General features: G+C 46.5%; 3 protein-coding genes across 3 annotated transcripts; 2 read left to right on the top strand and 1 right to left on the bottom strand.

The window, feature by feature from the left end:
* Nucleotides 1-4,818: 4,818 nt before the first annotated feature.
* On the bottom strand, nt 4,819-22,095 carry mfsd14bb (major facilitator superfamily domain containing 14Bb). Its single transcript, XM_083912370.1, has 12 exons — nt 21,854-22,095; nt 18,766-18,858; nt 16,391-16,453; nt 15,945-16,072; nt 12,911-13,025; nt 12,395-12,613; nt 11,009-11,122; nt 10,105-10,176; nt 8,812-8,924; nt 8,531-8,628; nt 7,457-7,593; nt 4,819-7,141 (listed from the first exon to the last, which is right to left on the bottom strand). The coding sequence occupies exons 1-12, from the start codon at nt 21,896-21,898 to the stop codon at nt 6,908-6,910; spliced, it is 1,431 nt and encodes a 476-aa protein (XP_083768496.1). The 5' UTR covers nt 21,899-22,095; the 3' UTR covers nt 4,819-6,907.
* Nucleotides 22,096-24,946: 2,851 nt separating this feature from the next.
* On the top strand, nt 24,947-32,048 carry spinb (spindlin b). Its single transcript, XM_083912005.1, has 6 exons — nt 24,947-25,017; nt 27,509-27,859; nt 28,154-28,202; nt 28,274-28,524; nt 29,607-29,840; nt 30,566-32,048. Exons 2-6 carry the CDS (start codon nt 27,805-27,807, stop codon nt 30,763-30,765), a joined length of 789 nt encoding a protein of 262 aa, XP_083768131.1. The 5' UTR covers nt 24,947-25,017; nt 27,509-27,804; the 3' UTR covers nt 30,766-32,048.
* A 6,950-nt stretch (nt 32,049-38,998) lies between these two features.
* Nucleotides 38,999-45,807, top strand: mak16 (MAK16 homolog). Its single transcript, XM_083912992.1, has 10 exons — nt 38,999-39,145; nt 40,247-40,296; nt 40,659-40,768; nt 41,615-41,679; nt 42,496-42,647; nt 43,408-43,462; nt 43,738-43,812; nt 43,901-44,014; nt 44,099-44,164; nt 45,348-45,807. Exons 1-10 carry the CDS (start codon nt 39,131-39,133, stop codon nt 45,570-45,572), a joined length of 927 nt encoding a protein of 308 aa, XP_083769118.1. The 5' UTR covers nt 38,999-39,130; the 3' UTR covers nt 45,573-45,807.
* The last annotated feature ends 18,123 nt before the right edge of the window (nt 45,808-63,930 follow it).

The raw sequence follows: 63,930 nt of genomic DNA, 5'->3' as shown, positions 1-63,930 counted from the left end.
GTACAGACGACCGACACCAGGAGGAGGCTACACTTCCACGTGACGAGCCACCACTCAGTCCACCAGAGTACGAGCTTCAGTCCACCCAGGTGGAGTGAAGTGGGCTAAACCGTGCGTAGAGCAAGGGCTGCGTCAGACCAAGTCCCACACAGGCTCTACAAACACGCGCCAGATGTCCTGCGATGCCTCTGGAAACTGATGAAAGTTGTGTGGCAGAAGAAGGAGATACCAACATCCTGGAGGAGAGCCGGAGGGATCCTTGTTCCCACGAAGAGGACTCATCAGGAATCAGCCAGTTCTGCCAGATCAGCAAGATCAGCCTGTTCAATGTCGAGGGAAATCTCTCCTTCAGCACGGTCGCTCATAGGCTGGAAGGATAGCTGCGAAGAAACAACATGATTGACACGTCAATTCAGAAAGCAGGTATCTCAGGCTCCTCAGGATGTGTGGAACACGCCGGTGTCATCTGGCATCAGATTCAGGAGGGGGAAGATCTCCATGTGGGGTTCCTGGATCTTGTGAATCCCTCACAACCTCCTGTGGACCGCCTTTGACTACTCCAGAGTCCCACCAGCTCTTACAACCCGGGTCAAGGACGACTTCCAGGAGCTCCAGCTCTGCGTGACATCAGAGTACACCACGGCGTGGCAACATCTGGAATTGGGAATCATGGCTGGCTGCACCATCTCCTCGCTGGCCTTCACCCTATGGAGGTCGAGCGATCCATTTGTAGCCCATGCGGCGCCCATCCTGGCCACCGGGAGGAAGTGGAACCCGTCGGCTGCAATTGAGCAGGCAAAGGCGGCACTCAGACACAGAGACATCGTGTGCCGAGTTCAGGTGGGGGGGAGGGGTCTTGGTCTCGGGGCCAGTACACCGGCCTAGAGTAGGGCCAATCTGGCTGAGAGACGCAAGCTGGTGTTCCGGGAGGAGGAGGTACGGCAGGAAGAGGAAGCAGGAAGGCGCGCAGGCAAAGCAAGGGCCGTGGATGGGGTCGGAAGGAGTGGAGAAGAGGAAGATCTCCTGGAAAGATCTGTAGGAGATGGAGACGTTCAGGGGGAGCTTTACCATCATGGCTGCCTCTGATGTATCGCCCTCTCCTGCAAACCTAAGCCAGTGGTTTGGCGAAAACCCCATGTGCCCCCTATGTCCAAGTCCGGCAACACTGAGGCACATCTTGGTGGGATGCAGGACCAGCCTCACGTTACACCTGGCAGCACAACCAGGTGCTAAGGCGTCTTGCAGTGGTGCTGGAGGGTCAACGCAGAGGCCTGAATGCCCTTCCTCCCCTGTCGTCCCATTAGCAGCAAACACCATTTGTCAGAGAGGGACAGGACGCCTCACCACCATAAGAGCTGACGCTGGACAGCTGAATACGGGACTGGAAGCTGCTGGCAGACCTGGACAAGAAACTCTGCTTCCCACCTGAGATCGCCTCCACCAACCTGCGACCGGACCTTGTGCTGTGGTCGCCCTCGCTCCAGCTCATTTACATCACAGAGCTCACGGTGCCCTGGGAAGGTGCAGTGGAGGAGGCCTACGAGCGGAAGAAGCTGAGGTACGCTGACTTCACAGCAGAGGCTCAACAACAAGGCTTGAAGACGGTACGCCCGGTGGAAGGCGACGGTACGCCCGGTGGAAGACGACGGTACGCCGGGTGGAAGGCGACGGTACGCCCGGTGGAAGGCGACGGTACGCCCGGTGGAAGGCGACGGTACGCCCGGTGGAAGGCGACGGTACGCGCGGTGGAAGGCGACGGTACGCCCGGTGGAAGGCGACGGTACGCCCGGTGGAAGGCGACGGTACGCCCGGTGGAAGGCGACGGTACGCCCGGTGGAAGGCGACGGTACGCCCGGTGGAAGGCGACGGTACGCCCGGTGGAAGGCGACAATACGCCCGGTGGAAGGCGACGGTACGCCCGGTGGAAGGCGACGGTACGCCCGGTGGAAGGCGACGGTACGCCCGGTGGAAGGCGACGGTACGCCCGGTGGAAGGCGACGGTACGCCCGGTGGAAGGCGACGGTACGCCCGGTGGAAGGCGACGGTACGCCCGGTGGAAGGCGACGGTACGCCCGGTGGAAGGCGACGGTACGCCCGGTGGAAGGCGACGATACGCCCGGTGGAAGGCGACGGTAAGCCCGGTGGAAGGCGACGGTACGCCCGGTGGAAGGCGACGGTACGCCCGGTGGAAGGCGACGGTACGCCCGGTGGAAGGCGACGGTACGCCCGGTGGAAGGCGACGGTACGCCCGGTGGAAGGCGACGGTACGCCCGGTGGAAGGCGACGATACGCCCGGTGGAAGGCGACGATACGCCCGGTGGAAGGCGACGGTAAGCCTGGTGGAAGGCGACGGTACGCCCGGTGGAAGGCAACGGTACACCCAGTGGAAGCAGGCTGTAGAGGGTTTGAAGCCACCTCAACATCCAGGGTACTCAGGGGGATGGGAGTGCGAGGGAAGGCCTCAAGGAGCTCTCTAGGGCTGAGAAAGGGATCCAGTGTCTGTGGATGGGAAGAAAAGATCCGACCTGGGCCTTCAGGTGAGCTGATGGCATCTGGGGAGTGAACCTGGGACGCTGGGTCTCACTGCTGAACCCTCTGAAGGTGTCGTGGGCGCCCACTCGACTTCCACAGAGTCCCTTCGGTGCCTTGACACCTGGTCCTATACAACAGAGCTTTCCACAAAATCAATTCTTTAAAGATGGTTTTTTATTGAAATAATAAAAAAACACTTTGCAAATAAAAACACGTCCACGTTTGAAATCCATACATTTCTCTTTATTATCGTTATAATAATCAGATATTATTAAAATTATGTTCTTCAGATAAAACAAAGCGACTGTAACAGACGAGCTTCAGCGTCTTTCATATAAAAACTGATATGAACATGAAAAGTGATTCGAGGCACGTTCAGAGGAGGAAAGTGCAGCGTCAGCAAAAGCTCTGCGTCGTCAACACGCGGAGAAACTTCTTCAGCCTCCGCGCAGAGAAGAGTCTCCCGGAGACGCAGAGAAGAGTCTCCCGGAGACGCAGAGAAGAGTCTCCGGGAGACGCGGAGAAAAGCAACAAAGCAGTCTAAAACAACTGGACTTGGTTATTTGTCAGGAAGACGTTTCACCAGGATCAAGACCAGGCTGGGACTGGACCAACTACCTGGTGTGACTCCAACGACGGTCGTTTAGACTCAATAGAGCACTAACGAAGTCCAGACCAACTTCCACCAACGACAGTCGTTGGCACTTGGAGCACAAAGGGTTCCAGTGACATCATCGGCCTGTGAGAGGTTAAAGACCTGGATCTCCACACCAGGTAGTTGGACCAGTCCCAGCCTGGTCCTGGTCTTGGTCCTGGTCCAGGTCCTGGTCAGATGTGTACATGAACTGAACGTCTTCCTGACAAAGAACCAGGTCCAGTTGCTTTGGACTGAAGTTTCTTTGAGGAGAACGTTTCATTTACTCGTTAAAACAGTTTAACGCCGTTTCTCGTGTTTCCAATCAGTTATTTACAGATGCACGTTCTTCTGATCGGCTCCGTATAAATAACAAGTTACTGCGTCAAAGTCTGGTCCTGGACGACGTCGACGTGGGAGAAATCCGGCTCAGATGTTTGATTCACTGACGCTGAAGAAAGACGCCATTTTGTTTGTTTAAGGCTCATCCTGCTCCGCGTTAGAGACGTTCACAGCTGCAGCCTTCTGTGCGTCCTCTGCGTCCGTCTCCTCCGTATTTCTGTCCGTATCCTGAAAGCTGACGGATGTGTACAGATACGGAGCAAACGCGCAGTACCACCTGAAACTGTGGGGACAGTGTCGAGCACCGTGAATATCAGGAGCGAGCGAGTCATCGAAGCCCCGACGGACGTCCTGAAACACTGACAGAGACGCCGGTCGTCACTTTGTCTCTTCTGTCAAACCAACGTGTGGAATTCTCCGTCCACACTCTGGGACGTCTTTAGTGTCTCACAGACCACCGCCGTCTACAACGCTGCCGCCATTTTGACTCAGGATGCTTCTCTCCTCCATCGCCTCCATCTTTGTTGGGGTCAAACTTTACTGGAGGAACTTTTTAATGTGAGCGACGCCCTCTAGAGGAAGTTTGGATCAACGTGCGTTCAACGTAAAGGAGCAAGAAAGCACGAGGACAGAGACGAGGAGAACCAGGAGAACGCACGTCTGTGTTCACACACGGAGCAGGAACCAGGAGAACGCACGTCTGTGTTCACACACGGAGCAGGAACCAGGAGAACACACGTCTGTGTTCACACACGGAGCAGGAACCAGGAGAACACACGTCTGTGTTCACACACGGAGCAGGAACCAGGAGAACACACGTCTGTGTTCACACACGGAGCAGGAACCAGGAGAACACACGTCTGTGTTCACACACGGAGCAGGAACCAGGAGAACGCACGTCTGTGTTCACACACGGAGCAGGAACCAGGAGAACACACGTCTGTGTTCACACACGGAGCAGGAACCAGGAGAACACACGTCTGTGTTCACACACGGAGCAGGAACCAGGAGAACACACGTCTGTGTTCACACACGGAGCAGCAACCAGGAGAACACACGTCTGTGTTCACACACGGAGCAGGAACCAGGAGAACACACGTCTGTGTTCACACACGGAGCAGGAACCAGGAGAACACACGTCTGTGTTCACACACGGAGCAGGAACCAGGAGAACACACGTCTGTGTTCACACACGGAGCAGGAACCAGGAGAACACACGTCTGTGTTCACACACGGAGCAGGAACCAGGAGAACACACGTCTGTGTTCACACACGGAGCAGGAACCAGGAGAACACACGTCTGTGTTCACACACGGAGCAGGAACCAGGAGAACACACGTCTGTGTTCACACACGGAGCAGGAACCAGGAGAACACACGTCTGTGTTCACACACGGAGCAGGAACCAGGAGAACACACGTCTGTGTTCACACACGGAGCAGGAACCAGGAGAACACACGTCTGTGTTCACACACGGAGCAGGAACGAACCTTGTGAATACGGCGTTAAAAAGTCGTCTTCTTGATGAAACTTTACAAACTGAGTCCGAATAAAAAGAAATAAAAGGTAAAAAGGCACAAACACGAGAGCAGGTCTGAGTTTCAGATGATTAAAGAACAGAAACTCAAAATAAGAATATAAAAAAAGAATACACGGATTTACAGGATTTAAAAAAATGCATCGTCAGCAAAGGTCCGAGAAACATAAAGAACAGGAAGTAGCTGACAACACTGTGGTGCATTCTGGGATACTGAGTGCGTAAGAACCTTGTAGTTTGTGACATCATCTTTGAAAACGAATCAAAACGTGACGTTAAAGATTAAAGAAATCAGAATTCAACAGAAGATTGAATCAACTCATGATTGTGCTTCATGAAGCTACACATCATCATCTTCATCACCATCTTCATCTTCATCTTCAGCAGCAGCCGTATGACGCTGCGTTCAGGTCACGTGGGAGAAAAAAACGACCAGCTTTGTCCACAAACGTCCCCATTTTTCCACTTTTCACCGTCACAAATTATCATTCCCACACTTCAGATGTGCCCTGAATGCAGCATCTGTTCCTTTAACAGACGTTCGGGCTGAGTGACGTTCGAGGACGCACGTTAAAAGTAACTTCTGCGGTTTGAGCTCCTTCGTACTTTGTTTGTTCTCTGTTTGATGAAGAAGAAGAATCGAGCCTCAGAGACGTGAAAGTGAAACGATCACTGAACGTTTCACTGAAGTCTGAACTCAAACAAAGATCAGCTGCTGGAAACTCTCCGTGGTGCGTTCAGGGACATACCGGAGCTCAGACGACGCGTATATCCGCTGAAATCAGTGATTATATTTTAAAAGTTGGAGACAAAAGTCGTCTGAAAGTCTCAAATGTCGTCGTGTCGGCGTCTTTAGGAGCGTTTTTAAGAGACGCCGTTTTAACTGTTCACTGTTTATTTATATTTATATATATAAAAACATACGGTTTATTATATTAATGTACTGTTTCAGAGCAGGTGCACGTCAACATGTTTAACAGGAAATGGTTTTGAATGCTTCATGTCTCTGCAGAGCATGAAAACACGGATCCGTCCCAGAATGCACCGGGTCAGAGGAGACGACCTCGAACTTTGATCCTGAAGAGACAAAGTTCAACGAGGAGAGGAAACCAAACTGTTTCTGCCTTTTTTAATCTCAAATCTGACTTTTTATGGTAAATCTGCATCTTTTAATCTCATTAATCTGAGACTCTTTCCTCAGAATATTTCCCCCCCGGGGCGGTAAAGTGATTGTTTTCCCTCCTCGGCCTCGTACGGCGTCGTAACGATGTGATGAAGTCGTAAAAATGGCGTTTTGTTTCCGTCTGAAAACACGAACAAAACAAACGTGGGAAAAGTTTTGTGTTTGTTTTTCTACAGAAACAAAAAAACGCTTTGAACCAAAGGAACTTTACAGTAACAGTCAGTTTCTCCGCGGTGCACCTGAACACACCGTTTGTTTCCAGAACCCTCAGACTCCAGCTCTGCCCCCGGTCGCCACGGCGCCCGCTGAAGCACCGCTGCTGCTGAGCTAACGTTGGTGTTTGTGTCGTTTCTTCATTTTTCCCGTGAGCGTTTTAAAAACACCTGCATCCTAAAAAGAAGCTTTGAGCTCCGTGAAAAGTTGTTTGGACTAAAACGTCGACTTTGGTTTCACCTGAACGAACGCGCCGCTGCTAACGACGCGTCAGGAAACTGGGACACCGGTTCGAACGCCACGTTAACGACAGAGACGTGATTCACAGCAGAGGGAGATGAAAGGATTCAAACTTACGTCAGTGAATAAATATCGACCGCTGCCGTCGACGCTTTGATCTCAACAGTCTGAAGACTTAGAAAATAAAAGAGAGCGCTTTATTCTGAAGGGGGCGGGGCACGCCACAGTCACATGCTGCTGTCCTGGAGCAGCGGCTCGATGTCCTCGGCGTCGCTGGTGGGCGTGGCCAGAGGGCCGGAGCCCTGGGCGTGCGTGGAGGAGCAGGTGCAGCTGGACCTGCGGGCGGAGCAGGTCTTGACGTCGCTCAGTCGGTGGTGGTCGGGGATGAAGATGGCGACGAGGAGCGCGAACAGGACGGCGCACGCTCCGAACAGGAAGGGAGGACCGGGGATCAGAGACTTCTGCGGACAGAGACAGGAAGTGATCAGAGACCTGGACCGAGGCCACGCCACGTGTGTGTCTGTGTATGTGTACCTGTGTGTGTGTGTACCTCTGTGTGTGTGTACCTGTGTGTGTGTGTACCTGGGTGTGTGTACCTCTGTGTGTGTGTGTGTGTATGTGTGTGTACCTGTGTGTGTGTGTGTACCTCTGTGTGTGTGTGTGTGTGTATGTGTGTGTACCTGTGTGTGTGTGTGTACCTGGGTGTGTGTACCTGTGTGTGTGTGTGTGTACCTCTCTGTGTGTGTGTGTGTGTGCGCGTGTGTGTGTGTGTGTACCTCTGTGTTGGGTCGTCCTGCCACCGGCTGGATGTCGCTCAGCTCCACGTTGAAGAGGAAGAAGATGAAGCCGTAAAGAGCCGGACCCAAACCGTTACAGAGCCCTCTGATACCTGTGATCATCCCCTGGGCCACACCTGAACACACACACACACACAGACACACAGACACACACAGACACACACACACACACAGGTACACACACAGCGGTGAGTCTATGGTCCACTTTGGTCCCCCGAACAACGACGGAGAAAAAAAAGGTTTTCATCGTGTGGACGGACTCTTAACTGAAGGAGTCATGTTGATTATGTCATGACCTCATATCTGAGTCATTATTGGCTGATATGATCGTTCATCCAGCGCCTTGATCATTTTAAACAGTTGTGTGTGTTTTAAACGGTGGTGACGTGCACGCTCGTCTGCAGGTGCACGCTCGTCTGCACACGAACGCAGGCTCGTCTGCACACGAACGCAGGCTCGTCTGCACACTTACGCAGGCTCGTCTACACACTTACGCAGGCTCGTCTACACACTTACGCAGGCTCGTCTGCACACTAACGCAGGCTCGTCTGCACACGAACGCAGGCTCGTCTGCACACTAACGCAGGCTCGTCTGCACACTAACGCAGGCTCGTCTGCACACTTACGCAGGCTCGTCTGCACACTTACGCAGGCTCGTCTGCACACTTACGCAGGCTCGTCTGCACACTAACGCAGGCTCGTCTGCACACGAACGCAGGCTCGTCTGAACACTAACGCAGGCTCGTCTGCACACTAACGCAGGCTCGTCTGCACACTTACGCAGGCTCGTCTGCACACTAACGCAGGCTCGTCTGCACACGAACGCAGGCTCGTCTGAACACTAACGCAGGCTCGTCTACACACTTACGCAGGCTCGTCTGCACACTAGCGCAGGCTTGTCTGCAGGTGCACGCTCGTCTGCAGGTGCACGCTCGTCTGCAGGTGCACTCTCGTGTGTAGGTGCACTATCGTCTGCAGGTGCACGCTCATGTGTAGGTGCACGCTCGTCTGCAGGTGCACACTCGTCTGCACACTAACACTGGTCACACTCACCTTGCTGGTCCGGAGCGGCGCTGTGAGACACCAGAGCAGAGACTGCTGGGAATGTGATGGAGGACATGGCTGCGACGGTCCCGGCCGCCCACATCATCCTGAAACACACGGGACACATTCAGACGTGTGAGAGGACGGCGCAGCAGCAGCACAGAAAGTTCATCATAGACTTTATAAAACTCTAACTCAGACACAGATGTTGCTCAGCTCCTCCAGTGACGCCAGTTTCCATCTGAACAGTTTCTTCAAACCCTTGACGTAAAGAGCGAGCGAACACTCACCAGGGCTCGGAGCCGAAGCCGTACCAGGCCAGCTGGAAGAGCTGGAAGCCCAGACCCAGAAGAACCGTGTTCTTGTTCCCGATGGTCCTCATCAGAACCCCGAGGAAGAGAGTCTGACACACACACACACACACACACACACACACACACACACACACACACACACACACACACACACACACACACACACACACACACACACACACACACACACACACACACACACACACACACACACACACACACACACACACACACACACACACACACACACACACACACACACACACACACACTTCAGTCAGACTGTTTTGACCCAAATGTACATCAGCATCAGAGCTGCTTAATTCCTCTACTCTTAAATTAATAATATTAATAATAAATGAATCTTATTTGTTCGTTTTTGTCCCTTAAAAATATTAAAATGTGCAGGTTTTGGTTCTTTGAGCAGCTTTGTTTTGATTTGATGATGTTTTCCTTTCTTCTTCACAAGAGATCAACACCAGCTGTGTCATGCGTCAATAACAATAATATTAATAATGAGTTAATCATACACATCATAAGTAAATATGATAACCACTTTCTTGTGCAGACCTGTTGATTGAATGTGTATCTTTTTGGCGCTTATAGGAACATCGTGATGCGTGAGCTGGTCCATCCCCATTGTCCCCACTACATCAGGGACCATGTGAGTCTTAACAGTTAGTCAAACCCTTTAAGCCACACCTTTGAACTAGAGGTATGTTCAGTGGGCTTCAGGGCGCACTCATGCTGTCCGTTCGTACCGTGCCCAAGCTCGCTTCACCACTAAAGTCTAGTTGGTTTGACCAGTGTGCCCAGGCCTGGTTGTGGCAGCAAAGCACGGTTGCACATGTACGAGCAGGAGCAGGAGCGTTGGCAGCTCCTGATGTCTAAATGTCTATTATGTAAATCATAATAATAATGAATCAGTTTGAGTCATTTTTTAATGAAACAAAAGTCACATTTCTTTGATCGAAGCTTCCTGAACGTAAAGTGAACGTCTGCGACACATCTGAGGACGACGACATCGATCAGCTGACGACGACGAGGGAAACAAAAACGAGCTGCGTCATAAAACGTTAACACATTAAAGTAAATCTGCTTCACGTCACGTCAGATGTTTCTGCCAGAACTCAAACATTTATGTTTTATCTGTTTCTGCTCCTGATGAGACTAAACCGGTTTCATGATCTGTGTGTTGATGTTTGGTCGCCGTGGTGATGATAAATAATAATAATAATAATAATAATAAACCCTCCTGCTGGTTCTTACCTGAGCCACTATGGAGAGGATTCCCACCATGGCGATGAAGGCGGCGATGGCTGCAGGAGAAAACTCAATCACCTGAAACAAAACACTCCACAGAGTTAATGTCAGGGGACCGTGTGAGTGTGTGTGTGTGTGTGTGTGTGTGTCTCTGTGTGTGTGTGTGTGTGTCTCTCTGTGTGTGTGTGTGTGTGTGTGTGTCTCTGGGTGTGTGTGTGTCTCTGGGTGTGTGTGTCTCTGGGTGTGTGTGTCTCTGGGTGTGTGTGTCTCTGGGTGTATGTGTCTCTGGGTGTGTGTGTCTCTGGGTGTGTGTGTCTCTACGCGTGTGTGTGTGTGTGTCTCTGTGTGTGTGTCTGTGAATGTGTGTGTCTCTGTCTGTGTGTGTGTGTGTGTCTCTGGGTGTGTGTGTCTCTGTGCGTGTGTGTGTGTGTCTGTGTGTGTCTGTGTGTGTGTGTGTGTGTGTGTGTGTGTGTCTCTGGGTGTGTGTGTCTCTGTGCGTGTGTGTGTGTGTGTCTGTGTCTCTGTGTGTGTGTCTGTGAGTGTGTGTGTCTCTGTCTGTGTGTGTGTGTGTGTGTCTCTGGGTGTGTGTGTGTGTGTGTGTCTCTGTGCGTGTGTGTGTGTGTGTGTCTCTGTCTGTGTGTGTGTGTGTGTGTCTCTGGGTGTGTGTGTGTGTGTGTGTCTCTGTGCGTGTGTGTGTGTGTGTGTCTCTGTGTGTGTGTCTCTGAGTGTGTGTGTCTCTGTCTGTGTGTGTGTGTGTCTCTCTCTGTGCGTGTGTGTGTCTCTGTGTGTGTGTGTGTGTGCGTGTCTCTGTGTGTGTGTGTGTCTGTGTGTGTGTCTCTCTGTGTGTGTCTGTGTGTCTGTGTGTGTGTCTGTGTGTGTGTGTCTGTGTGTGTGTGTGTGTGTGTCTGACCTGTTTCAGGTAGAGGAAGAAGCTGGAGTACTGTCCGGCCTCGGGCAGGTAGGACAGGAACACTGTGACACAGATGAGCAGCACCGTGGTGTCTTTGCCCACACGACGCAGAGACTGAACACAAACAACAGGAACAACGTAAACAATGTAAACAACAGGAACAACGTAAACAACAACACAAACAACAGGAACAACGTAAACAACTGGAACAACGTAAACAACAGGAACAACGTAAACAACACAAACACAAACAACACAAACAGGAACAACGTAAACAACACAAACAGGAACAACGTAAACAACACAAACAACAGGAACAACGTAAACAACACAAACAACAGGAACAACGTAAACAACACAAACAACAGGAACAACGTAAACAACGTAAACAACACAAACAACAGGAACAACAGGAACAACACAAACAACAACACAAACAACAGGAACAACGTAAACAACAGGAACAACAGGAATAACACAAACAACAACACAAACAACAGGAACAACGTAAACAACACAAACAACAGGAACAACGTAAACAACGTAAACAACACAAACAACACAAACAACAACACAAACAACAGGAACAACACAAACAACAACACAAACAACAGGAACAACGTAAACAACAGGAACAACAGGAACAACACAAACAACAACACAAACAACAGGAACAACGTAAACAACGTAAACAACACAAACAACAACACAAACAACAGGAACAACAGGAACAACACAAACAACAACACAAACAACAGGAACAACGTAAACAACAGGAACAACAGGAATAACACAAACAACAACACAAACAACGTAAACAACGTAAACAACACAAACAACAACACAAACAACAGGAACAACAGGAACAACACAAACAACAACACAAACAACAGGAACAACGTAAACAACAGGAACAACAGGAATAACACAAACAACAACACAAACAACAGGAACAACGTAAACAACACAAACAACAGGAACAACGTAAACAATGTAGACGACAGGAACAACGTAAACAACACAAACAACAGGAACAACGTAAACAACACAAACAACAGGAACAACGTAAACAACACAAACAACAGGAACAACACAAACAACAGGAACAACGTAAACAACACAAACAACAGGAACAACGTAAACAACACAAACAACAGGAACAACGTAAACAATGTAAACAACAGGAACAACATAAACAACACAAACAACAGGAACAACGTAAACAACAGGAACAACGTAAACAACACAAACAACAGGAACAACGTAAACAACAGGAACAACGTAAACAACACAAACAACAGGAACAACGTAAACAACACAAACAACAGGAACAACGTTATTTTGCGTTCGTTAACTTCCTGCGGCGCGTTCCACAGTTGGACTCACGGCGAAGGGGTCGGCCTGCTCCCAGGTGAGGGGGAAGCCCCAGGACGTCAGACGCATCTTGTCGGGCAGCGACTCGGGGACCACGAAGAACACGAAGGCGATGTCCACCACGGAGATCACCGTGGCAACCAGGACCACCAGGCTGTCGCCGTACTGCGCCGACAGGTAGGCGCCGATGGCCGGGCTGGTGACCAGGCTGGCAGCGAAGGTGGCCGACACCTGAGGACGCGCACACACAGAAAACACGCACAACACCGTCACACACAAGCAACACGTAGTCACACACACACACACACGCAATACAGTCACACACACACACAACACGCAGTCACACACACGCAACACGCCGTCACACACGCAACACACAGTTGCTGTCACACGCAACACACAGTCACACACGCGTAGTCACATACGCGCAGTCACACACACACAACACACAGTCACACACGCGCAGTCACACACACACAACACACAGTCCCACACATGCAACAGGCCGTCACACACACACACACTCACCAGTCCGTAGGCCGTGCTCCTCTCCTGCTCCTCTGTGATGTCGGCCACGTAGGCGAAGATCACCGAGAACGTGACGGCGAAGATCCCAGAGACGGAGATCAGAGCGAAATACCACCTGAACACACACACACACACACACACACACACACACACAGAGAGAGACACACACACAAGATCTTTAATAATCAAAGCAGTGATTGAGAGGAAACACACACGTTCCTGTTTTTACTGTTTTTTCACTGTGATAATCATGAATTCACTGCTCCTGATGGAAAGAGTCTGAATACTCTTTGTCTCTGGAGTCTGAACCCTGAGGGTCTGATCTGATCCTGATCCTCCATCACATGAGCAGCATGAGACCGTTCTGCTGCAGCTCCACCCTCAGGATCAGGATCAGGATCAGAGTCAGAGTCAGAGCAAAGGAATTTGCTTTGATTTGACGGCGTTTCCATGGAAACATAAGCACAAAAATAAACCTCATCTCAGCTCCAGCCTCTGATCCTGGATCAGGTCTCAGGGGCAGCAGCTCCAGCAGGGGACCCCAAACTTCCCTTTCCCGGGCCACATTAACCAGCTCTAACTGGGGGATGCTGAGGCGTTCCCAGGCCAGTGTGGAGATCTAATCTCTCCACCTGGTCCTGGGTCTTCCCCGAGGCCTCCTCCCAGCTGGACGTGCCTGGAACACCTCCCTAGGGAGGCGCCCAGGGTTCATCCTTACCAGATGATCCTGAACCACCTCAACTGGCTCCTTTCAACACAAAGGAGCAGCGGCTCTACTCCGAGTTCCTCACGGATGCTGAACTTCTCCCCCTCTCTCTAAGGGAGACTCCAGACCCCCTCCTGAGGAAACACAGTTCACACGCTTGGACCTGGACCTGGTTCTTTGGGTCCTGACCCAGCTTTCATGACTACAGGTGAGGGGAGGAACCAGGACTGAGGGTAGATCCAGAGCTTTGCCTTCCGGTGCGGTAGAGCTCCGGCCAAACTCACGTTCCATCGTCCCCTCACTCGTGAACAAGATCCTGAGGTGCTTGAAGTCCTTCACTTGGGGTCAGGACTCATTCCCGACCCGGAGGAACAATCCAGCGGTTTCCTGCTGAGAGCCAAGGCCTCAGATTCAGAGGTGCTGATCCTCATCCCGGCCGTTTCACACTCGGCTGTGAACCGATCCAGTGAGTGCTGAAGGTCACTGACCCACGACGCCATCAGGACCACGTAAAAACCAGAGACCAGATCCTCAGCCCACCCAACTGCAGCCCCTCCCCACCACGACTACGCCTCCATATCCTGTCCATGAAAACCACAAACAGGATTGGTGACAGAGTGCCCCCCTGGAGGAGGCCGACCCCCACCGGGAACCACTCCGACTCACTGCCCAGGATCCGGACTCAGCTCTCTCTTTGGGGGTACAGAGACTGGACCCCCTCAGAAGTGACCCCCTCACCCCAGACTCCCCCAGCACCTCCCACAGTATCTCCAGGGACCCGGTCATGGGCCTTCTCCAGATCCACAAAGCACATGTAGACCGGATGGGCACACTCCCAGACCCCCTCCAGGATCCTGGAGAGTGCAGAGCTGGTCCTGGTCCAGGTCCAGGACTGGATCCACCTGGTTCCTCTTCAGTCTGAGGTTCTACAGGACCAACCTCCTTTCCAGCACCTTGGAGTCGACTTTACCGGAGTCTTCTGGGAGAACAGATCCTGAAGGCCTCCTTCGTCAGTGGGACAGCTTCCCTGACCCCCGGGGTCCACCACGGTGCTCCAGGGTCCCCGCCCCTTGAGGCACCTGAGACCTTGAGGCCACAGCTCACCGCTGCAGCTTCAGCAGTGGAAGCTTTGAACATCGCCCGCTCCGGTTCGATGCCCCCAACCTCCACAGGGACGCCAGAAAAGCTCCTCCGGAGGTGTGAGGTGAAGGTCTCTGGGACAGGGGCCTCCTCCAGACGGTCCCAGTTCACCCGCACTAGTGGTTTGGGTTTACCCGGTCTGTCCAGAACCTTCCCCATCCTCTGACCCACTCATCCCCAGATGGTGATCAGCTGACAGCTCTGCCCCTCTCTTCACCCGAGTGTCCAAAACATCCGGCCTCAGATCAGATGAGACCATCACAGACTGGATCCTGGACCTTTGGCCTAGTGTGCTCTGGAACCAGGTCCACTTCTGAGCCTCCTTCTGTTCCAACATGGTGTTTGTTAAAGAGGATCCAGGACCAGCACACAAGTCTAACACCAGACGCTGGGGTTTAGATCAGGGAGGCCGTTCCTCCCAATCAGCCTCTCCAGGTGTCTCCATCGTTGCCCACGTGGGCGTTGAAGTCTCCCAGCAGGACTCTGGAGTCCCCTACTGGAGCCCCATGCAGGACTCCATTCAGGGTCTCCAAGAAGGCCCCAGACTCTGAACTGCTGTTCGCTGCATCTGCACCAACAACAGTCAGAGTCCCCCCCCCCACCACCCGCAGGCGTAAGGAGGCCACCCTCTGGTCCACCGGGGTGAACTCCAACACCGCGGCGGTCAGCCGGGGGTTTGAGAGTCTGTCACAGGTGCGTCTGTCTCGGGTGCGTCTGTCTCGGGTGCGTCTGTCTCACGTGCGTCTGTCTCACGTGCGTCTGTCTCGGGTGCGTCTGTCTCGGGTGCGTCTGTCTCGGGTGCGTCTGTCTCGGGTGCGTCTGTCTCGGGTGCGTCTGTCACGGGTGCGTCTGTCTCGGGTGCGTCTGTCTCGGGTGCGTCTGTCTCGGGTGCGTCTGTCTCGGGTGCGTCTGTCTCACGTGCGTCTGTCTCGGGTGCGTCTGTCTCGGGTGCGTCTGTCTCGGGTGCGTCTGTCTCGGGTGCGTCTGTCACGGGTGCGTCTGTCACGGGTGCGTCTGTCACGGGTGCGTCTGTCTCAGGTGCGTCTGTCTCAGGTGCGTCTGTCTCAGGTGCGTCTGTCTCAGGTGCGTCTGTCACAGGTGCGTCTGTCACAGGTGCGTCTGTCACAGGTGCGTCTGTCACAGGTGCGTCTGTCTCAGGTGCGTCTGTCTCGGGTGCGTCTCACTCACCAGGGGCTGATCCTCATGAAGGGGATGGGGGCGCAGGTGAAGAAGACCGTCATGAGGAGGAAGGACTTCCTGCCCCAGATGTCTGACAGAGCACCGATCAGAGGAGCCGACAGGAACGACAGGAAGCCCTGAACACACAAGAAGAACACGGTGAAGCTCCCGCTAACATCAAATATCACTTTAATCACAAAGAAAGGTTTCTAATAAGATGATACACCAATAAAATCCAGATCAGGATATTTAAGTCATTTTTGCTTCTGTTTTTAATCATTTTGCTTCAATTTTCAGTCATTTTGCTTCAATTTTCAGTCATTTTGCTTCTGTTTGTTCGAACCTCACTTGTGTTTTTACGTGTTTCATTGCTTTGGTGTAAATCACTTTTGTTACCGTCTGTTGTAAAGGGCTACAAATCAAATGTGATGACTCATCGATGGATGATGTCTTACCTTGACGCCGTGAACCAGGCCGTTCATCAGGAAGGTGTGCTGAGGAAACGTCTCATGGAGGACCTGAAACAGCAGAACACACACTCACGTCTTTACATCAGCGACGGTTTTCTCACCAAAATAAGATCAAATACATAAAACTAATGCACGGGAGCGTGTTTGAAGACAGGCCACAGTTTCACCAGAGAGGAGGAGGAAGCAGCGTTTGTATGAACCTAAATTAAGTTAGTTTAGTTGATAGAATCATTTAAGTTCATTAGAATGAATAAGAATATTTACATTATGCACGGTTTCTACCTACGGTTTGCTCATAATGGGGCAGTGCGTACGTGTTTTGGTATTTACAATATTTGTGGACACATTAAATTAATTTTTCTGTATTTTTGAAGTTAAATATTTAAAGTTCACCGGCCAGTCTCGGTGCTGTGAGCATCAGACAGAGGCCTCGCCACCTACAGCGGTGCAGATCACGAGTGCGTCAGCTCCACGGTCTGTTTCCTGTTTCGTTTTCAAGTGTCTAACAGAGAGCTGCAGGTTTCCTCATGAATCTGGGTTCATTGGCAGCATCCATGTTCCCTTCAGTCCTGACCGACCGCCCAGTCCCTGCTGAAGAGAAACGAGCCCCCAACATGATGCTGCCACCTCCAGGCTTCGCTGTAGGGAGGGGGTGGTTTGGGTGGTGTGCTGCCAAACATAGAGCTGAGAGTTCAGTCTCATGTGACCCTTTGACCTTTCGTCACATGGCGTCAGAATCTTTATTTTTATGAATCATCACTTCAGGCTCTAAAACAAATAAAGTGACTGTTTAAAAGAGTATCAGGACTTTCTATCAGCGCTGTAAATGTCTTTAAAGACACGTGACGCTCTAAAGAGTGGTTTAGACGGTTAACGTGGTTCCTGATGAGCTGACGGGCGCCGATGACTTCACTCTCAAACCTCTAAAGACCAAAGTCTGCGGCGTGTTTAAGTGCATCTTAACGGATCCGTTGTGTGACAGATGAAGAAAACGTGGCGAGGAAATGCATCAGACGCTTCCTAACACGCCGTGACCCTGAGACGTCAGCGCTCAGAGCTGCAGAGGACGGAGTGGCGTCTTCAGAGAGCTTCATGTTTTTAAACACGTGAGGATCCCAGAGACTCAGACCGGTTAGACCGGGTCTCACTGTCGGACCGGCTCCTGAACAGCTGGAAAAGAATTCCAGTCGTCGCTGCGACTGAAAAGAAAAGTCCGTCTGGGAGGACGTGCTGCTAACAACCACGTATCCAGTCACAGCAGGAGCTGGATCTGGTCTTGACTCTGGTCCAGGTCTAACCGGGTCACACCAGAATGATGGCGTGGCTCTTCCTCTGGACAGCAGGTGGCGCTCTGGTATCAGACCTTTTTGTAATCGAGTATTCCAACATTTAATCGGGTAAAAATGTATTAAAATTTGCGTTATTTCGCAAAAACACCCCATTATGTCTGAAGTAGGTAACCTAACGTGTGTGTGTGTGTGTGTGTGTGTGTGTGTGTGTGTTGAAGGCAAAACACTTGCAGTTTATTATTTAAACAATTCAGATTCTCTGTGACCCACGTGGTCGTGGTCGTGCCCCCCCCCCCCATTATTAATCATGCTTTTATTGACAAACATGAGAACAGAAGAGTCTGCAAACCTTCTCAGCCTGTTCTTTCAGTCGTTGTGCTTTTCTTTTTTGTGCACCCGACCACATGATGTCAGCTGGTTTGGTAAATGTGACTGATGTGATTTTTTAATGACTCTGAGAGCGCCCTCCCACTGTTCCTCCGTCACAGGTTAGAGCGCCCTCCCACTGTTCCTCCGTCACAGGTTAGAGCGCCCTCCCACTGTTCCTCCGTCCCGTGCCCCGTGCTTTAGGGTCCTTGTCCCCCCCTCCAGGCCCGTTTGTACTCACACTACCTGGGCCTCGGAGAATGCTTCTTGCTGCCTATACGTCATCACGCCGTAACACGTCACACGCATTGATGACGTCATGGCGATGCGTGGCTTTGTTTCCAGATCTTTCCGTAGACCTCGGAGTTTTTGTGCGTCTTGTCGACTGTTTTTGAATCTTTTCATCGACCAAATCTGCAGTAAACACTCCACCTCCGCATCACACCAACGTGAACCTTTCACCGCCATTGTTTGAAATGTCCGCGCATGGTCCCTCCTTCTTTTTTCTACGTCCCAACAGGCGCACAGGAAATGACCTCAGAACCGCCGTAGGCCTCGTGCTCGTACACGTGCGCACGCTCGTGCTCGTACACGTGCGCACGCTCGTGCTCGTACACGTGCAAACGTGCTTTACAAAAGCCCACCTCTCCCAAACGGGCCGTGGACGACAACCGCATGTGTGTGTGTGTGTGTGTGTGTACTCACCGTCAGCATGGGCGTGGTCAGCAGCCCCCAGGCGAAGAACTCGAGGAAGATCACCACCACGGCGTGAGTCACTCTGGCTCGGCCTCGGCCGCGCTGCAGCGACAAGAGAAGCACAAACATGAAGCACGTCTCTGATAAAAACCCTCATTATGTGTGTTACGGAGTTTCTGCTCATAAATAACAACAGGACACTGATGCTGTTGTCTGCAGACAGGAGCAGAGTTTAATACGGTTTTCATATATTTACAGTCTTTATTTTGATGGATTGAGTTTGTTTTAGTTTTGTTAGATTGTTCCACACACACGCAGCTTCTTGGATCGAACAAAGTCACGCCAGCACAGCGCGTACAGACGCGGACGAGACGCTTCGGACTGCAGCAGAAATAAAACAGCGCAAGTTGCAGCTCAATCAGGACCCAAAGAACCAGGTCCAGGTCAGAACCCAAAGAACCAGGTCCAGGTCAGGACCCAAAGAACCAGGTCCAGGTCAGGACCCAAAGAACCAGGTCCAGGTCAGGACCCAAAGAACCAGGTCCAGGTCAGGACCCAAAGAACCAGGTCCAGGTCAGGACCCAAAGAACCAGGTCCAGGTCCAAGCGTGTGAAATGTGTTTCCTCAGGAGGGGGGCTGGAGTCTCCCTTAGAGAGAGGGGGAGAAGTTCAGCATCCGTGAGGAACTCGGAGTAGAGCCGCTGCTCCTTTGTGTTGAAAGGAGCCAGTTGAGGTGGTTCAGGATCATCTGGTAAGGATGAACCCTGGGCGCCTCCCTAGGGAGGTGTTCCAGGCACGTCCAGCTGGGAGGAGGCCTCGGGGAAGACCCAGGACCAGGTGGAGAGATTAGATCTCCACACTGGCCTGGGAACGCCTCAGGATCCCCCAGTTAGAGCTGGTTAATGTGGCCCGGGAAAGGGAAGTTTGGGGTCCCCTGCTGGAGCTGCTGCCCCTGAGACCTGATCCAGGATCAGAGGCTGGAGCTGCTGCCCCTGAGACCTGATCCAGGATCAGAGGCTGAAGATGAGATGAGAAGTTGCATCAATGTTTCTCAAACGTCGCTGTTGCACTCATGAATCGCTCCGACCTTCTGACGCTGCATTAACGGCGTGATCGTGTTTCTTCTTCTTTACCTTCAGTGATGTTCACTCTGTTGCCTCCAAACAGGTTTTTCCTTTTTCCACCTCTCCAACAAGAACGTCAGCGGTGTTTGTCATGATGTCAGAACCAAGGAATTTCCATTTAGGGCGTTTCCTGACTGTTTATCAGCATCGACCTGAAGCCGCAAAAGCTGCTCCGCAAGATTAAAAACAACCTTTTTTTTATTCTCTGTGGTTCTTAAAAAGTTCACGTCCACTCGACCTCGGATCCTAAATGTGTGCGTCCACAGGAAACCAGGTGCAGCGACTCCAAACGCTGTAGTACCCATGCCAGGCCTGGAGGTGGCGCTGTAACTGCCACAGAAACACACCAACAACAGAGAAGAAGAGACGGGGAGACGCTGTGGAGAATCCTTCACTCTGCAGTTAGTGTCCTCACTGAGCAGAGGGTGCTGCTGGGAGCCCCTTCACTCTGCAGTTAGTGTCCTCACTGAGCAGAGGGTGCTGCTGGGAGCCCCTTCACTCTGCAGTTAGTGTTGTCACTGAGCAGAGGGGGCTGCTGGGAGCCCCTTCACTCTGCAGTTAGTGTCCTCACTGAGCAGAGGGGGCTGCTGGGAGCCCCTTCACTCTGCAGTTAGTGTCCTCACTGAGCAGAGGGGGCTGCTGGGAGCCCCTTCACTCTGCAGTTAGTGTCCTCACTGAGCAGAGGGCGCTTCTGGGAGCCCCTTCACTCTGCAGTTAGTGTCCTCACTGAGCAGAGGGGGCTGCTGGGAGCCCCTTCACTCTGCAGTTAGTGTCCTCACTGAGCAGAGGGGGCTGCTGGGAGCCCCTTCCCCGTCCCAAAGCACTCCCAGGCGCCACTTTCTCACTACATTTAGAGACTTTTCACAGCTTCTTAGAACTGGATTTAGAAACAGAGCCTAGAGCAGTTTAGCTCCTTATTCAGAGCATCAGGGAAAAGGGAGAAATCTGTGCTGGGCCTCATTCAGTCCCATGCATGTGGCTCAGAGTCCTGGTCCTGGTCCTGGATCCTAAATCTGTGCTGGGCCTCATTCAGTCCCATGCGTGGTAGAGTGGATTGTGTTTTCTGCGTACGCCACCTTTGACGTGAATCCTACGCACAGTTTCAGAAACGAGGCCCCGGGGGACGGATGAACGAGAGGCGTGTGTGCAGACGCGTAACGTGGTTAACTGTCGTGTGCGTGGTGCCTTCACTGTCCGGCTGCACGACACATTTACGACTTTACGTCAAAATAAATACAGAAGCTTTTGTTTACTACAGATTTAAACATTTTTTGCTGTTAAATGTATTTCACAAACTTCATATATAAAAAATTATAAAAACACATTATATTTACTTTTTGTCTCTTTTGCTGTTCTACTTGTTTGTTTTTGTGTATTTTTTAACTGTATTCTTTTTTATTTTCTAAAATCTTTAAAGAATAAAGAAAACCACGTTTATATCAAATGTAACAAACAATAAATATATAAAAATATTTAAAATGGTTATTTTGGCAAACCAACAAATAAAAATAAAAATAAAAACAAGTGCCATATATTTAAAATAAATAAAAATAAAACAGTTTTTTCACAGACCAAAAACATTATTATGCATCTATTTATTTAATTTTGTTTTGGTCTCTAAAAAATACCAAGTTTTATATAAAAAGTATTTCGCAAACCAATAAAAATTAAATAAAAATAAGCGCCATATATTCAAATAAATACATAAAAAATAAAGCTTTATATTATTTTTACTTTATTTTGTTCCGGTCTCTAAAGAATATAAAGTTTAAATAAAACGTTTTTTTCGCTATCAAACTAAAAATAAATGAAAATAATGTAAATCGTAAAAATATAAAAATAATAAAAATAAGCCTGATGAAGTAAACAATTGTTTCACAAAGAAACAAACAAACAAACAGCGATTAAAAACCGTTAATGTTTGTTTCCGGGCAGATTAGCCGGCGGTTGCTAACGGCAGCTAGCTGCGCTCACCAACACCATGTCGGCGGCCTCGGTCGCAGGTTTCTCCCGGGTCATCTCACATCTCTCCGGGACGACTTTCACTTCGAGTCCCCGTCGCTGGTCATCCTCCAGAGGTTTCCCCGTCTCTTCCAGGGTTAACACCGTGTTTAGAGCACCGTGTCCGCGCTGTCATGGAGCTCTGGACCGGGGGACACGGAGCGGAACAGCCGTGAACGGTGGAGCTTCGGCGGCGGATCAGTCGCTTTTCACCGGATTCCTTCGCTCTGATTTCGGTGTGAGTTTGTCCGTGTTTTCAGTACCGGAGCGTCCCGGGGGGGCGGAGCTGTCACCGCACTTCCGTCAGTTACAGGGGAACGGTTAAACTCCGCCCCGCGGTGACGTCACAGTGATGAAAACGAACCCATGGAGATTTTTATTTTTTCTTTCCTCCAAAACTTTATTCAGAACAATTCACAACATTGTTATGGACTAAAAATAAATCATAAATAAATAAATAAAACATAATAAATACGTTTATAAATAAATAAATAAATACAGGGCTAAAAATAAGTAATAAATAATATATACATTTATGAATAAATAATACAGGACTTAACATGATTTATGTCTAAATAAATGTATAAATAAATATTTATAAATTATATACATAAATATAAAAAATAAACATGAAAATATATGTAAAAATAAATACAGGATTAAACACGATTAATGTCTCAATGATTAATTAAATAAATACATGTATAAAAAAATAAAAACAGAAATGAATAAATAAAGAAGTGTTGAAATAAATATAGAAAAACATGAATGAGTAAATAAATGAATGCAGAAATAAATGAATGAATGAATAAATAAAGAAATGTTTAAATACATACAGGACCAAACATGACTTAAGCTTCAATAAATATATTATTATATGTATTTATAAATACAGGACTAAATGAATAAATAAATAAATAAATGTATAAATGAATAAATACATGACTAAACACGACTTAAGTCTCAATAATTAAACAAATAAATACATATATAAATAGATACAAACAGAAAATAATAAATGTTAAAATAAATTAATAAATAAATACATTTTGAAATAAATACAGAAATAAATGAATGAATGAATAAAATAATAAATAAATACATTTTCTTCATTTTTGTTCGTCTACATTAATTAATTTGTGTATTTCTGTGTCTTTATGTAAATTAGACAGGAGTTCATGTGTTTATTTATTGACATATTGAGTCCTAAGTCATCTTTATATTTATTTATTATTATTATTCTAATTCTTCATGTGTATGAAACAGGAAACAGCGCCCCCTGTTGGCCGCCGCACTCACTGCACTGCAGATGCTTTTGTTACCGCGGACACTTTAATTTAAATCAAATAAAACAGAAATAAAAGAAAAGAGAAGCTTCCGCAGCTTCTTCTTCTCTTCTTCTTCTTCTGTGAGGAAAACAGCTCAGCGCCGAGGCTCACTATATGGCAGGAAGACAAACACGCAGGGCCCAGCGTTACAGCGAGCCCACATTCTTGTGGATCACTATTTGGCAAGCGACAGAAAGGCGGGACTCGGCGCTGGAAGAATTTTCTGCTGCACAACAACCGGTGTCAAGGCAACGGGCATAGCAACGCACGGTTTCAAAATAAAAGCCTGGAGAGATGAATCAGGTTTATTATTTTTATTTAAATCACTTCTTAAAACACACTTTAATAAACCTGCCTATATGTGATGTTGTCTCTTTATTTTGTTTTATTATTATTGTTATTATTATTTATTTATTTTATGGCCTTTCAAGGAATTTGCCATTGTCATTTTCTATTGTTTTTATTACTTATTTTTATTTTATTAAATCCTTTACGTTATGTTTTTTTTTGCTTTATTTTCTATTATTATCATTATTATTTTTTGTTGTTATTTAATTTGTTTTTTATGTTATGATGTATTTGCTGTTTTCTCCAGGAAATTTATCTTTGTATTTTGGTATTTATTTTCTATTATTATTATTATTATTTATTATGGGAAGACCCAGGACCAGGTGGAGAGATTAGATCTCCACACTGGCCTGGGAACGCCTCAGGATCCCCCAGTTAGAGCTGGTTAATGTGGCCCGGGAAAGGGACGTTTGGGGTCCCCTGCTAAAGCTGCTGCCCCCGAGACCTGATCCAGGATCAGAGGCTGGAGCTGCTGCCCCTGAGACCTGATCCAGGATCAGAGGCTGGAGCTGCTGCCCCTGAGACCTGATCCAGGATCAGAGGCTGGAGCTGCTGCCCCTGAGACCTGATCCAGGATCAGAGGCTGAAGATGAGATGAGATGTTCTTTTGTTTTTAAAGAATGTTCCTTGGTATTTTGGTACATAACATAATAATAATAATAGTAATAACAATAAACACAGCAAGAGAAAATAAATGCAACTACTATAAAAGTCAAGAAACATAAATATAGAATAGATGAATTTAAAAAAACACTTTAATGGTCACTGCTATCAAGCTTTTCATTTATTAGAGTCGAGCTACGGCTTAAAGTATCTTTCTAAATTGATTGATGTTATTTTCTCGATTCACCTATGAATAATTCATTAGTTAAATTATTATTTAATAATTAATAACAAATGAATTCATCCATAACTGATTCAAAGAATGAATCAATACAATAACACGTGGATATAATGAATACGTGGCTATAAAGGCAAATACCATTATAATAATTATTAAATAATATAAGTTAAAACAAGAAAACATCACATGACATTTCATGATTCATTGATCAGTAATGTGGATATAATGAGTGAGTATGAATGAAAATAAAAGTATAATTATTATTATTTAATTATTATTGGTTTAAAAAATCCCATTGCAGCTAAAATGTTGACGATAATCATCAGTAATGTGGATATGAAGGCAAATTAAAGTATAATTATTATTTATTAGTTATTTATACTTATTAAGGTTCATCTTATTTTATATTTATATATAAAAAAAGATCAAAAACGACATTGCAGCAAAACTCCGCGCTCTTATTTTGTAGGCGGCTGGGCCGGACTTCCGCCGTGCTCGTGCTGGCGCCGTTACCTTGACGCAGCCGCAGAAGCGAGCGGAGGCAGAGCGGATCAATCTGAAGCCTCGGCGGCGGTTGATCGGATCTGCGGCGGCGGCGACACCGACGGCTGTTCCCGGTAAGACCCCGCGGGCTCCGGCCCCGCAGCAGCGTCCGGTGACCGGGCCCTCGGTCCGCGCGCCCCCGGTTCACGCGCAGAGCCGCTGCGTTAGCGCCAGTCCCCCCCCCCCCCCCCGCGGACCCCCCCTCTCCCTTTGTTCGCTTGCGCCTGTTTTTTTTTTTTCGCACTGATGCGGATTTTGTAAATAATGGCGCAAGATGGCGGCGCCGCAGTTAGTGCGCGCGTTTAAACACGATGGAGGTGTCCGGGGGGAGGAAGAGGAGGGTCCGCTGTGACCTCTGCATCTTCATCCTCAGCACAAACAGCTGCTCTTTGTTGACACACACACACACACACACTCTTTAATGTGTGTGTGTCAACAACTGCGTTCACTCCGGAGTCAATAAAGTCACGACTAAAGGGAAACAGGTAGAAAAATGACTCTTAAATGAGCAGAACGGCTCCATCCTGAGTCTCCAGAGCGTCATCGCAACAACAAAAAAGAAGTCCAGCAGTCGGGTTGCCAGGTTGGACGGACCCTGACAGTTAGCGTAAGCTGTTAGCATTAGCGGCTCCAGCTACGAAGATGATTTTCTTCAAATATTGCGATTTCTTTAAAGAATATCAGACTTTTTTTTACTGAATTAGAACTTTCTTTCTCAAAATCTTGTCTTTTTCATCCTGACTTTTTTCCGATTTAAAAATATTTATGTATTACGACTTCTTTTAAAGTACTGAAGTGGTAAAAAACAATAAAAAAGTACGATATTTACCTGAGAGAGCACACGAACACTGAAATAAAGCAAAAGTGCATTAAATCAAGGCTGAATGTGTAGAATGAGCAGAACAGCTCCATCTAGTGTCTCCAGATCGTCGTCCCAACAACAAAAAAGAAGTCCAGCAGTGGGGTTGCCAGGTTGGTCAGACCCGGCCCAGTAGCTCCAGGAGACCGGAGTCTGTTTGAGCCTGTTTGAACCCGTCCCCTCCAGAAAATCACAGCATCAAAACAAGGATTAGAGGAGTTTGACTGACAGTTAGCGTTAGCCGTTAGCGTTAGCCGCTCCAGCTAAGTGCAGATGAAAGTGATGTTAGCATCAAGGAGCAGCGTAGCCATGTGGGCGTGCGTTTGAATGGCGTTCCTCTCCTTTCTCTCAGTCCATGGAGTGAATGCTCGGCCTATAGTGACTCTGGTTGTTGCCCGTCTCCGCTCACTCAGCTTAAACGATGAATCGTAATCAAACATAAATATGTATTATGTTATAAACAGTTATTTACAGAAGCACCTGCAGATGTTCTCTTAGTCACAGTTTCCAGGTGTTTGTAGTTTAGCAGAGTAATTCCATTTTAATCCACTGCAGCGTTTTGTTTGTTTTGTTCCGTCAAAACAAACAAAACGACTCAAAACAGACGCAAAAATGTTGTCGTCAAAACAAAATGTCGGCGTTCCAACAGTTGATGTAGCAGGTGTGCTGCAGACAGGGTGACCTTCTGCAGAACAGAACCTGCAGAGCGCCGTGTTCCCGTGGAACAGAGTAACCCGGTGTGTGTGTGCAGCTGTGGTGTGTGTGTGTGTGTGTGTGTGTGTGTTGCAGCGCTGCATGTGTGCATCCTGCAGCAGGTCTGTGTGCTGCTGCAGTTGTTGTGGTTTCTGCTCTGTGGTTGTTTCATCGCTGAAGCGTTTGTGTCAGACATCAAACCGGGTCATCAGGAGGTTCGTCTCCGCTGCACCGTGTGGTTATGAGTCAAGCTGACGTTCTGTTCAGACGGAGACGATGGAGAAAGGAACCTCAGGGCACCCTCCCACTGTGCCTCCGTACCGTGCCCCAGCACATTTCAAAAGTCTGGTTCCTTTGACCAGTGTGAGTGCAACCGTACCACGTCTAGGAGCGGCACGCTTGCCGTCCACGGCCCGTTTGGGAGAGGTGGGCTTTAGTAAAGCACGTTTGCACGTGTACGAGCACGAGCGTGCGCACGTGTACGAGCACGAGCGTGCGCACGAGCACGAGGCCTACGGCGGTTCTGAGGTCATTTCCTGTGCGCCTGTTGGGACGTAGAAAAAAGAAGGAGGGACCATGCGCGGACATTTAAAACAATGGCGGTGAAAGGTTCACGTTGGTGTGATGCGGAGGTGGAGTGTTTACTGCAGATTTGGTCGATGAAAAGATTCAAAAACAGTCGACAAGACGCACAAAAACTCAGTGGTTTGTGGAAACGCGATGACGCATCGCGATGACGTCATCAATGCGTGTGACGTGTTACGGCGTGATGACGTATAGGCAGCAAGAAGCATTCTCCGAGGCCCAGGTAGTGTGAGTACAAACGGGCCTGGAGGGGGGGACAAGGACCCTAAAGCACGGGGCACGGTGGGACAGTGGGTGGGCGCCCTAAGGTTCTGTTTTGTGCAGCAGGAAACATCGTCACTAATAATCTGATGAGTCACTGAAGATCAAACCAATAGAAACTGAACTGAACTTAAATCTAAAGACTCTAACGTGTGTTTCCTCCTCAGGCTGAAATCTCCGTTTCCTCATCGCGTCCATCAGCGGCGTCAGCGCCTCAGTCTCCAGGCGTTAGTCTGTACCCGGCCTGTATGCAGTCTGTCCAGGGCCCGGGCTAATTTCTGGTGCCCCTTCTCTCCCACCACCTCCTCCCTCCTTCCCCTCCCCTCCTCCCCCCCTCTGCCCCCTCCCTCCATCCTCACCCCTCCCTCCCTCACGCTGACCCCGGCCCGTCGTCACGCAGACCGACTCGCAGCGTTTAACCCGCACCGGCGGCCTGGCCGGCTGCCCCCCCACAGGTGGATGAATGAAGACCCCATTCAAGAGCCCAGGGGCCCCGCGGCCCCCCCGACCCGACGGGGGTGAGTTACACAACAGCAACACTACAGCAACACAACAACAATACTACGGCAACACAACAACAATACTACGGCAACACAACAACAACACTACGGCAACACAACAACAACAACTCCTACTACACTGAAATTTGTGTTTCAGGACATTAATTGTGTGTGTGTGTGTGTGTGTGTGTGTGTGTGTGTGTGTGTGTGTGTGTGTGTGTGTGTGTGTGTGTGTGTGTGTGTGTGTGTGTGTGTGTGTGTGTGTGTGTGTGTGTGTGTGTGTGTGTGTGTGTGTGTGTGTGTGTGTGTCAGGACATTCAGGCGTGTCTGCGAACATGATGAAGAAGAAGAACCCTCACAAGTGAGTCTGGCGTCCATTTTGAGTGTTTCCGTGACGAGGCCTCGTCTCTAAGTGTCCGTGTCCGTCCTCAGGAAACAGAGGACCAGTGTGGGTCCCAGTAAGACCCTGACCCCGCCCCGGAGGAACATCGTGGGCTGCAGGATCCAGCACATCTGGAAGGAGGGCAGTAAGTCGTCCCAGTGGAAGGGGACGGTCCTGGACCAGGTCCCTGTGAACCCGTCCCTCTACCTGATCAAATACGACGGCTTCGACTGCATCTACGGCCTGGAGCTGTACGGGGACGAGCGGGTGGTGGGGCTGGAGGTCCTGCCCGACCGAGTGGGTGAGCCACACGCCTGCCTCTGTTACACACTGCTGTTTGTGCCCCTGTCCTCCTGAAGACCGCTTATCCTCCTAAACACCCCTATCCTCCTAAACACCCCCTGTCCCCCCTGAAGACCCCTGTCCTCCTAAACACCCCTATCCTCCTAAACACCCCCTGTCCCCCCTGAAGACCGCTTATCCTCCTAAACACCCCTATCCTCCTAAACACCCCCTGTCCCCCCTGAAGACCGCTTATCCTCCTAAACACCCCTATCCTCCTAAACACCCCCTGTCCCCCCTGAAGACCGCTTATCCTCCTAAACACCCCTATCCTCCTAAACACCCCCTGTCCCCCCTGAAGACCCCTGTCCTCCTAAAGACCCCTATCCTCCTAAACACCCCCTGTCCCCCCTGAAGACCCCCTATCTTCCCCCTGCCCCCCTAAACATCCCGTCCTCCCTTAAGACCCTCTGTCCCCCTAAAGACCCCTGTCCCCCTAAAGACCCCCTGTCCTCCCTAAAGACCCCCTGTCCTCCTGAAACACCCCCTGTCCCCCTAAAGACCCCCTGTCCTCCCTAAAGACCCCCTGTCCTCCTGAAACACCCCCTGTCCCTCCTAAAGACCCCCTGTCCCTCCCTAAGACCCCCTGTCCCCCTTAAACCCCCCCTGTCCCCCCTGAAGACCCCCTGCCCCCCCTAAACACCCCCTGTTCTCCCTAAAGTCCCCCTGTCCTCCCTTAAGACCCTCTGTCCCTCCTCAAGACCCCTGTCCTCAAATAACCCATATTCTCCCCGTCCCCCTAAAGACCCCTGTCCCTCATAAACACCCCCTGTCCCCCTTAAAGACCCCCTATTCTCCCCCTGTCCTCCCTAAAGACCCCCTGTCCATCCTAAAGACCCCTGTCCCCCCTTAAGACCCCCTGTCCTTCCTAAACACCCCCTGCGCTCCCCCTGTCTCCCCTTAAGACCCCCTGTCCTCCTTAAAGACCCCTATTCTCCCCCTATCCCCCCTAAAGACCCCCCCCCCCGTTAGTGAAGTGTCCCCTGAGCCCCCGATGATGTCATTGTTAACCCCCTCCCTGCCTGTCTGTGATTGGCTCAGCCCCGGCCCGTGTGAGCGACTCGATGCTGGCGGAGACGATGATCGGGAAGGCGGTGGAGCACATGTTTGAGACGGAGGACGGGCCGAAGGAGGAGTGGAGGGGGATGGTCCTGGCCCGCGCCCCCATCATGACCGCCTGGTTCTACATCACCTACGAGAAGGACCCCGTCCTGTACATGTACCAGCTGCTGGACGACTACAAGGAGGGCGACCTGCGCATCATGCCCGACTCCAGTGAGTGTCAGCGGGGCGGGGGAAGGGGGCGTCCTTCACTTTAAAGATCGCCGGTTCGATCCTCGGCTCCTCCGGTCCGCGTGTCAAAGTGTCGCAATCTCAACGCTGATTGGCTGTGGCGGCACAGCTTCATGTGATGTCGCTTGACAAGTTCAAGTTTTTCAACTTCAAGCGACAAACACGATGAGGCGCTGGACGCTTCATCGCTCAGAACACGTACCGTTCCCGAAGCGTCATCGCGTCATTTACATTGGTTTTGAGCGGCAGCGTGACGCTTTCATCGCCTCCATCTCTTTTGGTGTGAACGCACGGTAAAAGAACTCAGTAAAGTCCAATTCAGACCAAAGATTCCTGAGGAGACGAGTTCAAACCTGCGGAGTTCAGGTCCGCCACGTCCTGACACCAGCTCACACCAGGGCGCCACGTTTACTTAAAACTTAGCAATTCTTTCTAAAGAAAGGATGTTTTTGCTTTACTGCCGACTGGTTTTGGTTCAAGTTTTTGGTTCAAGCCTCTGGTGGACAAATGGAGGTCATCCAGGTCGTTGGTCTGATTGGTTGAAGGACCGTCCAGTTGCGTGCAGCCGTTTGAACAACGCCCGCCTCTTAAGGATTCAGGATTCTGTAGTTGACGGATCAGAGCCGTGTATTAAAACTTAATGTGTCCACGTGACCTCTCTCTCTCTCTCTCTCTCTCTCTGTCTCTCTCTCTCTCTCTCTCTGCAGACGACAGCGTGGCGACGGAGCGGGAACCTGGCGAGGTGGTCGACAGTCTGGTGGGCAAACAGGTGGAGTACGCCAAAGAGGACGGCGGGAAGCGGTCGGGTATGGTCATCCACCAGGTGGAGGCCAAGCCCTCCGTCTATTTCATCAAGTTCGACGACGACTTCCACATCTACGTCTACGACCTGGTCAAGACCTCCTAAGACCAGACGAACCCGGTCCAGGACCCCCCAAAAAGACTTACTGAGACCTGCGACCGAGAAAAACTACAAACATGCACCGACGACAGAGACGCCTGAGACCGATGTTCGCATTCTTCGCTCCTTGTTTTACGAAACGCCTTAAACACAAGAGAGATGGTTAGGGAAGCCCCGCCCCCTCACCGAGACCGGGGGACCACAACCAAGACTGGAAAACTACAACCAGCTCAAAGTGTTTAGGTGAATCCAGTCACCCGTCATCCAAACCGGTCCGAGCGCCGCAGAGAGGACCAGCACTCCCGTGTTGTTCGGAATAACCTGTTTTTTTGGAACATTTGTGTCAAAAATAATAAAACAAAACTCAAACGTGGTTCGGTTCGACCGGATCCTCCCGACGAAACGAGAAACGTCCCCTGACCCAAATCTCATTCGCCCGAGAGAGGAAGAAACGATTTTACATAAACGGAAAGACGTCCTTCCCCTCTTTCCTGAAACCCTGTCAGACCGCCGTGGGGCGGGGGCGAGGACGGGGACGGTCTGTCGGGGTTAATGAAGGGACGGGACTCCAGGAAGACGGAAACTGAACCATGGTCTGTCTCCATCTGTATTTAAAGACGTGTACGTGGTCACACAGGGAACTCTCGTCCAATCACAAAGCGTTTCACTGGCCCCGCCTCCCCGCAGGTCGACGAGACGACACAGACGCTGAGTGGACTAACGAGTGAAGGACGCTGTGGAAAAAACACTTTTCTTTTTGTATTCTTTTAGCATTTGTCTTTTTCCCCTCTTGCTGATACTCCTACATTACCCATAATGCATCAGATGGTGAGAGGCTCAGGTGTGTTGTTGATTGGCTGCATCAGCTGTCCTCGTTTAACGGTCGCCTGCGGCGGCTCACGCGGAGCGCCCGGGGGGAGGATCGGTGTTTTTACGGTGATCTGATGTCCAGGGTGTTTTTTATAATCGTGTATAAACATTTAAACATGTAATAAACGCTTAATAACACGTTTAACGCTGTCGTAAGCACGAACGAGAACATTTTAAAGTTATTAATGTTCTCCTCAAACGACAGGAGGACGTTTGGCTGTTAGCTAAAACTTAAATCTGCAGCTGCTTATTTAAAGTGTTTAAATCGCCGTTTACCGTTTATCGCGTTTGTTTGGTTTAAAACACAGTTAAAAAAATACTTTACGTGTTTAAAAATGTTCAGTATTTGTTAACAATTCAAATTTCTACAGAGAAAACACAAAAATAACCAATTATAGTTGTTTAATAAACAATATTTCAGCTGCATTAAAGTGTGTTATAAACGTTTATTACATGTTTATATGTTGGTTGTAAATATTAAATAACAGTTTAAATAAGGTTCTGTTTGTCTTTATGATAATAATTAACATTTATAATCATTAAATAAACATGTAACGAATGGTTTATCACGTAGTTGTAAGCAGAATAATTGTTTATTAATGTAAATTAATAAAGACGTTAATTATTCAGGATGTTAACGTCTTTAACCGACACGTTAATAAACGTTAAAGTGTTATAAACGTTTATCACATGTTTAGACATCGTTGTAAACGCTAAATAAAGGTTAAGTAAGACTAAACGTGCTCAGGTTAACGCTCTTATTTAACGTCTATAATCAGATAATTACAGGTAATGTTTTATTACACTAAAATGGAAATATACAGGTTCTTAAATTCAAATTTCTACAGAAAAGAAAAATAAAACAGGAGGGATTATAGTTTAATAAACTTTCAGTGTACAGCTACATTAAAGTGTCATAAACCATTTATTACATCTTTATATAGTGTTTATAAATACTAAATTTGATCTTGGCACAAAGACTAAATGTGTTTGTTTACACTCTTAGTTAATCATCCATTTAAACATTTATAGTCAATAAATAAACATGTAACAGATGCTTCATAACCATGGATAACCAGCTTATGTTATAGCGTTATAAACCTTTATTACATGTTTATATATTGATTATGGTTCATTGATAATAGTTTATAACACTATAATGTAAATATATAAGTGATACATTTAATGGTATGACGACTTTAACAGGAGGCTTTAACCTAAAACATTAATACCCAGTTTATGTTAAAGTGTTATAAACGTTTATTACATGTTTATTAATGTTCTTTAATGTTCTTTGTTGTTGTTCTGTGGGACGGCTGATGCAGCCGACGCAGCTGACGCAGCTGATGCGGCTGACGCAGCCGACGCAGCTGATGCGGCTGATGCGGCTGACGCAGCTGATGCGGCTGACGCAGCTGATGCGGCTGATGCAGCTGACGCAGCTGATGCGGCTGACGCAGGTGACGCAGGTGATGCAGTGGATCCGCTCCGATCAGACTTTCATTCAAACACAAAACGTTAAATAAACCTGAGTGAAGGTGAAACCGTAGCCGTGGCGACGCCCCGCCCCCTGTCTGAGGCCGTGTGTTCTGATTGGTTTGTTAAACGGACCAAACGGGCGCCGCAGTGTTCATGTGTTTTTATAAAGCTGTTTGTTTCCATGAGCCGGCGCCGCGTGACGCCTCCTTTCCTTTGTGTAGTTTCTGTTCTGTGTATAAATCTGTGTGTGAAACGTTTCGCTGTGAGAAGATTTTGATCCTGGTTGTTTTTCTTTAACTGCTGACGAACAAATCTCTGCTTCCCTCAGCGGAGTCTGAGCGCTCGCTCTACGCAACCATCTCACAAAAAAGCACTCCTCATTTTAAACAGTTAAAGTTTAATTCTGGCGCAAAATCCTCCCAGGGTCGTGGCTAACAGTGATTAGCAAGGGGCAGCACGGTGAAGGCATTCAAAGGTCTTTTTTAACCACTAATGCTGCTGAAAATAACAGCAAACCCCTGCAGCAGCATGAGAAGAGTTCCTACACACACAACAAAGCATCGTCGGCGTAGGGAGTGAACCTGTTGGTAGGTTTGAGTCTTTTAGTGTCTTTTTGTCGTCATTTTGCTTCTTTTTTGTGTCTTTTTTTAAATTGTTGTGTCTTTTTTTTGACAAACTAACAGTGATTAGCTCGGGGCAGCACGGTGAATGCATTTAAAGGTCTTTTTTAACCACTAATACTGCTGAAAATAACAGCAAACCTCTGCAGCAGCATGAGAAGAGTCCCTACACACACAACAAAGCGTCATCAGCGTAGTTAGTGAAGCCAGAGTTTATTAAAGAGTGTTTTAAAGACTTACCTACTGGCCCCTGTACCAGCTCCTCTCATAGTAAAGTCCATTACAGTGGAAGGAGCCCATTGGTGCTTTGTTTAGGACTCTGTCGCCTCTTCCAGTTGATGACGGGGAATCCCAGCTGCTGCAGTGTTCAGTGATTCCAGGCCACGGCTCCCTCTGTCGGCAGCAGAAACATTCTTCTTCAGTACCACAGGAACACCAGAAACTGTCCGATGCTTCTTCTACCTGGAGCCCCTTAAGCACACGCCCCTCCCCCTCAAACTTTTTACATCTATTATTAACTTATATTTCACCAAACTGCCACAAACCACAACGTTCAGCAGTGTTAGTGGTTAAAAAAGACCTTTGAATGCCTTCACTGTGCTGCCCCGAGCTAACCACTGTTAGCCACGTCCGGCTGTTAGCATCTCTCCTGGATTTCTACCTTAATAGTTAAAAACTGTCTCCATGGTTACTGATGATTAAAGTGCAGAAAAAGACCCTGGAGGAGGATTTTACGCAGGAATTTCACTTTAAGAGCTCAGTCGATGGAAAGATCTCCCACAATCCTCTTGTGCTGTTTCCGATGTAGCTGCACCCGCCGCAGACGTCACTCTAACGATTAGCATTAAACAGCCGCGTTGCCTGATCCCCATCTCATGTGCCTGAAGGGACTCGAACACCTGAGACCAAACGTTTGTAAAGAGCCCGGTCTGATGGTGGGACCCGTATGTTCTGGTTCTAGAGCACAGCCGGTCCTGTGGAACGTGTCCCGTCACAATGTGTGCGACATAGTTTTAGAACCCTCCCCCTTCTCACACGTCGTCTGTGGACGCTGCACGTTCATGTTGCCCTGTCAGGGGGTGAACCGCCAGCCTCGGGACGTTAGAGGCGATTAAAACAGCTTCATTTAATCACCTTCAGGACTTCCTGCTGCAGAACCTGATTTCATTCTCTGGAACCATTCAGCTTCTCTCAGAGGTCCAGATTCTTCTCAGCCTGGAGTCTGCCGTTCTAGAACTTCACCACGTTCTTCGATGTTCATGCCCCTCAAATTCAGTCTTCAAGTCGCAACGTAACACCATTTCAAAGTACTACTTCCTGGTCCAGAACCTCATATTTGTTCCTGTTTGAACCGATCGGAGTCATTTCACCTCGTTCCTGTCGATATTAGTATTTTATATGAATAGAGGATTATTATTACTATATAATCTATTATTACTATATTATTATAGTATTTTAAAAGGGTGTTACGTCAGACTTAAAGAGCGGATACACAGCTACAACATTCTAGAACTCGGAGACTAAAACATTCTAGAACGCAAAGACTGAAACATTCTAGAACGCAAAGACTGAAACATTCTAGAACGTGGAGACTGAAACATTCTAGAACGCAAAGACTGAAACATTCTAGAACGTGGAGACTGAAACATTCTAGAACGCGGAGACTGAAACATTCTAGAACGCGGAGACTGAAACATTCTAGAACGCGGAGACTGAAACATTCTAGAACACAGAGACTAAAATATTCTAGAACTCTGAGATTAAAACATTCTAGAACGCAAAGACTGAAACATTCTAGAACGCAAAGACTGAAACATTCTAGAACGCGGAGACTGAAACATTCTAGAACGCGGAGACTAAAACATTCTAGAACGCAAAGACTGAAACATTCTAGAACGCAAAGACTGAAACATTCTAGAACGCGGAGACTGAAACATTCTAGAACGCGGAGACTGAAACATTCTAGAACGCGGAGACTGAAACATTCTAGAACGCGGAGACTGAAACATTCCAGAACGTGCATTCTTACGCTTCTAGAACAGGTCTTGTTTCCATCCACCAGAGAAAACAAAAGAGGGCAGGAGTGATGACTTCTTAACGATAAAACGCACGAAACGCGTCGACGTTGAGCCGTCAGAACCCTGGAATCTGAGAGAATCACTTAAAAAAAACGACGCCGGCGTTTCCTCTGAGTTTGACTCCTGTGCCGCGCTTCTTCTTCCATCTTCACTCACTCACCCATTCAGAGAAATCACCCGGTGTCCTTTTTTGATTTAGTCCTGTTCAAAGTTCACCTGGACTCCCACAATGCACCTGGCTTCAGCCCTGATTGAACCAGGGGATGTTTGGATGTTGAGGGGGGAGGGGCCGGACCATCAGCCTCCGCGGTGTCGGACCTCCGTAGTCGTCTGTTCAGGAGCCGATGCGTATTTTACAGAAAAACACATTGATCTGTCGTGTGTGTGAGTGAGTGTGTGTGTGTGTTGTTTTTGCATGCCTATAATAGCTCGGTGTAAATCGATGTGCGTTGCATGTCCGTGGAGTTTTCTGTTGTGGCTTCCGGTGCCTTTTTCGTTCGGTTTCCCGTCTTTTATTTGTTCCTCAGTTCGGTTTCGATCCCGTGTCCCAGAGGCTGCTGCTGCTTTTCTTTCCTTTGGTTTTTTTTGGGTAATTGAGCAAAAAAATAAAATAAAACCCTCCTGTAAACGGAGCTGTCAGCAGTTATTATCGCGCGGTGATGACGTGACGTGAAGAGTGCCAACTACAGACGCCAGTGTTGTAAAATATTTACTAAAATAAACATTTCTCTGTTTTTTCACTGCTGAGTCGTCACTTTTTTGTCTTTACATTTTAATACGGCCCCAGGGATCCATGAGGTCCATCCACACATGCTGAAAGCTCTGGGTCTGGAGGGGCCGTCCTGGTCCTGGTCCTGGTCCACACGTCTCTGACACACTGGTGGAAGTCTGGGACAGTGCCGAGGGAGTGTCAGACCGGGGTGGTGGTTCCTGTTCAGAAAGGGGGACCAGAGGGTGTGAGCCAGTTCCAGGGGGATCACACTCCTCAGCCTCCCTGGTGAAGTCGACTCCAAGGTGCTGGAAAGGAGGTTCGTCCTGTAGAACCTCAGACTGAAGAGGAACCAGGTGGATCCAGTCCTGGACCTGGACCAGGACCAGCTCTGCACTCTCCAGGATCCTGGAGGGGGTCTGGGAGTGTGCCCATCCGGTCTACATGTGCTTTGTGGATCTGGAGAAGGCCCATGACCGGGTCCCTGGAGATACTGTGGGAGGTGCTGGGGGAGTCTGGGGTGAGGGGGTCACTTCTGAGGGGGTCCAGTCTCTGTACCCCCAAAGAGAGAGCTGGGTCCGGATCCTGGGCAGTGAGTCGGAGTCGTTCCCGGTGGGGTCGGCCTCCTCCATGGGTGCTCTTTGTCACCAGTCCTGTTTGTGGTTTTCATGGACAGGATATGGAGGCGTAGTCGTGGTGGGGAGGGGCTGCAGTTGGGTGGGCTGAGGATCTGGTCTCTGACGTGGTCCTGATGGCGTCGTGGGTCAGGGACCTTCAGATCTCACTGGATCGGTTCACATCCGAGTGTGAAACGGCCGTGATGAGGATCAGCACTTCCTGGTTAATGTGGCCCGGGAAAGGGAAGTTTGGGGTCCCTGCTAAAGCTGCTGCCCCTGAGACCTGATCCAGGATCACAGGCTGAAGATGAGATGAGAGATACTAAAGTATGTTAACAGTGGGTTATTAGTACTTTTACTGCAGTAAATGACGTAAACTTCCTCCATCAGAGACTAATAAAGATATTTTTGTGGTGAAAACGAAGTAAAAAACTATCAAAGGTTTGTAAAATAAAGTCACATTAAAATATGAAGGTAATATCATTATTAATATTATCGAAGTGCTGTTTCCCTCAAAACCGCCGCGTGTCGCTGTTGCTTCATTTTCCAAACTCCCAGAATGCACCTCTCTGAACACAGAAGTCTGTCAAACTCCCAGAATGCACCTCTCTGAACAGCGGAGTCGGTAAAACGCGTGTTTCTCGGCTGTTATTGATAACAACAAACGCGCTGTGATGACGTGATGTTGTTTCTGTGTCACGGAAGTTTAAAATAAATAAATATTAAAGTGTTAACCCGTGACACCGTGAGTCAGAGCGGTGAGGGGGCGGTAAAGTATGAGCCGGCGCCATGTTGGGGGCGTGATCTTTCTGGTTCATGCAAGTGATGATTGGTGCGTTCACGGAACTCCGTGAAAGGCGCAGCCCACAACTTGTTACGCTCTGCGCCTCAGCCCTTCTGATCTGAACCGGAAGCGCCGCCATCTTTGTTATGAAAATGTTAAAAAGTCAAGACAATTAGTTGCCTGGTTACAGACTCATTTTAATTGATTAGTATTCATTTAAAGTGACGTTTTCCCTCGCGCCTCAGTGTGAATTGAAACATTGTTTTCTATTGTTCCGTTATTTTTTTATTCTTCACTTTGTTTATATTTTCCTGTATTTATTGTTTCTGTTGCTACTTCTCTTATGTTTATATGTAACTTTGAGGTAGACGTGAGAACGCAGGTCAAATACAATTATCTCATCTCATCTTCAGCCTCTGGTCCTGGATCAGGTCTCGGGGGCAGCAGCTCCAGCAGGGGACCCCAAACTTCCCTTTCCCGGGCCACATTAACCAGCTCTAACTGGGGGATCCTGAGGCGTTCCCAGGCCAGTGTGGAGATCTAATCTCTCCACCTGGTCCTGGGTCTTCCCCGAGGCCTCCTCCCAGCTGGACGTGCCTGGAACACCTCCCTAGGGAGGCGCCCAGGGTTCATCCTCACCAGATGATCCTGAACCACCTCAACTGGCTCCTTTCAACGCAAAGGAGCAGCGGCTCTACTCTGAGTTCCTCACGGATGCTGAACTTCTCATTCATTTATTTATGTTATCCTTCTTCCCTTCCTCTCTTCCTTCCTTCTTCCCTTCCTCTCTTCCTTCCTTCTTCCCTCTCTTCTTTCTTTCCTCCCTTCATTGAAAACTAATTTCAATTGTTTTCATTGCTTTGATATTTTTTAATATAATAAACATAGAAATAATACATATAATGGATATATAAATGTCTGTATTCTTGGGTTTTCATTTGTGAATGAAGATTTTCCCAAATGAAATAAAAAGGTTTAAAATAAAGTTGTTTTGTTTTTAAGTCATTCCTCAGTCATTTCCTTCCTTTCCATGATCTCGCGATACTTCCGCCCGCTGACGTCAGGACTCGTGAGATCTCAACAGTAATGGCGGCTCCCTGATCGTGCATGTGGCTGCGGAGACTGAAAACCTGCTTCAAAGCTTCACTTTAACGCGTTAAACTTTAAAATATCACAGAAACAAACGGGAGTGCGACGGAAGTGAGGAGCTCAAGATGCAGTGCGACGACGTGAGTGTTTCTAATCACACCGGAAGCTGCTAACGTGCTCATTTAACGGTTTAAAGGCCATAAATGTGTTTAATTTTTATTAAATATCTTTCATGCAGCAGCTGAAGATCATTCCTTATCTTTACTTATTATTCACAGGGACACAGGTTTAGTTCCAGCTTTTCTAAATGTGTCGTCAGACTCGTTTAAAAACGTGTATTTGAAGGTTTCCTGCTTCTCTGTGAACACACACACACACACACACACACACACACACACACACACACACACACACACACACACACACACACACACACACACACACACACACACACACACCTTTAATAACATGCCTGAACACACACACTTTATCAGAGTCATATGGGAGCTTGTGTTTGGCAGCACTGTACACACATGTATGCAGTTTATTAACACTTATTTATATATATATCTGACTCAAAGTGTCCCTGAGGTTCTCTGTATGTGAACAGTTTATTATATCATATTTTAAATGTAATATTTAATCCTATGAGTCTGATTTAACATTATAAAAAGACTCAATTCAGAATCAAACTGACAAAGATCTGAAAACAGCACTTTACAGTTTAACAACACGGATCACAGGTGCTATACTTTATAGTTATATATATTATTTGTATATATTTAAATTTGCCTTTTTCTTTCCATATATATATTTTTTTTATTTATTTATAGATGTATATGTGTGTGTATAAAGCTGTACCATATTATGTATCTAGTGTTATTACTGTATTATAACTACAGCACTGACTTTATCCTGTCAAACTAAATCGTCACAAAACCAAGTAAATGTTATTTTGCTGTTTATTTATTTGTTTGTTTTAATTCTTCTGAGTTTTGTTCACGTCCTGTTTTATCTTTTGTTCTTTAAATTTAATATTTACATGAACTTGTTTCTGTTTCTGTGTTTTAATGTCTGAATTTTTCTGTACTTAACAAAAAAGTCACAAAAGCTTGAACATTATTTATATTATTATTATGTTTGCAGGTGATCTGGGACATTATTATTATATTTTATTATGTTTGCAGGTGATCTGGGACATTATTATTGTTATTATATATTATATATTATTATGTTTGCAGGTGATCTGGGACATTATTGGAAACAAACAGTTCTGCTCCTTCAAAGTAAAGTAAGTCTCATTTAATTTACTCTTTATTCTTTATTTATTCTTTATTCTTTACTTTAATGGCGTCGTTCAGTCAGTTAATCAGTTTTAAAGTCGATCAAGTTGAATTTCTCTGTTTGGACCAAAGACACAGACGTAAACACTAATTAAACAAATATTCTGTCACTTTGCTTTTTACTTTCACTTTATTCTTTACACCACAAACGTGTTTTTGTTTCATCTCCTGCACAGTTTTATGAAAATAACCACGAATATGAAACTCCAGAATATAACGGGAGTTTGTCACGAGATGGAAACCAGCTGCAGGTTTAATGAAACATCTCGTGTTTGTTTGTTTGTTTGTTTGTTTGTCTGTCGTCGTCCAGGACAAAGAGTCAGAACTTCTGTCGTAATGAATACAACATCACGGGGTTGTGTAACCGCTCGGCGTGTCCGCTGTCCAACAGTCAGTACGCCACCATCCGCGAGGAGAAAGGTAAAGCACCCGCACTTTAACACGCAGGTTCAACTGGAAACAACAGCAGGACGAGTTCTTTTAGGGCGCTCTCCCACTGTGCCTCCGTCCCGTGCCCCGTGCTTTAGGGTCCTTGTCCCCCCTCCAGGCCCGTTTGTACTCACACTACCTGGGCCTCGGAGAATGCTTCTTGCTGCCTATACGTCATCACGCCGTAACACGTCACACGCATTGATGACGTCATGGCGATGCGTGGCTTTGTTTCCAGATCTTTCCGTAGACCTCGGAGTTTTTGTGCGTCTTGTCGACTGTTTTTGAATCTTTTCATCGACCAAATCTGCAGTAAACACTCCACCTCCGCATCACACCAACGTGAACCTTTCACCGCCATTGTTTGAAATGTCCGCGCATGGTCCCTCCTTCTTTTTTCTACGTCCCAACAGGCGCACAGGAAATGACCTCAGAGCCGCCGTAGGCCTCGTGCTCGTACACGTGCGCACGCTCGTGCTCGTACACGTGCAAACGTGCTTTACTAAAGCCCACCTCTCCCAAACGGGCCGTGGACGGCAAGCGCGCCGCTCCTAGACGCGGTACGGTTGCACTCACACTGGTCAAAGGAACCAGACTTTAGCCGTGGAACATGCTGGGGCACGGGACGGAGGCACAGTGGGAGGGCGCCCTGAGTTTTAAGTCCTGGAGCCACGTGCATAAAACAAACAAAAAAAAAAAAGATCCACGATTTAAACTGCACAAAGAAAGAGGTGCAGATGAGTTCGTCAGACTCATACAGCAGCACATCGGGCAAACAAGAGCAGACGTAGCCAAAGAAGTGACTGATTAACTCATTAACGATGTTTCCTCTCGTAGGTCAGTGTTTCCTCTACATGAAGGTGATCGAGAGAGCAGCTTTTCCTGCCAAGATGTGGGAGAAGGTGAGTTTCCTTTATGTTTCAGATCCGTGTTTAAGGAGAGGAGCTATAAAGGGTTAGCACACGGCTAATGCAGCGTGTTAGCGTCCTTTTGACCACTCCGGTTCACACACAGATAAATCAGGACGTTCAAACCAGATTTAAGTCATCTTGCATCTTTTTGTGCTGGTTTTTCATCTATTTTTTAGTCATTTTGCATCTTTTTGTGCTGGTTTTTCATCTATTTTTAGTCATTTTGCATCTTTTTGTGCTGGTTTTTCATCTATTTTTAGACATTAAGCATCTTTTGTGGTGGTTTTGCATCTATTTTTAGTCATTTTGCATCTTTTTGTGGTGGTTTTGCATCTATTTTTAGACATTAAGCATCTTTTTGTGGTGGTTTTGCATCTATTTTTAGACATTAAGCATCTTTTTGTGGTGGTTTTGCATCTATTTTTAGCCATTTTGCATCTTTTTGTGGTGGTTTTGCATCTATTTTTAGTCATTTTGCATCTTTTTGTGCTGGTTTTGCATCTATTTCTAGCCATTTTGCATCTTTTTGTGGTGGTTTTGCATCTATTTTTAGCCATTTTGCATCTTTTTGTGGTGGTTTTGCATCTATTTTTAGTCATTTTGCATCTTTTTGTGGTGGTTTTGCATCTATTTTTAGACATTAAGCATCTTTTTGTGGTGGTTTTGCATCTATTTTTAGACATTAAGCATCTTTTTGTGGTGGTTTTGCATCTATTTTTAGTCATTTTGTTGGTGACAAAATGCGATGTTGACAGAGTTGTATTGAAAGATCTTTAACCGTTATTTATTATATTTGTGTGTTTTCAGGTGAAGCTCAGTAAAAACTACGAGAAAGCTCTGGAACAGATCGATGAGAATCTGATCTACTGGCCTCGATTCCTCCGACACAAATGTAAACAACGCTTCACCAAAATCACGCAGTACCTCATCCGCATGCGCAAACTGGTCCTCAAGAGACAGTGAGTACCGTCGGCCCGTGAATTGTTGATAATCTGTTATTTTTTCATGCAGAAATGTCAGAAAATTCTATTTTGATTCCTGCTTTTCTCTGTTTTCTATCATATTAAACTGAAAGTTTCTGTTTAACCACAAAACAAAACACTTAAAGACGTTTAAAGCTTCTTTCTGTGTGAGTTTAAACTTGACTTTTATGAATTCAAATCAGATTTCCTGAAAATGTTCAGTTACAGTGTCTGTTATTTTTGTTATTATTGATGTTTAAAGATCTATTTATTGTTATTAAATACACATTTGATATTTTCTGTCATTTTATAAGTTGTCTAAGAGTCTGAGGGTCTGAGTGTCTGGGTGTCTGAGAGTCTGGGTGTCTGAGAGTCTGAGGGTCTGAGTGTCTGGGTGTCTGGGTGTCTGAGAGTCTGAGGGTCTGGGTGTCTGAGAGTCTGAGTGTCTGAGAGTCTGAGTGTCTGAGTGTCTGGGTGTCTGAGGGTCTGGGTGTCTGAGGGTCTGAGAGTCTGAGGGTCTGGGTGTCTGGGTGTCTGGGTGTCTGAGGGTCTGGGTGTCTGGGTGTCTGAGGGTCTGGGTGTCTGGGTGTCTGAGAGTCTGAGTGTCTGGGTGTCTGAGAGTCTGGGTGTCTGAGGGTCTGGGTGTCTGGGTGTCTGAGGGTCTGAGTGTCTGGTCCAACGCGACAGCAGCTCTGATGGTTCTGCATCATTTCTCCGCTGAAGCTGAAGTTTAATCCACTTTTTCTGGTGTTTTCAGGAGGAAGTTGGTTCCTCTCAGCAGGAAAGTGGAGAGGAGAGAGAAGAGGAAAGAGGTGAGGCTTCAACACCCAGATATTTAGTTTGTCGTTCGCACAAAACATAAAAATTACAGGAGTTCAGTTTAAGGAGGAGTGGAAACGCGTTTTTACTGAGCTGTTTGTGACGACGTCTGTCGAGTGATTCAGCGTCAGAGTCCAAAAGTCTCCAATCACTGACTCGGTCGTTCGTAAGCGGTTGGAGATGAGATCATCGCGTCGTCCTTAAACTCCTCAGCTGTCGTCATGGAAACCTTCCCTGTGTTAAGCTGCTGAGTTTGTTGTGTTCGCAGGAGAAAGCGCTGATCGCTGCTCAGCTGGACAACGCCATCGAGAAGGAGCTCCTGGAGCGACTCAAACAGGGAACGGTACGACGCAAACTTCAACACCTGGGGCCGAAAACGTGCTCTCGCTTAAAAATGAGTTCATTATAAAGTTTTAAACGTGTGTTTTCAGTACGGAGACATCTACAACTTCCCCGTCCACGCCTTCGACCGAGCTCTGGAGCAGCAGGACGCAGAGAGCGAGTCTGAGGAGGAGGAGGAAGGAGAAGAGGAGGAGGATGATGAGGTGAGGAAGAGCTCTTTCATCAGCGTGTTTGCGTTTCTACGCACAGTCAGTGTCTCACGTCCCTGTTTCTGTTTCTGTGCTCAGGACGTCGGGAAGAGCGAGTTTGTAGCAGAAGAAGAGGTGGAGGAGAGCGACCTGAGCGACTTTGAGGTGAGTGGAGTTTAAACTTTAATAATAATAATACGTTTTATTTAGAGGCGCCTTTCTGAGCGCTGAGGACTCAAGTACGTTTGTTAGAAACAGTGAAACACAAACAATAGTAAACAAAATGATCAAATCAGGTAAAGATAACACAAATCCTAAAACGGCATCAGGTTCGACTTCCTGTCAGACTTTAACCCTTTAAACTCTGACACTTCGATATCAACATGTTCAACTGCTGATAATGTCAATAAATAATGACAATAAAACATCTATGGCATCATTTCTGCATTATATGTTCTGTAAAAATATGTGTTAATACTAGAAATGGGTGTTTTTAGTTATTTTAATATTTAGGGAGCACTCACACTGTGCCTCCGTGCCGTGCCCCAGCACGTGTCACGGCTAAAGTCTGGTTCCTTTGACCAGTGTGAGCGCAACCGTACCACGTCTAGGAGAGGTGGGCTTTAGTAAAGCACGTTTGCACGTGTACGAGCACGAGCGTGCGCACGTGTACGAGCACGAGGCCTACGGCGGTTCTGAGGTCATTTCCTGTGCGCCTGTTGGGACGTAGAAAAAAGAAGGAGGGACCATGCGCGGACATTTCAAACAATGGCGGTGAAAGGTTCACGTTGGTGTGATGCGGAGGTGGAGTGTTTACTGCAGATTTGGTCGATGAAAAGATTCAAAAACAGTCGACAAGACGCACAAAAACTCCGAGGTCTACGGAAAGATCTGGAAACAAAGCCACGCATCGCCATGACGTCATCAATGCGTGTGACGTGTTACGGCGTGATGACGTATAGGCAGCAAGAAGCATTCTCCGAGGCCCAGGTAGTGTGAGTACAAACAGGCCTGGAGGGGGGACAAGGACCCTAAAGCACGGGGCACGGGGCACGGGACGGAGGCACAGTGGGAGGGCGCCCTGAAATACTTCCATTTCCTGGCAAACTAGCACTCGAGCGCTCAAAAATACAGAATAAAAACAGGATTTTATAGTTTTTTTCCTCACAGCAGCGTCATAAATCTGTTTCTTTCTGACTGAAGCGTCGTGGTAACACACATTTAGGACTTCAGATGTTATTTCCTTTCTCTTTCATTTCAGTTTATTTGCGAACAAATAACAAAATCTGGATTTAAAGACTTAAATCTGGAACATTTCTAATCCGAACAATTTCCCTTCTTCTCTCAGGACATGAACAAACTGAAGACGAGCAGCGACGAGGAAGAGCTGGACGACGAAGAGGAGGAGGAGTCCAGTGAAGAAGAAGAAGAAGAGGAGGAAGAGGAGATGGAGACGGAGACTAAGAAGTCTAAAGGCAAATCTCCAGCAAACGGTTCGGTGGTGAGGAAGAAGCGAGCGTACGTGGAGATCGAATACGAGACGGAGCCCGCCGCCAAGAGCAGAGCCACGTAGTGATGTCACCTCTGCGGAGGACACGCCCCCTCCACGGCGGTCGCCACAGGACTGTAAACGCCGTTTGTTCATTAACGGACACACACACACGGGACGGATCTGACCTGGAATCCGATTTAAACAGTGACTTTAACTCTTTTTCTGCTCGACTGTGACGTTAAATGTTTTAATATCGTCAGTGTCGTCGTTCTGCAGCAACAGAAGTGAACATGGAAAAAATAAAGTGTAAACCTGCGTTTGTGTTTCCTATTAAACCCTTAAAAATACTTCATTTATAACTTTATAAAAGCGTCATTTTAGAGGAAGCTGCTGTTTGATTTACGTTTAAATTTCATGGTTAATGTTCCACTGATAATCAGAATAAACATGTTTTTAAGTAAAAACCTCAATATAATAAGAGTATAGTTTGTTACTATAAATATTTCGAAAAAGGTTTTGTAGCTTTATGGGATTCAAAGTCGAAAAAATAGTGCTGCTATCTGGTCGTAGATGCTGATCTCTGGGCGTGCTGCGACAGGTTTGTTCCCTCTGCTCCGTTAGCGATCATGATCATGTGTCGTCTGAGGGAATTTGCAGCAGCTCCAGCAGGGGACCCCAAACTTCCCTTTCCCGGGCCACATTAACCAGCTCTAACTGGGGCATCCTGAGGCGTTCCCAGGCCAGTGTGGAGATCTAATCTCTCCACCTGGTCCTGGGTCTTCCCCGAGGCCTCCTCCCAGCTGGACGTGCCTGGAACACCTCCCTAGGGAGGCGCCCAGGGTTCATCCTTACCAGATGATCCTGAACCACCTCAACTGGCTCCTTTCAACACAAAGGAGCAGCGGCTCTACTCCGAGTTCCTCACGGATGCTGAACTTCTCCCCCTCTCTCTAAGGGAGACTCCAGACCCCCTCCTGAGGAAACACAGTTCACACGCTTGGACCTGGACCTGGTTCTTTGGGTCATGACTGGAATCAACTATGAAAGATTTCTTTGTTGAGTTCTATAGAAAACTCTCCACTGTGTGAATGTAGTTTGAACCTTATTCAGTGTTAAAGAAACACACTGATGGAGTTAAACTTTGACACCTCACACTAGTGTTAGGTCAGGGGGGGGCAACTCCAGTCCTGCAGAGCCACTGTCCTGCATGTTTTAGGTTTCTCTCTGCTCCAACACACCTGACTCTAATGCTCTGCTCGTTATTAAGCAGCTGAAGCTCGTCACAGGTTGATTATTGTTAGACTCAGGTGTGTTAGACTCAGGTGTGTTCGGGTAGGGAGAAACCTAAAACATGCAGGACAGTGGCTCTCCAGGACCCTGTTAGGTCAATTCAACACTGATGTGTGTTATATTTCAACCATTGAGAGGGATGTTCCAACTGTGTCACAGTGTTCAAACTGTTTAACACTTTCAAAAGTGTTGTTTTAACTCCATCTAGAGTCGACGGATGCAGAAACTCTGAAAGTGTTGAATTAACACTTTCAAAAGCGCTGCGTATAACTGTTCATAAACAACAGATAGCTGTTGCTCCTGCATGAAAACATCTACGGAGTGAAATTCAATCCTCCATCATTGACATGGAGCCCGGTGTCTCCGGATCTGGGAAACATCCAGCCAGAAAGTAAAAAACGTGCGGGATGAGTGGTGTTGGGACATACCCACGGACCACTGCTGTCTTACAAAACACAAAGCTTTTTGCAAAATATGCAGTAAAGAATTTGCCATTTGGCACAGAAACCGACGCCGCGCTGTTACATACAAGACAGTCGTTGTTTCTCCGTCCTGATGACAGACTTCATGAGATCGGACTCTCAAGAGTTTTCCTGCTACTGTTTGTTGACACTGAATGTAATGCACTGGAGGCCACGCCCACACCAACTCCAACCCTGTCCTGGATTTCAACCATTCTCATCTGGTCACCCTCAATTTTTGGTTTTAAAGTCATTACCACAGACTGTATAAAAAACAGACGTAGCGTCTCCGTCAGCTCCGTTATCCAAATTGATCCAGTCGTCCTCGCCTACAGGAGTCTCCATCTTGTCAGACTTTGACTCCGCCTCATTTCCTCTGACCAAAAAAGTGCATGTATGTGACGTTGGGGGGAGGGGCGTACGTCCATCTGGCTGACGTTTACCTCCGAGGAGAAGTGAGGGCCAGAGGCTAGCTGTCACTCAAGAGACCACGCCCCTAATTATTCATACACTTTAACCTCCAATAAAATAAAAACTAGCCCCTCCCCCTCAGTGTTGTCATGGAGATCTGAGCTAAACACACAGACTAGAATGTTCTTTTGTCCTTTAACAGGTTTAATGATGCTGTGTAAACGGCCTGTTTAACATGGGGCTCAATGAGAAACTGCTCTGTTATGAAACCTGCCCCTAGTGGACACTCAGAGAACTGACGCTGACGGAGCTCTCTGTGGTGAGGGCTTGTTGAAAACACATATCCAAATGATCTTGAGCTATTTGGATACACTTTTTGATGTAGGTAACGTTTATCTGTGTTCAGTCAATTATATATTTGTCCAAGGACTTCAAGTACCTCAGGATCTTGTTCACGAGTGAGGGGACGATGGAGCGTGAGTTTGGCCGGAGAATCGGAGCAGCGGGGGCGGCGCTTCAGTCGCTCTACCGCACCGTTGTGATGAAAAGAGAGCTGAGGAAGGCAAAGCTCTGGATCTACCCTCAGTCCTGGTTCCTACCCTCACCTGTGGTCATGAAAGCTGGGTCAGGACCCAAAGAACCAGGTCCAGGTCAGGACCCAAAGAACCAGGTCCAGGTCAGGACCCAAAGAACCAGGTCCAGGTTCAAGCGTGTGAAATGTGTTTCCTCAGGAGGGGGTCTGGAGTCTCCCTTAGAGAGAGGGGGAGAAGTTCAGCATCCGTGAGGAACTCGGAGTAGAGCCGCTGCTCCTTTGCGTTGAAAGGAGCCAGTTGAGGTGGTTCAGGATCATCTGGTAAGGATGAACCCTGGGCGCCTCCCTAGGGAGGTGTTCCAGGCACGTCCAGCTGGGAGGAGGCCTCGGGGAAGACCCAGGACCAGGTGGAGAGATTAGATCTCCACACTGGCCTGGGAACGCCTCAGGATCCCCCAGTTAGAGCTGGTTAATGTGGCCCGGGAAAGGGAAGTTTGGGGTCCCTGCTGGAGCTGCTGCCCCTGAGACCTGATCCAGGATCAGAGGTTGAAGATGAGACGAGAGTTTTTATTGGGTTGCAACAATGCTCTGATACGTGAACACGTTTTCTTAATTAAAACAGAAGAGCGGTCTTTCTCGATACGCCGGCGTGCTCAGGTTAGATAAAATCCTCTTTGCTGCACTCCACTGATCAGGAGTGTCAGTAGTGTATGAATGCAGGTGTCTTTGCAGTTCATGATGTGTTTTTATAAGTTGGGGTCCCGGGGGAGACGTCACGTTTTTCTTTTGGTTCCCAAGATGAAAATGTTTGGGTTGGTTTAGATGGTTTGAGGGAAGTACTGTAGAAAAGCACTTTTATACCTCATACATTTGGCAGAAATGCATCAGTTTGTCCTTTGGCACGCAGAGAGCGATCATCACAGTGTCTTTTCGTACAAATGGAGATGTTATGATTGCCCCCAGTCTCACGCACAAACTGGTATGTGGGTCTGATGACCTTTTGATGAAGCAGAATCGGATCTAACAGAAGTTGTTTCTGTGATTTCCTGTATTTCCCGCAGCTTTTTAACGCCACTCCCTGCTGCTGCCTGTTCCCGTCCACTTCACAGACGAGACGCTGCTCATCCAGGAGTTTTGTCTTCTTGTCCAGTAACAGACGGGTGCGTGAGGTAAGTTCTTTCAACTTTTAGAGTCTCAACGTCCCTCTATCGGATTATTACTGTCATTTCATAACTGAGCTTTGTTACTAAAGACACTGCAGACAAAAACTCACACAGACGAACTAAATGCTCAGATTTCTAAAATGAAAATGTTCCATAATAATAATATTAATAACAACAACAGGGTTCGTACACTTTCCCAAAGTCAAATTCAAGCTTTCCTGCACCTTACAGCTGCCGTAATTACATATTTCTACAAATGCATACATATTCAAAATTGTTATTTCACTTTTTTTATCATGTTAAAAGAGATGGTTTTATGCTATAAACAACAAAAATTGTGTTTTGTAATAACAGAAGGTTGAGAAATAAAATTAAAGTCCTCGTCTATAGCAATTTGTTGCTTTATTTGTTAATTTCAAGCACTTTTCAAACCTTGAAAACACAACATCACCTGTACGAACCCTGTGATATTAATACTTTATATTTATTTAGTGCTTTTCTAGGACTCAAAGTCGCTTTCTGTGTCGACTTTAATCTGTGCTTTCAGTTTCAGGTTTACAGCAATAGAAGGGACCAGAAACACTCAAGAGTATCAGGTTAGCTAATCTGATGCATCGCCACCAAATGACAAAATACAAAAGGAATTATTTACTGTAAAGAAAACACAGTGGAGGAGGCTGATACTTTCACTTTTAACTTATTAACACTGAAACCTTTTACATCTGAGACCTCTAGGCTGCAGTACTTTCACTTCTGAGACCTCTAGACTGCAGTACTTTCACCTTTGAGACCTCTAGACCGCAGTACTTTCACTTCTGAGACCCTCTAGACTGCAGTACTTTCACTTCTGAGACCCTCTAGACTGCAGTACTTTCACTTCTGAGACCCTCTAGACTGCAGTACTTTCACTTTTGAGACCTCTAGACCGCAGTACTTTCACTTTTGAGACCTTTAGACCGCAGTACTTTCACTTTTGAGACCTCTAGACTGCAGTACTTTCACTTCTGAGACCCTCTAGACTGCAGTACTTTCACTTTTGAGACCTCTAGACTGCAGTACTTTCACTTTTGAGACCTCTAGACTGCAGTACTTTCACTTTTGAGACCCCCTAGACTGCAGTGTCCTTCCAGAGGCTTTTCACATCTGAACGTCTGAACAAAGGTATGTTTTTGTTACATTTTACATTTGATCCTAATCATTTTGGTTTCAAATTTTAATATGGGCACGATGCAACCAACTAACAGAATAACTGCGATCAAAACGATGAATTAATGCTACTTTAACTGTTGTTGCTCCTTAAACGACGAGTTTCAGATCCAACCAAACCCATGACCCCTCTGTGTTTACACTTTCCTCCACTTCCTGTCCTGATTCTTTAAGTTTTGACATTTCACTGATGTGGATTCTATCCCAGCTCTGACCTCATCTTGGCTTTAACGACTTGTGTCCTCTCTCTTGTGCCAGAATTACTGCGTTTTTTTCCCCCCCTCTGACCCCGGCTCCTGCCCTGGTACTTTATTTTGTTTTGTTCAGTTGTTGATAAGCCCGACGCAGGAACTTTACTTGGACATGGACAAAGAAAACTTCCTGTACTTGTTCCTCTCTGAACCATTAAGACCATACTGATAAGAAATATTATTATTCGGGCCTGTGAATGTTCTCATTCGTCCAGGTCGTCGTTATCCTCAAAGCAATTTCAGTCAAAAACAACTGGACTGGTTGTTTGTCTAGGAAGACGTTTCACCTCTCATCCAAGAGGCTTCATCAGTTCATGTACGCATCTGACCAGGACCAGGACCAGGCTGGGACTGGTCCAACTAACTGGTGTGGAGATCCAGGTATTTAACCTCTCACAAGGCCGATGATGTCACTGACACCCTTTGTGCTCCAAGTGCCCACGCCCGTCGTTAGAGTGACAGTCGTTGGTGGGCAGTTGGTTTCGACTTCGTTAGTGCTCTATTGAGTCTGAACGACAGTCGTTGGGGTCACCCGGGCCATGTGTGAACAGTTGTCCTTTGAGGTTAGATTGTTGAATCTCCTGGGAAGGGATGAAAGGGCGGCATTGTAAATTGGAGATAAGTGGTGTCTCAGACCCCCTCCTCTGTTAGCGATGGTTTCTCCACTTTTACATAGATGGCTTCTTTTACTCCTCTTTCAAACCATCTGTCCTCTCTGTCCAGGATTTGGACATTGCTGTCATCAAAGGAGTGGGCTTTCTCCTTGAGGTGTAAGTGGACAGCCGAGTCCAGGCCTGAGGAGTTAGCTCTCCTGTGTTGGGCCATGCGTTTATGCAGTGGTTGTTTTGTTTCTCCAATGTAAAGATCTTTGCATTCCTCGTTGCATTGGACAGCATAAACCAGGTTGCTTTTGTGGTGGTGTGGTGTTCTGTCCTTCGGATGTACTAGTCTCTGTCTGAGTGTGTTACCGGGTTTGAAATACACAGGGATGCAGTGTTTGTTGAAAATCCTCCTGAGTTGCTCTGAGCCCCCGGCCACATATGGGATGACTATGTTGTTTCTCCTGTTATCTTTTTCTTTCTCAACCACTTTGGTTTTCTTTCTGGAGGCAGCTGCCGTTTTAACAAAGGTCCAGCTGGGGTAGCCACAAGTTGTGAGGGCGCCTCTCAGGTGCTTGCGTTCTTCCCCTTGAGCCTGTGAGCTAGTGGGTACGTTATCAGCTCTATGTTGCAGTGTTCTGATAACGCCAAGCTTGTGTTCCAAAGGGTGGTGAGAGTCGAAAAGTAGATATTGATCCGTGTGAGTGGGTTTTCTGTATACCCCTATGTGGAGGCTCCTGTCATTCTCCATATGGACGTCACAGTCCAAGAAGGGCAAGCTGTTGTCTTTAACTTCTTCTCTGGTGAACTTGATGTTTCTGTCCACTGAGTTGATATGTTCAGTAAAAGTTTGCACCTCTTTGGATTTGATCTTAACCCATGTGTCGTCCACATATCTGAACCAATGGCTTGGGGTCACTCCTTTAAAGGAGTTCAACGCCTTGCCCTCTACCTCCTCCATGTACAGATTTGCATTTACAGATTATTATTCGGGGTTTCACTCAGTCCCTGCCACTTGTGTTGTAATTAATTCAGGTGATAATCCTTAGGATTTCAGTCGTGGTTGATTTAGAATTTCCATTTAAGTAAAAAAGAAATAATTGTGTTTAGAGTTTAGAAATCTGGAGTCTTATTGTTGATACATGAGCATCCAGTTTTCAGAATTGTGTGCATAGTTGAATGTTTGTGGGTAAACAATGTAGAAAAGAACTGGATTAAAGGTTGTTTTTTTAAGTATAATTGCATCAGTATGATCCTCCTGTTTGCCTTGTTAAAGTTGTTAATACAAACTCTTTCTGTGTTGGTTTCAACTTAAAATACACTTTAAAACACCCCGAACAACAAGGTGCTGAAAGAAACGCCAGCATGAATATCTTGTTGAATTAAAGGGATGGAAACATACTTTATGTTTAACTGGCATGCACATAACATGGCAGCCACCTGGAGTTTATTCACCCTTGATGTTCCCCTGGCCATTATTGGACGCCCGGATTTGACTCCCAGACTTTAAAGGAAGAAATACAGTATTACAAAACTTTCATCGTGGAGCCATCGGCTCTATCACCGCGGTGTTACTCAGGTGACTTCCTCCACACAAGCCACAAACAGACAAGACCAAAAACAGCTTTCTGTTTCTCTGCAGTAATAATTAGAAAGGCTCGATGCAGTCCTGCTCCTGCCAGGGTCGGTCACGTCTCTGTCACTGTGTCGCTGATGTTTTGCAGGGGGATGGCAGGTCGGATGAAGAGCTGGAGGACACTGAGGCTCCTGGTCCTCGTCAGCCTCCTCAGCCTCACTGAACTATTCGGTGAGAGATATTTTACTTTTTAGTGACTTAAAGTTCAGGTTTTTCTATGTCTTTAAATTTGTAACCCTTAAAATTCAGTCTTGTTTGACTTTGCACCTGTGGTTGTCACGGTAATGATTCACCTCTGAAGACACAACTAGTGTGAAATCAACAAAAGTTACTGTTTGGCTCTCAAATCTGTGTATTATGGACTGATGTACAGACCAAGTGCTCCCTCTACAGGGCACTTAGAAGAAGGGTCGTGTGACTGAATTCTCCTTGGTTTGTTTGAACTTCCCAGAGTTGAGCGACGATGAGTGGGAGGAGCTGAGCCCTGACATCGCTGCACTGCACCGCCTCAGAGGACTATCTGAACACATGTTTCATGAAAGACTCAAGAACCCATGGACCCCTGAACAAATGTTTCATAAAGGTCTTTAACAGGGGCGCCATGACGCCTAGAGGCTCCTCAGCGTCGCTGCAGGGCACCAAATTATTATTTGCAATGTTTTTTTTTCTTGAGAAATTAAAAAATGTGTCTAAAAATAAAGATTAACGTGAATCCAGCGTATTATTAGAAAATTTATAACTGTTCACAAACAAACTCTAACTGGCCCAGAACAGAGTAGTACAAACGTTATTAGGAAAGAGCTTTAGAAACAAATAGATGTATTGCGACGGTAGAAGAGTTGGAGTCATTTCCGTACTCTACAGAGGTCGACAACGCGCGCTGCATGCATCACCCAGAGGGACGAGCAGAAAGCTAGCATGACGCCACACAGTCTCGAGTTTAAAACGGGTCGACCTTTCCTCATGAGCAGAAGTAAGTGTGCCTTCAGTGTTATACTTAAACAGTTAAAGCATCCAAACCTCGAAAGTAACAACAGCACACAGACTTTAAGATAAACGCACAGAGTAACAGCCGGTCCAACTTTTACGGTGCTATTTGATTTTTACGTCTAAAAGTTTGAGAGTACTGTATGTAAAGATTTTATCATAGATCGAGGCCACCCACAGAAGATTAGTATTTTAGGCACCATAAAAAGGTGTGTGTGGGTTTAAGATCACTCTACACATTAATGTAGGCACAGTTTCATACGCAACTCAATTTTTAAAATATATGCAGTAGGGGGTCCCTGCTACAGCTTTCTCTCAGTCCTAACCTTAAACACCTTAAGTCATTGGTACACCTGTAATAAACATATCTTTTAGTAAAGATATGATATTATAAGTGCTAACCGGTGCATCAGTTTTGGTTTTATATCACTGTGACTTAAAGGATATTTTTCATTATTGTTTGACGGTTAATGAACTCAATGACTGATAGAAAGAATAATCTACATAACTAAGCTCCAACCCTGTATGAAGACTTCCAAGTGCTTGTTGTCTCAGCGGTGCGCGTCTCTTTTATCACATTTTTATTATATAATATTCATTGTTTCTATTCAGTGTTGGAATTTATCAACATTTTTCTATTCATGAACGGAGCAATTGTAACAAACAAAAAGTCCAGGGTTGGGTTCAACACATTTTCTTTTTCTACTCTGTTGTGTTTGGAACCGTTTTCTTGACACTGGTCCGGGTACAGTAGCCAAGATTGTTTCTGATAAAACTACTTTTTCTCTGAAAAAAATAACATGTCATGATGCAGATGGTGTGTAGGACTTCATGTACAGGGTTGACGTGTCCCGTAGAAAAAAATATGCGTACGAACTAGACTTTTAAATATTCATTGCTCCTGCTGGGGCAAACAAAACCTAAGTTAGCTCGATTTGGATAAGCTAACGTTCTGTAGCTCAGTTTAATTTAAAGTAACAGCAACCAATTACAGTTTTCATCACAAATCTGGTCAAACAGCCCTGCATTAAGTGTCTACATGAGTTTCTTGATACTCATTCGCAAACATATACACAATATATCTTCGATCAGCTATTGTTGGCCTGTAGTATATATTGTCCAGGCCAATTGATCAGTTTAGCTCAACTGTCAGAAGCTGTGACTGAGGGCGCCCTCCCACTGTGCCTCCGTCCCGTGCCCCGTGCTTTAGGGTCCTTGTCCCCCCGCGCCCCAGGCCTGTTTGTACTCACACTACCTGGGCCTCGGCGAATGCTTCTTGCGGCCTATACGTCATCACGCCGTAACACGTCACACGCATTGATGACGTCATGGCGATGTGTGGCTTTGTTTCCAGATCTTTCCGTAGACCTCGGAGTTTTTGTGCGTCTTGTCGACTGTTTTTGAATCTTTTCATCGACCAAATCTGCAGTAAACACTCCACCTCCGCATCACACCAACGTGAACCTTTCACCGCCATTGTTTGAAATGTCCGCGCATGGCCCCTCCTTCTTTTTTCTACGTCCCAACAGGCGCACAGGAAATGACCTCAGAACCACCGTAGGCCTCGTGCTCGTACACGTGCGCACGCTCGTGCTCGTACATGTGCAAACAGGCTTTACAAAAGCCAACTTCTCTCAGACGGGCTATGGACGGCCGGCTGTCCGCAGTTATGCGCGGAGCGGTTGCACTCACACTGGTCAAACGCACTAGGCTTTAGCTGAAAAAACGGTTTTGGCCGGGTGCGGAAGGACAGTGTGAGTGCACCCTTACTCCACATCAGGCTGTTTTAGCGTGTGTGTGTGTGTGTGTGTGTGTGTGTGTAAGTGTGTTACTTAATCGAGGGAAAATGAAATGTGCACTGAAAAAGTAACAAAGACTGTATTTCATTTTAGAGAAACATCCATCCACGGGGCCAGAGTTGAGAGATCAAGTAGCAGGTAAGAAATTTGTTCTTTAGTTCTGGTAAAATATGTTCTTTCAAACTCTGCAATGAAAACACTGAAGAGATAGACTTTGCAGTAAATTATTCAGCTCATCAGATTATTGTTTCTGGTCTCAACATTATAAATCACACTCTTCTGTGGCTGATATGTTGCAGAAGAGATGGACAGTGTGGCTTCTTCCCTTTGATGCTTTTTATTTATTTATAGCGATTTTATTACGGCAGGTACGCCTCTCAAAGAGAAGTCGGATTACATTTTCATCACTGTTGTAATGTAACAATGTACATACACTTTGTTACTGTACTGTAAAGTACAATTTTCACCTGCCTGTAGTTTATTTCGTTATTTATATTTTGGACAGCTTTCACTTTTACTCCACTACATTTCCTTAAACAAATGTATACTTTTACTCTGAAACATTTCCCATCAGCATCTTCGTAATTTATTACTAAAAAATCAAATCAAAATAAATTTGTAAGGCTGCATTCAGACCAGATGCGACGATTCACCTATTCACGGCACTTTTTATGTACAATGCCCGACACTGCCCCCGCGATTTTTGGTGGTACTGCAACATTTGATCGGTACGCATTCGCAAGCAAAATTCTTGTACTTATACTCAAGTATTGCTTTCAAGTAGTTTATACAAGACTGTGATTTCCATGTGGTCTTTATTAGGCTATACTGAATCTGTGCAATTGTGTTAATCTTCTTTTAGGGTTGATGTTGATGAAAACGTAATGAGTTTGCTGGATGATCTTCCGGAGTATGACAACTTCATGGTTTCTGTCATTCAGAGGGAACAGGTTGGTGGATTTTATAATGAAATGGAACTGAAAACTTCTCTCTGTAATGTTATCTTCACCTGATTATAATCGGTTCTTTTTTATGCTTTTATACATTTTTAATATCAATTATTTCCCAGGACTTTGACAGCTTCTTGGCAGCTATCGCCGAACAGAAGACACAAGATGTTCTTCTAAGTGCTTCGGAGATCTCGCACAGTTACAGTCAAAGACTTCTGGTCATGACTGATGGAGAAGAGTCAACACATGACAGAGTCCAACAGGAGTACAGCATGGATCCTCATTACTCAGTAATAGTCAACAGAGAATGCCTGTACGATGTCTCATGTGTGCCGGACGCAGACAGCTACACTGTAGTGAGAATATTTGGAAGTGTCTCAGCAGATGGACAGACCATGTCTGGCCTTTCTGGCTCATCACTCGCAGAGCTGATGTTGCAAACATCACTGAGATCTGTTCCAGTGTTCTCCCTCAATGGAAACACAACCAAAGACTTCCAACATCACTTCACTCGAGTGTTTATGGTCCGTGACGTCCAAACAGTTTTAGAAACCAACCAGGAGCATCAACAGATTTACCAGCTGATGAATCAACGTGGCTCGGTTTCTGAATACCGAATTCCCCAAAGACCGGTTGATCACAGCACACAGTATGACCACCAGCAGATCCTCATTATGGAAGATGACCCAACTGTCATAAAAGCTGCTACTTATCTTTATGAGAAGCACCCAAGGCTTACTTCGGTCTATGCTCTTGATAAAAGACAAAAACCCAAACTGATCCACGGTGCCTCTGAGCCTCTGACAGAGGACAGCAGACTGGTGCTGGTAGGACATGGCAGAAGAGACAACTCAGGAGAGATGAGACTGGCAGGGTACGGAGCACAAGATGTCTCCAAAATCATTCAACGAACCTTCAGGGTTTCTGATCAAATCAAAACAACAAGTGTGGTGGCCTGCGAGGTCGGATCAGATAAAGTGTTTGCAGAAACCCTGCTGAAGGAGCTCCATGAGACCGCCGGCATCACAACAGAGCTGCACCTCAGGAATGCTGTGCTCCAGGTCAAGCACACAGGAGAGAAAATCACCCAAGAGATCTCTAAGGATGGGCTGCAATGGCGGCATAAAGATGATAGCAAGAAAGTGGTGGCAACCCTTGATAAGAACGGACAAGTAATTACAAGGAATGAACCTGGCAGTAAAGGAGAGGCAACTTTTACCACAGAAAGAAACTTTCTAGGTCCAACTAAACGTTTTCAAGTCTACAGAGACAGTTGGCCCAAAGAGCCGAGGAGTTTTATTGACCAGAATGTTTTTGATAGCTTAGAGCCTGTTGACCGAAATGCTATTAACGAACTTGAAGCTCTGTCTTGGGAATATTTTCACGCAGACCTGCCACTTCCAAAAAAAATGACCTTTAAACTAGATGAGTTTTATTTAGCAAATAAAAAAATGAATCACAAAACAGGGAAAATGGAGATAGAGAGGATAGTGAACAACAATGAAAAAGAGACAATTCTCTCCAACTGTTATGAGATTAAATCAGGAAAAGACGTCAGAAATGTCGTCCGTCACTTTGCAAAGACTGGAGAAAAAAAGCCAACATACCTGATGGTCAATGACTGGATCTTAGAGGTGAATCATGTAAATCTTTATGTCTATCCAGTTGGAAAAAAGCTTGACAACAATCAAATAGAAAGTCAGCAGAAGATTAATGAAGTAGAGGAATGTATTCGTGAACAGATAGGCAAAGAAAGATACCCAGCCATGCGGAAGGAAATTCTTAAAAATATGTATGAGCCAATGGAAAGTTATGCTGAATATGTGAGAGATATTTTTCATGGAGAGCACACAACCCCCCTTCAGCTCTCCACTGAGGCCTGGTTCACCACGTATTTCACTGCATCAATTATATCTGAATCTGCAAGAAATTTCCGGACATTTCCTCTGGTTCTTATGGCCCTGGATATGATCGAAAGCCCAGACAACAACATCCGACAGAAAGGACTCGACTTTCTTTGGGAAGACCATTCAATGGCAAGTGGGCGTACTTGGATTGACCCGAGCAGGCGGGGATTTAGTGGCTCAGCAACACCTGAAGGTTCTAGCAAATTACAAAATTATAATCCTTCAACAAAAGGGGAACTAATGGGTGATCTTAAAAAAGTCCTCACAAAAGAGGTCAAACTGTACAAATCGTGGATTCAAAATGGAAAAGATGTGAAGTCTGAGATGTTGAATATTGCAGAAAAATACAAGATAACTGAAAGTACGTCAGTGGAAGAAACCATTTTCAAGGGTTATGATACTTTCAAAACTAAACTAACAGATAGAGGTGGTTCTCCAGCATCAGGCGCATTAGGAGGCTACAAAGACGACCACGTAACATCTCAAGACTTAAAATCTGCCTCAGAGTTGGAGAATTCATACAAACTTGAGTCATACTTCTCCAGGGTAAGAGAATTATCTGCTGAACAAATCCACAATGAGTTAAAGGCAAAATATGGTGAAACCCTAGCAGAGTTAAAGATCCAGGAGAACAGTGCCAGGATGGAAAATGGACAATTCATATGTCAACTGCTCAAGGGTGCTGATGGTGAACCTGTTGAGTTTCGGGTCGAGTTATCTCAAGAGAGCCAACGCTACAATGAAATCATGTTGGAGAAGATTGACATAGCAGTTAATGAAATGGAAAATCGCGGTTCAATCTCCTCCCATCAAGCTAACAAGTATGTAGAGCACACTGGGACTGCTGTTGGGACGCTGGGCCTGATGCTAGGGATGAAAGGAGCTGTTCGTGCTTTTGAAGAGGGTGATATCGAAAATGGTGTGGTGGGATCTCTTCAATCAGCTCATGGAGTGACATCAATGACAACATCTATTATTGCAAAACAAACTCTGTCCTCAGAGACAAGAATTGCCAAAGCTGCAACAGCCATTATGAAAAGCCCTGCAATGAAGGGCACTATGGCAGCTATACCAATAGTGGGAATTGGATTTGGGCTATATAATTTTAAACAAGATCTGGACAGACATGACACCCTGGGATACATTGATGCTGCCTTAGATGGTGGTTTGATCATTCTTGATGTTATTGAAATAAGTCAGCCTGAACTGGCACCCTTTATCGCGCCTTTCAACCTGGCTCTATCAGTAGTTCGAATGGTCATGGATGATGTTTATATGGGCATACAGAATGAACTAAACAACCTTCCGAAGAATGCTGGAGTTTCAGAAAAATTGCTGGCTGTTCTTCGTGGCTTTGGGAAGGGAACTTTGCATTTTGCAATTCATGTGGCAAGTTTCTTTTATGACTGGCATTATGAAGAAATAGAGGAGGGGCACAGACATGTTGCACAGATATCAGACTATCACAAATATTACAGAGTTACAAAGGAACAGGACGGAACAAGTGCCATTGATTTTAGTGGTGGTAGCTCCTCTTGGAATGGAGGAGGTATTCACTTCAGCCTTGCGGAGCAGGGTCCGTCTCAGCTCTGCATGGACTATTTTGTATCTAGTGATGAGAGTTTTACAAAGAGGTGTTGGAAAATTGATACACATGGAAGCAAAGATATTATTCTCGGCCTGGGAGAGTCACATCAATTAGAGTACAAGAAACTAGAGAAGAAAATCCTCATGTTCATTCCAGCTGGCTCTGTAAGAGTGGTTTCAGGTTATAATGCTGTATCAAAGTCAAGATATGGGATATACCATGGAAATACAGAGTCGAATCGTTTTTTTGCAATTCAGAAAGAAGAGGACAGACATTTGATTGAAGTCATGTTGAGTTACTACTACAGGCTTTACGGTGAACCAGGTGATGACATATTCTTTCTCGGCCCACAGCGAAGTTATGTTGAAGGCTCTGGTGGAAAAGACACATACATTATTCCTGGAAATGGAGGGAAAACGATTATTAATAACTATGATCCTTCCAAAGCACTAGACACTCTTCATTTCACCGTTGATTACAGTCACATTTCTGTGTCTAAATCTGGAGATGATGTCGTGTTAATGTATGAGGGCAGTCATACTGTGACTATACAAAGATGGTTTTTAGGGGAATCATATCGTCATATCAACATGATCTCAAGAGACGGAGTCATATTTGAGATTTCCTCCACTGTGGTTTCTTCTGTTAAACTGGTGGCTAGAGGGGTTAACTTGATGTTTAAGACACATGGTGAAACTGTGAACGCATCAGAGCCACTTTTAAATACAGTTAAAAGCGTCTTTGGGTCTCATTATGATGATTATCTCTTGGGAAATGGAGAGAATAATCTGATAGATGGAGGAGGAGGTCGAGATTATTTGTTTGGTGGTGAAGGAGAAGACGTATACATTGTGAAAGACAGAAAACAGTCTTCAGTTGTTATTGAAAACTACTCCAGAGACAATAAAACAGACTTGGCCATAATAGAAGCAAATCTTCACTCTTTTAAAGTCAGGGTAGAAGACAACAATGTTGTTCTTAATGCTTTCCATGACAATACAGCCATCCGTGTGACTTTATTGAGGTGGTACGAATCTCCAGCATTCCGACATTTGCTTGTTGTCACAAAGGATATGATCACATTCAAAATCTCAGATAACAAAGCTGACTGTCTGCAGAGTGACCAAATAACCAAGTGCATAAAAAGTCAAAGCATTGACTACAGCAGGTCCACATCTTCTCTGGTGGTGGACCTTGAAAAGGACGAGGCTTTTGACAGCGTGATGGAGGTTCGAGGGTCAAAGCTCGATGATATCATCCGAGGGAACAAAGAAGATAACGTTCTTGTCCCAGGAAAAGGAAACGACTTCATTCAGGGGAGAGGAGGAGAGGACTGGTACATTATCACACCAGGCCAAGGAGTCAAAACCATCAACAATCAATCACCAGATCTAGCCTTGGATATTCTGTTCCTCAAAGAACAATATCAGTATATAAAATGTTATTGTGAAGGACAGAACATCATCATTATGGTTAACAATACAGAAAATATTGTTCTAGAAAACTGGTTTGATTCAAAGAAATATCAGCACCTGCAGATCAAGACCAGTGATGGGATAACGGCAGGATTGACGACAAACCGCATCAGCTGTGGCGAGTCTGTAATGTTCCGCATAACTGTTGATTATAGAAACCAGAAACCTGAGCCGATGCGTTCGCTCCAAATACCTCTCAATAAAGGGTTAATTTATGATGAAGATAAGTCTGTGCATGACGGGTGTATCAGATTTAGAAGAACAAATTTACAGGAGAGAGTCTTCTGCAATCGTCGAGGTAAAGTGATGATGATGAATATTGCTGATTCAGTGAAAGAAATGTACGGTTCCTCAGGTTTTGACATCATGGTTGGAAACAACAATGATAACTTGCTTGATCCTTACACCGGAGGTGCACTGATGTTTGGAGGTGAAGGAAAAGACACTTACGTAATCAAACATGGATATGGAAACGACTTAATGATTTATAACTTTGCAGAAGATCACAATATTGATACCGTGTTGGTTGAGATGGATTTCCTCGATGGGAGCCAAGTGGTTTTTGACCCATCAACAGCAGATCTCGATGTGACAATCACAACAAAAGAGGAACAATTCAAATTCAGTCTGCTCAACTACAATAACGGTTACCAATATCATCACCTTGAATTTCAGAGCTCTGACGGAGTACATTTCAAATTGAAATCCCTAAATTCAACAGGAGAAGTCCCCTTCTTTTTCATTGAAGCTTTCAAAGTGACTCTGAAACAAGCAATGGTCGACTGTCGTTTGGACCTCAACTCTCAGAGAAATCTGTCAAAGGTTGACACAGTGCAAGGCTGTCCCTCCCAGTCCAATGACATACTAGGTAATGATCAAGACAACACTCTTATTGGTGGCTGGAGTCCTGACGCCTTGGAAGGAGGCGAAGGAGATGACACACTAATAGGAGGTCATGGACCTGACCTCCTGATTGGTGGTTTGGGAGACGACACTCTTTATGGCGAGGATGGAAATGACACTATGATGGGTAACTCTGGCCAGGACGTCTTTATTCCTGGACCAGGAGCTGATCTGATCGATGGTGGTCCTGGCAGAGACACTGTCCTGTACCGAGGTGATCATAACACAGGTAAAGGGGTTTATGTTAACCTGCTGACTGGACAAGGCCGGTATGCTGATGCTGAGGGGGACGTGTTGATGGATGTGGAGACAGTCATTGGCACCATCTATTCTGACATCTTGGTGTCTGGTCACGAAAGTTCTCTTCTCAGAGGCTCTTACGGCAATGACATGTTGGTGTCCACTGGAGGTGATTACCTGGTCGGGGGTGACGGAAACGACATTTACATGCTGGCTTTCAACCATGGTTCAGTCACCATTGATAACAGTGCAAAAGACAACGCTACAGATGTCTTGTACTTGAGCTCGCAGTCAACACCAATATTTGACTGCCAACGTTTATCAGACAGAGTCGTCCTGACTTTCTTTGGACAGTTGTACCAAACTGTTGAAATCATACTGGAGGGCTGGAGCAGCGATGACAATGAACGTGGCCATTTGAAGTTGTTTTACAGAGACGTAGAGGTGTCAGTTGATGAGCTGCTACAAGAGTGTCAATTAAGACAGAAAAAAGCAGTTTGGTCTCTGGCCATAACTTGGGTTATCTGCATCATTCTTGTCCTCTTCCATTGTGTTTTCATTTTACAAACATGCAGAAAATCAGTTTTTAGGGCACAACAGCAAAAGACAAAGGGACAAAGAGAAACAAATGTTGATGCAGAGTCAGTTTCCATGATGGTTTGCAGTCAGGTGGGGTGACTGCTTACCGCGCAACACAACCGGAGCTCGCACTCACGAGCCTTCACTTTAATATGGCCATACTTGGTAAGCATTTTATGAAAGCTCACTTCAGGCCGTGAAGCTTCGCCTCGGGCCAAACAACAGCCCCTTGCTGTGGTATAATCCCAAAATACCATGGCCTGTGATGAGCTATTGCTTAATTATACGTGTGTGTCGGTCACAGTTGTCTGATCCTCCTGGGTATACATTATTTTTCTGTATTATGTATTATTCACCCCATTTATTTTTGTATTTCATTCCATGTCAATATGTGAATGTAAATGTAGATATCTACAATGATTACTTTTATGAATAAATAAAAGTGTCATGCACACTTCACAT

This window comes from Echiichthys vipera, assembly GCF_963691815.1.
Source record: "Echiichthys vipera genome assembly, chromosome: 4".
In the NCBI taxonomy this organism is placed as follows: domain Eukaryota; kingdom Metazoa; phylum Chordata; class Actinopteri; order Perciformes; family Trachinidae; genus Echiichthys; species Echiichthys vipera.
This window is presented reverse-complemented; position numbering and strand designations above follow the sequence as displayed.

Bases quoted from the DNA above. Each gene is read 5' to 3' on its own strand.
- spinb (XM_083912005.1), top strand. From the start codon at position 27,805: ATGAAGACCCCATTCAAGAGCCCAGGGGCCCCGCGGCCCCCCCGACCC. The intron at 28,203-28,273 runs GTGAGTCTGGCG...GTCCGTCCTCAG, and splicing joins AAGAAGAAGAACCCTCACAA to GAAACAGAGGACCAGTGTGG. The intron at 29,841-30,565 runs GTGAGTGTCAGC...CTCTCTCTGCAG, and splicing joins GCGCATCATGCCCGACTCCA to ACGACAGCGTGGCGACGGAG.
- mfsd14bb (XM_083912370.1), bottom strand. From the start codon at position 21,898: ATGACCCGGGAGAAACCTGCGACCGAGGCCGCCGACATGGTGTTG. The intron at 11,123-12,394 runs GTGAGTCCAACT...GTTTGTGTTCAG, and splicing joins AGCAGGCCGACCCCTTCGCC to TCTCTGCGTCGTGTGGGCAA. The intron at 10,177-11,008 runs GTCAGACACACA...GTTTTGTTTCAG, and splicing joins TCTTCCTCTACCTGAAACAG to GTGATTGAGTTTTCTCCTGC.
- mak16 (XM_083912992.1), top strand. The intron at 40,297-40,658 runs GTAAGTCTCATT...GTCGTCGTCCAG, and splicing joins TTCTGCTCCTTCAAAGTAAA to GACAAAGAGTCAGAACTTCT. The intron at 43,463-43,737 runs GTGAGGCTTCAA...TTGTGTTCGCAG, and splicing joins GGAGAGAGAAGAGGAAAGAG to GAGAAAGCGCTGATCGCTGC.